Source organism: Panicum virgatum, chromosome 3N (assembly GCF_016808335.1).
Source record: "Panicum virgatum strain AP13 chromosome 3N, P.virgatum_v5, whole genome shotgun sequence".
Lineage (NCBI taxonomy): Eukaryota > Viridiplantae > Streptophyta > Magnoliopsida > Poales > Poaceae > Panicum > Panicum virgatum.
The window spans coordinates 12700577-12769755 of record NC_053147.1 but is presented as its reverse complement, the minus strand read 5'-3'; the positions used below and the strand labels follow the sequence as shown (position 1 = coordinate 12769755).

At 46.5% G+C, this 69179-nt stretch overlaps 6 protein-coding genes, 2 long non-coding RNA genes and 1 pseudogene across 9 annotated transcripts; 4 read left to right on the top strand and 5 right to left on the bottom strand.

Moving 5' to 3' along the window:
• Window positions 1-13322: 13322 nt before the first annotated feature.
• LOC120664367 (vacuolar protein sorting-associated protein 60.1-like) lies at window positions 13323-16159 on the top strand. Its single transcript, XM_039943550.1, has 7 exons — window positions 13323-13601; window positions 13693-13844; window positions 14324-14417; window positions 14514-14585; window positions 14724-14835; window positions 14980-15116; window positions 15945-16159. The coding sequence occupies exons 1-7, from the start codon at window positions 13533-13535 to the stop codon at window positions 15993-15995; spliced, it is 687 nt and encodes a 228-aa protein (XP_039799484.1). The 5' UTR covers window positions 13323-13532; the 3' UTR covers window positions 15996-16159.
• Window positions 16160-17106: 947 nt separating this feature from the next.
• LOC120664364 (photosynthetic NDH subunit of lumenal location 5, chloroplastic-like) lies at window positions 17107-19914 on the top strand. The gene is made up of 7 exons (XM_039943548.1): window positions 17107-17261; window positions 17347-17535; window positions 18039-18189; window positions 18290-18378; window positions 19061-19115; window positions 19204-19289; window positions 19409-19914. Exons 1-7 carry the CDS (start codon window positions 17226-17228, stop codon window positions 19559-19561), a joined length of 759 nt encoding a protein of 252 aa, XP_039799482.1. The 5' UTR covers window positions 17107-17225; the 3' UTR covers window positions 19562-19914.
• On the bottom strand, window positions 19646-21437 carry LOC120664365. The gene is made up of 2 exons (XR_005670848.1): window positions 20159-21437; window positions 19646-20064 (listed from the first exon to the last, which is right to left on the bottom strand). It is a non-coding gene; the product is annotated as an uncharacterized LOC120664365 (long non-coding RNA).
• A 6902-nt stretch (window positions 21438-28339) lies between these two features.
• LOC120664366 lies at window positions 28340-29387 on the bottom strand. The gene is made up of 2 exons (XR_005670850.1): window positions 29125-29387; window positions 28340-29033 (listed from the first exon to the last, which is right to left on the bottom strand). It is a non-coding gene; the product is annotated as an uncharacterized LOC120664366 (long non-coding RNA).
• A 7091-nt stretch (window positions 29388-36478) lies between these two features.
• LOC120664363 lies at window positions 36479-37116 on the top strand. The gene has a single exon (XM_039943547.1). The coding sequence runs from the start codon at window positions 36695-36697 to the stop codon at window positions 36917-36919; it is 225 nt and encodes a 74-aa protein (XP_039799481.1). The 5' UTR covers window positions 36479-36694; the 3' UTR covers window positions 36920-37116.
• A 2591-nt stretch (window positions 37117-39707) lies between these two features.
• Window positions 39708-41102, bottom strand: LOC120664362 (translation initiation factor IF-2-like). Its single transcript, XM_039943546.1, has 2 exons — window positions 40968-41102; window positions 39708-40651 (listed from the first exon to the last, which is right to left on the bottom strand). The coding sequence occupies exon 2, from the start codon at window positions 40635-40637 to the stop codon at window positions 40065-40067; it is 573 nt and encodes a 190-aa protein (XP_039799480.1). The 5' UTR covers window positions 40638-40651; window positions 40968-41102; the 3' UTR covers window positions 39708-40064.
• A 1944-nt stretch (window positions 41103-43046) lies between these two features.
• Window positions 43047-47193, bottom strand: LOC120664361 (ankyrin repeat domain-containing protein 29-like). The gene is made up of 13 exons (XM_039943545.1): window positions 47026-47193; window positions 46859-46921; window positions 46593-46766; window positions 46346-46477; window positions 46119-46258; window positions 45452-45538; window positions 44966-45091; window positions 44387-44539; window positions 44221-44274; window positions 43908-44009; window positions 43603-43773; window positions 43425-43504; window positions 43047-43316 (listed from the first exon to the last, which is right to left on the bottom strand). The coding sequence occupies exons 1-13, from the start codon at window positions 47051-47053 to the stop codon at window positions 43256-43258; spliced, it is 1371 nt and encodes a 456-aa protein (XP_039799479.1). The 5' UTR covers window positions 47054-47193; the 3' UTR covers window positions 43047-43255.
• A 350-nt stretch (window positions 47194-47543) lies between these two features.
• Window positions 47544-54157, top strand: LOC120664360 (casein kinase 1-like protein HD16). 2 transcript variants are annotated; one of them, XM_039943543.1, is made up of 16 exons: window positions 47544-47898; window positions 49173-49307; window positions 49390-49463; window positions 49582-49651; window positions 50406-50461; window positions 50545-50616; window positions 50701-50795; window positions 50920-50986; window positions 51092-51221; window positions 51315-51533; window positions 51705-51847; window positions 51911-52085; window positions 52664-52754; window positions 52898-53286; window positions 53485-53673; window positions 53753-54157. In XM_039943543.1, the coding sequence occupies exons 1-16, from the start codon at window positions 47809-47811 to the stop codon at window positions 53810-53812; spliced, it is 2055 nt and encodes a 684-aa protein (XP_039799477.1). In that variant the 5' UTR covers window positions 47544-47808; the 3' UTR covers window positions 53813-54157. The 2 variants fall into 2 exon arrangements, with proteins under 2 accessions (XP_039799477.1, XP_039799478.1); XM_039943544.1 differs by having other exon boundaries at window positions 47573-47898; window positions 53129-53286; window positions 53753-54132.
• Window positions 54158-58812: 4655 nt separating this feature from the next.
• On the bottom strand, window positions 58813-63516 carry LOC120667560 (annotated as a pseudogene).
• Window positions 63517-69179: the final 5663 nt, after the last annotated feature.

Below are 69179 nucleotides of genomic sequence, written 5' to 3'. Positions count from 1 at the left end.
AGAGGGGTTTAGGGGGATACATATGGACCTGGGGGCCTACTTGTAATTAATTCTGGGAGTGACAGGACTTGAATAGAATTTCTAAAAAATATTTGTGTTACTCCGGAAAGGGGCAGGGACCTATTTGAAATTATGTTTATATGGTGGGAAGGCTTATTTATTAAAAGAAATAAGAGAGGGGCTTATCGGAAAATATTTTTAGAAGAGGAAAGGACTTAGTTGTAATTTCTAAAAATAGTTGGGCCACTATAGAAGATGGCAGGGGTTTATTTATAATTGTTTCATAGGGTGGAGGGATCATTTTGCAAAAATAGAATCAGAGAGGGGCTTCTTTGGAAAATGGCCTAGTGAGGTGGGGGGTTCTTTAGCAAATAGGAAAGAAGGGAGGGGGCTCAGGGCAAAATTGCCCTCCTTCTTCCTCCTCCCGTCACGGGAAGCAGAGGAGAGGGGGGGACGGCGCCGGCGGCGACGAATTCCGGCGCCCCAGGGGCGGTGGCGGCCGGGAGGGAGGGGGAAAGAAAGGGGAGAGTGAGGGGGGATCGATTCCCCTCCTCACCTCGAGCGGGGGTCACGTGTGGCGGCCTGGCCACGGTGGTGCGCGGCGGCCGGCGTCGATGGTCGTGGCGGCGGCTCTGCGGAGCGAGGGAGGAGGGTGCACTGCGGCGGGTGAGCTCGTGGGGGCGGGGAGCTGCGCGGAGGGGCCCTTTTATAGGCGTGGCGAGGCAAGGGAGAGGGGGCGCGGTGGTGGCCGGCGGGAGGCAGCTCTGCGCCGAGCTTTAATGGCGGCTGCCCTAGCTCGGCGTCGTGGAGCGGCACGGAGGCGACGGTGAGGTGACGGGAGCGTGGACGCGCGTGCAAGTGGGGGGGGCGGCACCGAGGGGAGGAGCGCAGCGGATGGGACAGCGGCCAATGGCAGGGCGCCGCACGTGTCCGAGCTCGGCTCGGCGGCGCTGTGCGGGGGCCCTCGCTGCGGGAGCGCGCGCCAAGGCGGCAAGTGGGCACGACGCATGCAGAGGAGGGGCCGGGGTAGGCAGGGGCGGTGGCAAGTGGGTACGGCGGTGTTGGAGCTCGGGCTCGGCGGGCTCGGCGTGCTCCGAGCTCTTGCGGCCGGCAGCGCTATACTGCGCGGGGCGCCGAGGTGAGCAGGGGGGTGGCGGCGCAGGTGGTGGATGACGAGCAGGCAGCGCAAGTGGGGCTGGAGGGGGCCGGCGTGGGGGCGCTCGGCGTCGAGCGGAGCGCTCGGCGTCGAGCGGAGCGCTCGGCGTCTTGCGGCGCGTCCGCGGCACAGAAGAAGGAAGGAGGAGAAGGGAGAAGGAAGAAAGAAAAAAAGAAGGAGGAGAAAGAAAAGAGAAAAAGGAAAAAGAAAAAAAGTTAAAAAGAAAAGAAAAGAAAAGAAAAGAGAGAGGGAAAGAAAGAGAGAGCGGTCGGCGCGATTCGCGGCGGCGGTCGGCCACGCGCGCTGTGACGCTTGGCCGGTCGACGACGTGCACGCGGAACAAGAAAAAGAGAGACGGGACATGGATTGGTACTAATGTCGGGACAGCGGATTATCGGGACATGATTTCGGGAGATTGGGAGTTCGGGCGGAAAATAATTTTGAACAGATTTGAGCTCTACCACGAAAAAGATTTTGAAAATTATTTCTAACGAGTAATTTATTTTGGTGAATTTTTCGGGATGTCACATACGGGTACGGGTACGGCAATACGGTGATATGGTAATTTTCAAAAAATAAGGATACGCCGATACAAGAAGTATATATATTTTAAAAACATAATTTGCCAAATAATTCTTGAGAACAAAATAGATAATAAACATTACATTTCCAAAGGGCCGACATACGTAGTAAATGTTCAAGTTCAACCAGAAATAGCTGAATGATTAGTTCAACCTGGATGAGCCTACGTTGATGGGCACACGATGCTCTTTCAAATGAGGTGTTATTGGCCTAAAAATATCGGACGGAGTATCGGAAAGTATCGGATGGAGTATCGGAAATTAAATTTTTTATTTTTAAATTATAATTTCTCGATACTTCCCGATACGCGTATCGGGCCGTATCTGGACGTATCGTCGTATCTGGACGTATCGCCGTATCGGGACGTATCGGATACGGGTACGACACCCATTTTGAAGTATCGGTGATTCATAGGCGGCAGTCATCTCGTCTCTGCATCGTTCTCTCTTTTTTCTTGTCAATCCTCTGATTAGTATTGATTACTTCAACATAGCCCTCGTCGTTTAGATGCACGGTGTAAACTTTTTAAAAAAGAATATTTTCACATTTGAAGTATTAAACATAGTCTAATCACAAAACCAATTGCAAAATTTATCTGTAAACAACGAAATGAATTTATTAAGTCTAATTAATCCATCATTAACATATATTTAATGTAGCAATTTAGTTTCTAATCATGGTCTAATTAGACTCATTAGATTCGTCTCGTAATTTACAAGTAAATTATGTAATTAGTTTTTTATTTCATCTAGATTTAATACTCCATGTATGTAAGATTATCTTTCGATGTGATAGTTTTGAAATTTTGAATTTTACATATAAACAAAAGGTATATGTATATATAACAATCCATAGTAATTAGCAGTAGCACTGTAGGAGTGTGCTGTGAATAATTCGTAATCATACTGCTGGTTATAGGACTATAGCCTGTAGGAGCAACTATCGACTACTAGTATTTAGTACTCCATTCATGTCACTGGCAGCGGCAGGCCATCAACCTCTGCGAATGCGAAGACTTCCGAGAGCACGGAAACGACTGCAAAGGCAACTGCAGCCTGCAGAGGCATTGGCACCCACTGCTCCGCTCACGGATATACGGCAAGGAAAGCAGCACCGTGCTACTGTACCAGGAGTCCAGGAGAGAGAGAGATATATATATATATATGTATTATTGTACGTAGGAAATAAAGTAAGGGTCTGTCTCGACTGAAATTTAACTAACCATCAATCACATGTTCGGGCCGTTGGATTGTCATCCAATGGCTCTGCCTAGTGCCTATCATTTGTTCTGGTCCCTGGTGTTTATCGGGCCCGCAATTTACTGTATCACACCCGTTAAGAGTCTGAACACAGTCATAGCGGGCTCCTTTGTGGTTGGTGGACCCGTTGGTACTAGAAAACCTCGTAGCATTGCCGCGAGTGGCCAGTGGATGTATCCGTGATATGCTTGATTTTTTTTCACGTGCAGTTGTATAGCTATTTTTATAAATGAATTGTAGAAGCACTTTGAATTTCGAGCAACTTTTATATCAACACTTTTTTATTTGAAGACGTTTTGGTGTTCCAATTATAGGAAGAATAGCTTTGGTTAATTTGTATGCATTTGGATGAATTTATAGAATGTATTTAGAATTTGTTCTAATTAAATAATGCATAGAAGGGCAAAAATGGAATATTTAGAATGTTGTCATAGTATTTGTTCATATGAACATCATGGTGGTGGCGGGGCCTGTATTACGGTGTGGTATTATATTTGATGTAGACTTTATTTCGTGCATAGAGTAAAAATAATTGTATGTAGACAGATGTACTTTTTAAGGTACTTAGATAAGACGTAATATATATTATTTATTTATTTATTGGTTTACTATACAATTAGTTTCTACAGATTTATTCATAAAAGAAAAAGATTAATAGGTATAGAAAAACCTATTCATATGCTAAGCACTCATGTTCTACTAAATAGTGTTAAGTAAAATTCACTTAAGTAATTCGTAAATTTTGCCTACATTTGAACAAATGTTTATAAGATAAGGCACTTGATGATTACTATGTGAATTTGTGGACCTTATCAAGTGAATTGTTTTTTGCATACGCAAACAAATTTAAATGTCCAATTTTTTAAAGGTACATTTGAATTGATTGTGATATATATTTTAGTAATTTAAATTAGTGTGAGTAAAGTGAACTCAAATATATGGCGTATTGCAAAAATCTAATGAATTTAAATAATTGCAACAAAAATAGAAAGGGAGCAAAAACTGTTCGATTTGTCTTTCCACAAATACTCTGAACATTATTTCAATTCCTAACACAATACGCGCGCTGATTTTACATGGAAATTCCAAAGGATTTGTGATTAATTGGCTGTTGTAGTCACAAGTTAGAGTCAAAGGAGAAATGGCCCATGTGTTGACGGTCGTGACCTCTGAGCCTTTGACTGGCCGATACTGTTCTGTGGACCCGCTCGTGAACCATTCTGTGAACTCGCGTTGCTGAGTGTGGTTCACATGAGGCAAGCCTGAAGGGGGTTCACCTCACCTGCATCCGGGTGGCGTGCTCCCATTGGTCACGTTGACATGGCCGGCTTATCCTCTGCTCTGCCTCACGTTCACGGGCTTACGCCCCCTCTGTTCTGTCCGCGTGAGAGAGAGAGAGAAAAGAGAGAGGGAGAGAACGAGGCGGAGGGAGAGAGCAAAGCGGAGGGGGGATGTGCCGGCGGTGCAGGGCAAGGCGGAGGGAGCAGGGGGCAGCGCGATGGCGTCTGGCAGCGGCCTCAGCTCGGGCGAGGTGGAGCTAGCTCTGGCGATGGAGGGCCAGGCTGTGGCGGCTCGTGGCTCCGGCGGGTTGTAACACCCTAATTTAAATTTCCTATTTTATAATAAATTTAATTGGCTTTAACAAAGTTTCTAAGGTTTTATATGCTTAGCCTTGCATTTAATTTAATTTTCTTTCACAAGTAATTAAAATTTATTTAGGTTAAATATGTTTGTGCATTCATGCTGGTGCATGGTTTTATTTTGGTTTGAGTGCATAGGAGTTGAATTCAAATTTTATTTGAATTCAAATTAGATTTGAGTTGAGTTTGAAGAAGAAAAGGAAAAGAAACTAGAAACCAGAACCCAGCCCAAACCCCAGGCGATCCAGCCCAACAGAAACCCCGGCCCAGTTCCCCCTCTCCCCTCCCCACGGCCCGGTCCGACCTCCCTTCCCTTTTGGCCGGCCCAGCTCCCTCCACGCCTCGACCCAGCTCGCCGCACCCACTCAGCCCGCGCTCGCCCGCCCGCGCGCGTTGCTCTTCCCAACTGACACGCCGGCCCCGCTTGTCATCCCCCTCCTCCCCGCGTCCCTCGCTCGCCCGTCACGCCGAGATCTCAGGTGAGTTCCCCGTCCCGGACCCACACGCCGAGACCCTGGCTTTTCCCTTTAAACCTCCACACCGCGGCCCCTGCGACCCATCCCTACCTCCGCAAACCCTAGCCGCCGCCGCCCTCCGAGCTCAGAGCGGAGCAGAGCTCTGCGCCGCCGTAGACTCGCCGCACCACTACATCCCAGCCACCGCAAACCGCCGCAGCAGCTTCGCCCCGAGCCCACGACCGTCCCCGAGCCCGCTGCCCTCAACCTCCGCCACGACCGCGCCGGAATTGCCTCTGGAACCACCGCCGCAGGTAAACTGTTTTTCGAGCAATTGCTCGCCTCAGGCGATCCCCGGACCTCCCTGACCCTCGTTGCACCTCCGCAGCACCACCCCGAGTCGAGCCGCGGCATTCAGACGCCCGGAGCATCGCCGCGTCGACCTCGTCACCGTGCTCCGCCCGTATGCCGCCGCAGAACCTCAACGCCAACGACCCTGCGCCATGCCTCCGTCCAATCCAATGCACGGTGAGCACCGCCCAGACCTCCTACTCCTTTTGCGCTAGCTTTTGTAGCCCATAGCGCGCCCTAGGTGCTAGAGCACCGCACGCCGGTGCGCCGCTGCCGCATGTAGCGCCGCTCCGCCGTGGCGAGCGCGCTGCTGCGCATTAGGACCCCGCGCAAGCCACGTTCAGGCTTGCTCTTGCACCGCACGCACTCACTGACTCGATCCCGCCTAGAACCCAGACCGGAAACGCGGGAACACACGCGCGCCGGCGAGCTCTGCCGCGCAGAACCGCCGCTGCCATCGCTCATGCCGCCCAAAGCCCTGTCGTACCTCGTTTTTGGCCCAGGTGGATGACGCATGGCGCGCTGATCATCCCAGATCCAAACCCGAGTAGATTTGACCCCCAGAGCACCGGTTTCGGTGAAGTCCGGCGAGTTTCCGACGAGCGCCGCCGCGGAATTGGTCGCCGGCGTCAAGCGCCGCCGCCCCGCGCGCAGGATCAGATCTGATCCGTCCGATCCGAAATCAACGCGTAGGATTAGATCTAGATCAGACCGGGTCCACGCCGTTAGATCCAGATCCAATGGTCTAGATCCGCGCGTACCGCTTCGCCCTGGTCGTTTAGATAAAGAGCCCCTGGGTTTTCTCATAATCAACCCGCAGTCCGCGCCTGTTCAAAAATAATTCCAGTTTGGCCCAGTTTCTTGCAGCGAACCCCTAGAGTTTCCTGGTTTTTGAACCCGCAGTCCAGCTCGGTTGTTTTAGCGCTTTAGCCCTCAGATCTTTTCTGTTTTTACGTTTTAGTCTCTGTTTTTTGCAGAAAACCCCTGGAAACTCTGTTTTTCTTACAGCTTAGCCCCTAGATCTTGTTTTATGCCTAGTTTTCGCGTTCTAGCTCCGTTTTAGGTGTTCTTTATGTCAACGCGATCGTTGTAACGCATAGAATAGTTCTAGCTCAGTTTTGTTTTCTGTTTTTATGTATTGTTGTACTGTTTCTTAGTGTTTGCTCTTGTTTGTATGTATGTGTATGTGCTGGACTTGTTTTGGCGTTGCGATCGTGAGTAGACGTTGATCCTTCGGAGGAGTACCAGTACCCGAAGCAGCCACCGTCTTCAGAGCAGTTTGAACAGCAGGAGAACTTTGAGGAAGGCAAGTATAACATGAACACCACCTATCACCTTTAAATACAATTTCATACTGTATTTTAATACTGTATGCCTATAAGGATCATCCTAGCCACTTTATTACCTTATATATATCCCTTGGTTGCATTTTGGTTAGTTGTGCTAGGTGCTGCGCTCTCACACATGGTCCTTTTTAATTAAATTGTTAATGGTCTTATGCAACTTAATTCTGAGCGTTACCCTCTGTGCTCTATACTTGAGTGGTTTATGTCTCCTTAAAACATATTTTTCTAGAAACCTGGTTTAGGGGGCTCGCACTGTGTTTTGTGCTAGCTACTCTCCATAAGGACCGTACGTCATTAGAGCGACAACCTGGGACAACCGCGCAACCACAAAACTGGAATGGGACGGTCTTGGCTTACTAATTTGGTCTTTTTGGTTTGGAGTAACTTACCTGCGGGTCAAGGGTGGTAAGCTTCTATCGCCCTCGTATTGAGTGGCCTCGTCTGTGCTTTGTGTCTTGACGCCCACTAGACCTGCTCCATAGTCGCCGATCCAACCCTCGCGGTTACTCCTTACCAACGAGATTCTTTGTAACGGTCACGTAGTGAGTTTGCTAGTCATCTCACCTATGGAAGTATGATGAACAACTAGCGTAGCTCACGACTTGTGGGTAAAGATGTGCAACATCTGCAGAGTGTAAAACTGGTATACTAGCCGTGCTCACGGTCATGAGCGGCCCGGATCCTCCTTTTGATTAGTGGGTTACCTTGGTGGTTTCGGTGTGGTCATCAGAAGTTCTTAATTAATTTGATTAATTTCTATGCAACTGGGTTATGGTAATTTCATTAACTTGTAGTAATTAGCATTAATAAAATTTTGCCAAGATTAAAAGCTAATGCAGTTGAGTCAGCCAACCCTAGAGCCTCATAGTTTGTGTTACACTTGTTGAGTACAAGTTGTGTACTCACTCTTGCCTTTTCTACTCTTTTCCTCTTGTTCTCTTTGGGGACACCCTACTGCTGCTCAGTTCCCGGCGACGCGGAGTTCACCCGGAGCTACCAGGAGTACGAGGACTTCTAGGCGTTCGTCTCCCAGTCGACGTCCCTGTGGCGCCCAGCTTCCGAGAGTTCCGTACCTGTTTTACGCTTCCGCATACTTTGTACCAAACATTTTGTCATTTATGTAATAAATAACATTCGTACTCACTTTATTATATCTTTTTATGTGATATGTGTTGTGATATACTGTTCATTCTGTTGTATCTATGTGTGACTTGATCCTGGCATGTATATGATTGCTCGGTTTATGTCCTTTTGTAAACCGGGTGTTACACGGGTAGAGGCGAGCGTGGCGGTGCTCGGCCTCGAGCCGAGCTGACAAGGAGAGCAGCGGTGGCAGCGCTCGGCCTCGAGCTGAGCTGAAGAGGAGAGCAGCGGCGGTGAGCTCCTCGGCTTCGGCGCCCATTTCTTCCTCTTCCCCGTCATTGCCAAGCAGAGGAGGGCTGTGGCCGGAGCGATTCTAGCTGGAGGGGCAGCGGCCGCTGGCGCCTGGCAGCCATTGTGGGTCCGCACGGGGCCATGGCGGCGGCGGTAGCCTCGAGGGCGTCTGGACGCGGCCCTGGAGCTTCCTCACGACAGGATCCGCGCGGGGCGCGGCGTCTCCTCCCTGCCGGCCGGCGCCTCCCTCCCCGGCCGCGAGCGCAGCGCCGCCCCGACCCTCCTCCGGCCCGCCTCGCCCCCTTCCTCTGTGGCGGCATGGCCTCGAGCTCGGCCTGCGTGCGGCCTCGAGCTCGGCCTGCGTGGTGCGGCGGGGGGCCTCGAGCTCGGTCCACACGGCCTCGAGCTCAGCGGGTCCACGGGTGACGGCGACGAGCTCGCGGCGGTGGCGTACGGGCCTCGGCGTCTGGCCTCCCTTTCTCTCCCTCCTCTCCCTCTCCCTCTATCTCTCTCTCCTGCGGTTGTCTGATCCGGCTCCGGGGAGCCGTGACCAGGCGGCCGGAGCTCGGGCCGGCGGCGGGGCGCGAGGAGGATGGGCTCGGCCAGCCGCCGGCCGTTGTTCGCCGGATGGACGGTCACGATTTTTTTTGATGACATGGCCACGCTCTCCTGCCTTCTTTTGGTGCGGAAATCATAGGTAGAGATTTGTGATCCACTATTCCTGATCTTTGTTCTGTTGAAGGGTTTGTTACTGACTCATTGCACAGCACTAGGCACAGTTATATGTTTTGTTTGTATTTTTACCCTAACTCTAAAAAAGTTACATGTAAGTTTTTTAGAACATAATAAATGAAAAAAATATATATTTTTGGAACACAACAAATAATTTTAAACCACAATTAAAAAAGGCTACATGGACTTTTTTGGGACACAACAAATAAAAAAGTTACATGTAAGTTTTTTGGAACACAACAAACAACATAATTACATGTAAACTTTTTGGAACACAACAAATAAAAAACATTACCTGTAACAAAAATTTGGAACATGAAAAATAAAAATATTACTGTAAAATTTTGCTACGACAAAAACTTACAATTAAAATTTACTTACAAAAAACTTACAATTAAAATTTATTGCACCATTTACAAAACATTCAATTCAATGATGTACAAATTGGCATATCCTCCACCATTTACTCACAAGTACGGGAGGCTTCCAAGGTGGGCTTCCAAGGCTTCCATTTACAAATCAGATTATGAGTTTTTTTAAATGCATTTCAGGAAGTCGAAAAGTAATTAAGTAACCAAATCAAGGTATCCACTCAAGGCCTCAAGCCACATGTTTTTGGGCGGTGCAGTACAGGTAGCAATCCCACAATCTGACTATCTGTTATGTGCGTGCTATTCCGTTTTGGTTAATGTTGAATTTTTTGCCTTTCTCCGCTCGGTTTGGCTGCTGCTGCCATGGATGGATAAGGTTGAAGGAAGAAGCACATGCATGAGGCATGATTAGAGGCGCCATGATTGATTAATCGCTCTACTTGGTTTCTTAAGAGGGTGCTTGTTCGGTTCAAGGAAAAAAAAGGCAACTTGGATCACTAAAATAATCTGAAATAAGCCGCGCGTCAGTAGTTGTTCATGATGTCTTTTACTATATTATTTTTAGTCATACGCTAGATTATATAATTAGATGAGAAAACAACAGATCGAAATAGACAATTGCTTGATTTATCACATCCTCACAAATCTACTTACCTGTGTTGGTAGCGGGAGAACATTGGATTATACATTCTTTCTTCCCACCACGTGAATCTATATCCCACCACCACGGCACCACTCGTGTGTTAGGATCATAATTCGCTTTTTAAAGAATTAGTATCATATTTGGAGCTTTGTTACAAGGATTGTAAAGTACCAATAAGTACTTTAGTACTTTTGCCTTGAATTTTTTCTGGCCGTTGATCAATGGAAGATATTTACAAAATTAAAGTAAATTAGTATTCGGTCCCACTTTTTAGTACTTGCTCCCATATTTTTGTATCACCAGATACTTTAGTTTAGGTACTTCAAGGTACTTTTAATCACCGTACGATTTTATCAAATGAACGACTCTTATTTTTTTCAATCATTGTAAAAAGTTAAGAAAAGCACCTCGAAGAGTGCCTCATATACCATATATTTGTAAACACAAAGAAATGGAAAGGAAAATAAAAGAAAGAACTCTGGTAGTGAGTTGGGCCACTGATACAACACACTGCTCATTCAAAGGGAAAGAAACCAATAGGTCAGCCTGGGTATGTTAGGAAAGAAAAAGAATGATATTTGTACCTATCTTTGCATAGAGAATATTTTCAAAGGCATTTATAATGTAACAATAAAATTATAGAAAGAAATTAGTATTTCAGAAGTCGTCATTGTCTAGTTGTCTTCTTGTGTTTTCCTGGCCAAGGAAACCGTGTGGTGTACTGTACTGGTGTGGCGTTTTCTTGTTGTGTTCGAGGTCGAGGTGGAGACGACGGGATCCGGATTGGGTGACTTGCTTTAGGCAAGTCACCACGTAACTGGCGCCCCCATCTCCTCCCTCCATTCTCCATCTAACCGCTCACAACCATTCAAAGCAACTTGGCCGCGTGCTGCGCGCCGCTCGGCCGCCCGCCGCTCGCCGCGCACCTGCCAGCGCGCCGCTGGCCGCTGGCCGCTCGCCCGCCACCGTGCCGCTCGCCGCGCACCTGTTGGAGTAATGGGCTCGGCCCATTACTTCTAAAGCATTAAAAAAATTTAAAGCCCACTATTAATGCTAGGAATCAATGCTTAATTCCGTACCAGGAATTGAGGAGGATCTCAACCGACTTAAAAGGTGGACTTCGTGTACACCACTTGTGAAGCCGGTAAGAGGAGGATGGTGAACCACACGCGCGCGCGCTCGCTCGCCTCGCCGGGCCGGGCCGTGGCCGAGACGAGGCCGGCCGGCCGGGCGGTGCGGTGCGCGTGCGCGTGCGCGGCCGGACGTGACGTGACGACGTTGACAGCAATTAATTGTGCGATTAAACGTGCAATTAAATCTGTAATTAATGGCCATAACCGCATCACCTAAATGACTCTGATGGTGTCCAGGTTCAACGATCCTGAGCACCTGAGTCACTATATAAGAAGTGTCATTCCCCTCATCCATTCTGCACCAGAGCACTGAGGCAACTCGGCTCCTCTCTTCTCCCTCTTCTGCACCAGAGCACTGAGGCAACTCGGCTCCTCTCTTCTCCTTCTCCAGTTGCAACAACTGAGTTCCCCAACGCTAATTCTGTGCGCACCTAAATGACTCTGATGGTGTCCAGGTTCAACGATCCTGAGCACCTGAGTCACTATATAAGAAGTGACATTCCCCTCATCCATTCTGCACCAGAGCACTGAGGCAACTCGGCTCATCTCTTCTCCCTCTCCAGTTGCAACAACTGAGTTCCCCAACGCTAATTTCTGCGCGCACCTAAATGACTCTGATGGTGTCCAGGTTCAACGATCCTGAGCACCTGAGTCACTATATAAGAAGTGACATTCCCCTCATCCATTCTGCACCAGAGCACTGAGGCAACTCGGCTCATCTCTTCTCCCTCTCCAGTTGCAACAACTGAGTTCCCCAACGCTAATTTCTGCGCGCACAGAATTAGCGTGAGTAGGCCTCCGAAACCTTGCTCGCCTTGAGATCCTGCACGGGATAGGTGGGCAATCAGGTTTTTGGGTAACGCTTTAGCGTGACTGCTCAAAAATACAAAGGCTTTGCCCGATTGAACGACTATTTCCTGATGGACGAGCCGAACGACTACGTCGACTACATTCTGGTGGCCGAATGACTACGTCGACTACATCTTGGTGACCGTTCGCGGGACTGCACTGCGAACTTCTTCCTGCACTGATTTAGTTCGACTACTTCGACTGAGGCCAACCGAGTACATGTCTACTCCAGTTGGTAACAGCGCAGCCAATGCCTCCGGCAACGGCCCCGCTTCAGGGTACTCCCTGAAACTTTGGTTATTTATATTGTTTATGCTTATCTGTGTGATAAGTATAAACATGTTCACATGTTTTATTTTACTCCTTAAAGTCATAGAAATATTACTAGTTTATACATTTAATTTTGAAATTAAATTGTGCCCGAAATTGCCTAAATTTCTAACAGCACCTGCCTGCCTTCGCGCCGCTCGCTGCGCACTTGCCCGCGCGCCGCTCGCCGCGGGCCTATCGCTTCCCAGAACGAGGGTGATTGAACTCATCGTCGAAGTTTTCCATGGCCGCGTCGGCCGCGGACTTGAGGTTGGTAATGTTGCTGAGCGACGCGAACACCCGTTCCTTGGGGGCCAGGCTCCCCATCCGCGCCGACTGCGAGAAGCCGCCCTTCAGCTTGCCCGGCTCGCCAATCGAGTACCTCCGGCGGCTGCTGGGCATCCTCGGCTTGTCCGTCATCCACCGCTGCGACGCCGACTGCGGCGTCCCGTTCTGTAGGCGCTGATCGAAGCCGTGGTCCGGCGCGGGGGCGATCTTGGTGGTCGACGCGGGCGTGCTGCACGCCGTGGACGTCGCAGCGAGGAGGCTTTTGAGCTCCTTGAGGGCTTGAGGCTGCTTGGCCTCCATGGTGACGTCGGGGAGCGCGACGGAGAGGTCGTCCGCGGCCTTGCGGCTGCGATCCTTGTCCTGCATCGCTGTCCAGAGCTCGTTGCGCAGTACCCTAATCTACTCGTCCGCGCCGCTGAATATGAGGTCCTTAATGCTCCGCTGCTCCGGGGCGCCGCCGCCGCCGGGCCGGGGCGCCGCCTGCTGCAGCGTTGGCGATATCCAGCTTGACCTCCTCGAGCGCCGCGCGGCCCATGGGCGGGCACCCGAGCGGCGCGCGGTCAGGCGGCCGAGCGGCGAGCGGTGCGCGGGCAGGCGAGCGGAACGCGGCGAGCGAGCGGCCCGCGGCGAGCGGCGCACGGGCAGGTGCGCAGCGAGCGGGCCGCAGGCAGGCAAGTGCGCGGCGAGCGGCACGCGGGCGGGCGAGCGGCCAGCGGCGCGCGGGCAGTTGCGCGGCGAGCGGCGGGCGGCACGCGGCCAAGTTGCTTTGAATGGTTGTGAGCGGTTAGATGGAGAATGGAGGGAGGAGATGGGGGCACCCAATCCGGATCCGAGACGACGACGGACCAATTCACGAGAGGAAGTTTCCACACAACTAACTAGATAACCGCTTCAGAGGAAGGCGGAAATTTCCCCTCCCTCGATCGATTTCAGCGTCCCCTTCCTAGCATCGACCCCAATTCCGCGTCGCCCAGCAATCGCAATCCCGCGAACTCCCCCTTCTTTCGACTCGCCCCGCGCCCCCTTTGGATTTCGCCGGATTCGATGAAGAAGATCTTCGGCGCCAAGAAGAACAAGGAACCCCCGCCCACCATCCAGGACGCAACCGACCGAGTATGTGCCGGAATCCCTTCCTTGATCGCGTGCTGTCTTTCTCCATCCTTAGGCAGGGCTACCCTCTCTAATCTTGCTCCGCCCCAACCAGATCACCAAGCGCGGCGACACCGTCGATGAGAAGATCAAGAAGCTCGATGCCGAGCTCGCGCGCTACAAGGAGCAGATCAAGAAGACGCGCCCAGGCCCCGCGCAGGAGGCCGTCAAGGCACGGGCCATGAGGGTCCTCAAGCAGCGGAGGATGTGAGGAATCAATTCTCTCCCCCATCTTTCTCTTGCCCATGCCAATGGACTAGTTACTTTGCTATTTCGGCAAACCGAACCGGCAATTCCTTCACTCATGCCAATTTTATACCCTGACCTAGCCTCATGTGAGCCTGCCTAAAATGCTGTTTGCGTGCAATCTTCAGTTGAACTGCTTGCAATTATGCTGAAGCAACATATGAGTTATGACTTTCCAGTTTCCACCATATGTTAACTGCTCCATGGCATTCAATAAACATACCTGCAAAGGCTGCAATATCTTACTAGATCCATACATACATTGGGGGTCCTATTTACAAATATACCATCGTACAGACCAACCATCTGCTGAGTCGTTTAGTCTTCCATTGACAAAAATGACATTTTGTCTCCACAAATTTAGAGAATCTCTGTCATGTCCATTTCCCAATTATCTCATTTTTCCTACCTTCACTCTCCGTGTGCTGCTATTTTTACAGGTATGAAGGACAGCGTGACATGCTATACAACCAAACATATAACCTTGACCAAGTTGCTTTTTCAGCGGAGGGACTTAAAGATGCTCAACAAACTGTATAGCTCTGGCGCTATCTAAGAAAGAACTTGATTTTTATTGGTAGCTTCCATCTAGATTCCTAGACTAACATCCAAGTATTTTTCACTGAGCAGATGACTGCAATGAAGACTGCCAACAAAGAGCTGAAAGGAATGATGAAAACTGTCAAGCTCGAAGATATAGATGTAATTTGCATTCTTCCGTCTTACCAGATTCCTCGTGCTTACAATATTCACACCTTACTGCATGCTCACTTTGTTGGCTTGTTGCTTATATTCCCTGTTTGCTTTTGCATCTGACTATATACCTCCTGTAATCTGTAGAGCATGCAAGATGAGATGATGGATCTTATGGACGTGAGCAATGAGATACAAGAAACTCTTGGTAGAAGCTACAACGTCCCTGATGACATTGATGAGGAAGAACTCATGGGCGGTAAGGCCCATATTGGCAGTTTGATTTTTTTCCATAATTTGCATGGCTATGCATATTTACAAACTGCATGCCTTACCGGAAAATGGGAAGAATAAGTTAATTCTCTGTCTGCCATTCTCATCTTTTGTTTCTTGAAAAATGCAGAACTTGATGCTCTGGAAGCTGATATGGACTTTGAATCAGAGTCAGTCCCGTCATACCTTCAACCAGATCAAGAATCTGAACTCAACTTACCTGCTGCACCAACTGGCCATGCAGCAGCCCCACCACACCAGCAGCAGGTAGTGAAAACTGTGAGATTGATCTTAGATATTTGCATACTTGGATTTTGGTGTTGCTTTTCCATGCTCATCATAGTAATTATTTGGTTTTCTTTAGCTTGTCATGTGCACTAGCCACCAAGTAGCTAGAAACTGTATATTTAGTTGGCACACACTTGGAGCCTGTAGGACATTATTGAAGCCTAATTCAATCACCGGGCCAGAAAATTGAGCACATCAAACTTTATCCAATTTTACAGAGAACAAAAACATGACGACCATATTATAAAAGAGAAAGAAATTGGGACAATCTAGGGGGTAGCTAGGTCATATTGTTGGCAAGGAGAAAGTATGCACCTGAATTGCATTTTAAGATTACCTAGGAAGTGAACATGGGGAATAACTACCGGTAGACAGTTGCTGAACTAGCATCTGGAGCCTAGTTTGCGGCCCGTTTAGTTAGCAAAAAGTTTTGGGAAATTTTTTTGGCAACATTTGCAACACTAATTAGAAGTATTAAACATAGAATAATTATAAAACTAATTACACGGATGGACGGGAAATCGCGAGACGGATCTATTAAGCTTAATTAATCCATCATTAGAGGTTGTTTATTATAGCACAACATTGTCTAATCATTGCATAATTAGGTTCATTAGATTCGTCTCGCAATTTCACCCGGGGGTTATGGAATGAGTTTTGTCAGTTATCCACATTTAATACTCCTAATTAGTGGTCAAACATTCGAAGTTACTGTAGCGCATGAAAATTTTTGGGAACTTTGGTTGTGGCTCCATGGTGACCAGCACTAAACAGTTTGTTTGTTTTTCTTTTTTTGGTTTTGTGCAGGAGGATGAACTGGGATTGCCTACAGTGCCCCAAGCATCCATTCGTACGTAGGCACGGATCTTGGTCAGGATGGAATGATATTCACAGTTGAATGTAACCTTTTTTGTGTTATGTACCACTATGATTTGTGGATGGTGTAAATTTGATTGAATTGGATTGATCGGGACATAATAAGCAATATCATCCTCGTGTACTCGGTGATGGTCTGACGTTGATGTTTGATTGTCTTCATTTTTTTTATGTTGGGCCGAGCTTTGAAAGGTTCGCTGGGCACCTTCAAGAAAAGAGTTTTGCAAAGGTTCGATGGTCGTGGACACTTTTGATGTTGTAACGTGAGAAGAGAGGTAGTATTTTGTTTTTTTTTTGAAAGACATGTGGTATTTTGAAGTTACTCGTCTGTTGGACCTGCCCTTCAGATCGATCATGTGGTTCCTGGTGGACGCAGATGATTTTTGCAGAATGCTTGCCTAGGTCTCCGTGACAGACAGCAAGAGGCAACGATCAAAGCACCAGGCACCGGCAACTGACTGACCCTCTGCAAGCCCCTGTTTTCTTCAATTCATGTCCAGTTAACATTACAAACATCTCGCGTCCAATGTTGTTGATAGATTGAAATATATCAGGAATTTGTCATCCCATAAAAGGAGGACAAAGTAAACTAAAGCTCGTGCTCAGGAAAGTAAACTAAAGCTAGTGCTCAGGAAATTCAATTGGTTCAGAATATTATAACATCTACTCTTGTCAGAGACAGCCAGCTCAGATTTCACCTTAGGCCTCGTTTGGCATAGCGTTAGTTTCTCTTGAAACAGTTGGTGAAACGATTTTTTTTGGTGAAGCAGATTTTTTTGGTGAAGCAGTTTTTTTTGGTGAAGTGAAACTGTTTGAAAAACGTTTGTTAAAAGAGCTTCCTAGTGAAGCTGGATGAATCTACATTTTCATGGCTTCACTTTGTTCGTGAAAGCACATTCTTTGGTGAATAACATTATTATAAAATGAATTTACCCGTCAATGTTGCGCATGACACAAAGACTCGCGTGATTGCATAAGACACCGAAAAAAGAAGAAAAAGAAAGAAAGAAAAAATCTCCGAACTCAACGTCTCCGTGGAGAGGTGTGCGCATTCTTGTGTAATCTAAGGACCTGTTCGTAATTGTAACCATAATATCTGAGGGCTCATGTGTAAGACAATTTCGCCTTATCTCTTTGTTATCTAGTACCCCCGGCGGAGTCGGGAATCTCCTCCATTCTCCAGCGACCATCTCCTGCTCTCCACCCCTCTCAATGGCGGCTGCTGCTACCTCCCTCGCTACTACCCTCGTAAGCTCCCCTTCCTCCTCTTCTCTATCTGCGCGCCACCTCTCCCAGAGCTCTCAATCCCTGGACCATCTCGTGTTGTTTGCAGGCCATCGCGCGACCGGCGGCGGCGGCATCCGGGAAGCGGGCCCTCCTCGCCTCCAAGGCCTCCTCGCCGCTCCTATCCTTCAGCAGTGCCCGCCTCCCCTCACAGGCCGTTTCCTTCTCCGGGGGCCTAGCGCCTTCGCCCTCCCACAGCCGCGCGCGCTTCGTCACATCCGCCAGCGCCGAACCCAAGGTGCCATCTTTACCGCTGCTGATTACCGCCTCCTTTGTTTTAATCTATACCTGGAGTGGGAGATTTATCGTTTAAGGAAGCTAAAACTGCAATCCTGGCCATTTGGGCAGTTCTGGACATATATCTGCCTTAGATGTCAAATTTCCTGGTATCCATTTTATTAAATTCGATTAGTCTTTAATTTAATACTCATGTGAAATGGAATCCACCGACTTGAATTTCTGGGGACAGAAGTGCAAATATAGTTCAACATTGATGATTTATGTTTCTCATTCTCTCTGATAAATTGATTGAATCTTATAGTTGTGTATGCATGATTACCACTCTAGCCATTACTAATGTAAAGAAGCAGATGCGGTACTGTATTTAACTGGAACTGTGGGGTAGGCAGTTTTTCGGTTGCATCCAGTTCATGTATACCTATGCCATCTCAGTTTGTAAGGCGCAATAGGATGGATTGGAGATATTTCATGGTTTTGATTTGGTTCTTCCACCCTCTGCAGGAAGCAGATATTCAGTCAAAAATCACAAACAAGGTGTACTTTGACATAAGCATCGGGAATCCTGTGGGGAAGAATGTTGGGAGGATTGTCATCGGCTTGTATGGAGATGATGTTCCCCAAACAGCAGAGAACTTCCGTGCTCTTTGCACTGGTATGAGGGATTACTGGACTACCGTCTTGTCGTTCAATCTTCTCCATTTTGAGTATTGCTTTGCCCAGAAGAGAAACATAACAAGGTTTTCTTTTTGCAGGAGAGAAAGGGTTCGGATACAAGGGATCCAGTTTCCACCGTGTCATCAGGGATTTCATGATTCAGGGGGGAGATTTTGACAAGGGCAATGTATGTATTTACCTACTATCACTAAACCCTGGCATGCGCTTGGACATTTATACCATTGTGCACATTCAGTTCAGAGAAATTAAAGAATATTTTCATGCTGCTGTGCTTATATGTTCTATCAAAAGGTTGAATGGTTCATTTTACTTTTTTTTAATTGTACAAATGTACTTGTTTAATCTTGTTGCTTGTTACTGCTAATTATTTTCTCATTTTGGGGTTATTGTTCAGAATACTTCATGCCAGACATTTAGTCGTGAATAGGAGTTTTCCTACACTAGTTTCTAGATAATCTCTTAGCTTAATATTATAAGGTGACATTTGTAGTCCTGCTTAAATTTTGTCATAATATGTAATACATTATGTCCATGATCATATATGCATTTTCATACTGCTTTTTTACGATTAGCATCGTAATTCATGAAATTATAAGTGATTGTCATAAAGTTCTTGTTTTCCATACCGATGGACGCAGTTTCCAAGTGGAACTTTATATGGCCTAATTGGCAGTTACACAGTATAAGGTTGGGCAACCCAATTTCTTGTGTATAGCCTCACAAATTCGTTTTAGACACTGTATAAAAACTGCAATTTTGTGTTTGAACGGTTGAACCTAGAGGTAAACTGGATTGGAAGATGAAGCTTTCAGCTAGTGCATGCGATTGAATATAAGCTACATTTGCAGGGTACTGGCGGGAAAAGCATATATGGACGAACCTTCAAAGATGAGAACTTCAAATGTATGCCCTTCATCTGAAATAGCCTTGAAATGGCATGTGGTTTCTAGTCGCCTGCTAAAACTTATGGCATGATGTTTTCTTTTTTTAGTGGTTCACACTGGACCTGGAGCGGTTAGTATGGCTAATGCTGGACCAAACACCAATGGCAGCCAGTTTTTCATCTGCACTGTCAAGGTAATTCTCGTGCATACGAGAGAAGTGACCCTTTTTGCCGCTTCAGTTACTTTGTCGATTTGCTCATGTACCAGTGCCAAAGCTAACCAGAACTGGTATGACTGGTGCCTTGGATGCAGACACCTTGGTTGGACGGGAGGCACGTCGTGTTTGGCCAGGTTCTAGAAGGCATGGATGTCGTGAAGCTGATCGAATCGCAGGAGACTGACAGAGGTGACCGTCCGAAGAAGAAAGTAGTCATCAGCGATTGCGGGGAGCTTCCGGTGGTCTAAGTTTTACATGTCTTACCACAGACAAGAAGTTGATACCACTCACCCCACTTGAGTTGACATGAGAATATCATGATACTTATCGTGTTATCTCCCACTAGTTATAGAGATTATTTTGAGTTAAAGCCAAGGTCACAAATCTGAGGCATACTGTTGCTTTTCGGCTAAAATAAATGTGCTAGCTTTCCTTGCCCTGTCTGGGGGAAGGCTTTTGTTCACGATTGTTACCTTGTAGCCTTGTACGTTTCGCACTTCAATTGAAGGTTCATGGAGCGCCAATATTCTGTTGTAAAGGAACCTGGATGATGTGGATATCCAAATCCCATCTCCACGTAATGCAATGCAACGTTCAAAAATCATCTGTTGTAGAATCCAATAAATGAATAAAGCAAATGCTGGAGAATGGAAGCCATGGGTGGATCGATCACCGCCGGTGTCCGGCGGTCCGGCCATAAACTGCCCCCACATTTGCAAAGCAATCGTGATCTTCATCTGATCCATCGTCCCTGTTTCATCGATAATCCATATACATATACTCCATTAGTATACAGACACCAAACTAGAGCAAATAAAACAAGCATCCTGGTTCAACAAGGGTACCAGAGCAAGCAGCATGGCACGTACGGCGTCCTTGCTCTCGCCGCCGCCGCCTCATCCTCCGCGCAGCAGATCGGCTGGGAGTGGCCGCAGCAGGGCACGTACGGCGCCGCCGCCGCGCTGCACCCCTGCGACGAGTTCCTGCGGCAGCCGCAGTGCAGCCCGGTGGCGGCGCCCTACTACGGCCGTCGTGGCCAATAATATATGAGTGAATTCCTTTAACAAATAATATATGATTAAACTAATCTAGTGCTGAAAGTTTGTGGGGGTATTAAATTAAAGCAAGACCAATTTGGGATGGGATCAATGTCTTGTTCTCCTTTTTGTATTAAAAAAAACAAATAAAAATGCATTGCTCCTGCTGCATTACAACAACCACACTTAGCTTGCAATGGCCCACGGTGGATGTCCACCATGACTCTGTTCATCCGACGGACTACACATAACCAACAAGATCTCCCTTCCAGTCGGGCCATGCATCCACAACTTCACGGTCACAGCGAGAGAAAAAACTACTAGCTATATGAGCTACGAGTACTTTGCGCGCGTCTTGGCGCGCCCTCATTTTATTTTTAATGAGATAAACAAAGATTAAGAGTATTTATGCGTCATAACTGTTTTAAGTTGCAGCAGTATGAACTTTTTGTGGAGGTCCAAACATGCATACATATACATTGAATCTGCTGGGTCATTATTTATTATTATAATAGAATTCAAATACACAGGCACAATTATGTACAATAGTACTAAAGGTAGCATCTATGTAGATAATCATATTTTTCAGAACATTTTAGCACATGAGTCAGGACTGGTGAATTTACTCCTATAGATACACACATTTTTCAGAACATTTGATGGCACTGATGCAAAGGTGCCATGTGACGTTTGAGAACTGTAAAGAATCTGTCGTGGTGTGCAAACCCACAGCCGGGTGGCGTAGTACACCCGCCTAAACCCAGAGGGTGAGTACTCGGGGGTTAGCTAGGGTTAGTTCGATCTCGGTGGAAGAAAACGATGAACGCAACAGGTTTAGAGTGGTTCGGACCGCCGGAGTGTAATACCCTACGTCCACTGTGTGTTGTATTGCTTGCGCTCTCAAGAGGTTGAGAGTCTTGGCATGTCTGGTGCTGAGTCCAGAGTGAGTCCGAGCCTCTGTTTAGCGAGCGCCTCCCTTTTATATCTCAAGGGAGGCGCGTACATGGCCATTGGGTCCCCGACAGGTGGGCCCGATGATGTAGTATAAAATGACATACTGTACAGACATTATGACATTGCAGGCGACGGAGATCTTATTCCTGGATTTCCTTACTCTGCCCGTGGAATCCTCCGTCCAGCATATCCATGCCCTGTCTTGTCGAAACGGCGCCAGGGTGTAGCTTTGCCTGCAGCGTAGCTGAACGGGCTGTGTAGCTTGCGGCGTAGGCGGTATGATGAAAAGGTGACATGCTGTCGTATCCATTTAATGCGACAGACGTGCTCTGCGCGGATGCGGCCGCACTGCGTACCTCGGTAATATGCGGTATATAGTGAGGTCTGACAAAGGCTGCCCCGCGTGCCGCGGCGGCAGAGCACGCCTCAACCACCCGCATTGAATGCGGTGGGTGGGCGAGTCTCCCAGCGGAAGACCCGTGCCCGCGCCCGCGCCTGCGGGACACGTGGCGCCCCGGACCCCCCAGCGGTATGTTGGTTCTACGCGCGTGGGAGGTCCAGACGGACGTGGGTGGTCCCGGACCTCTATGGGGGTCCGCGCCCTCGGCCGTTGGAGTGGAGCTTCCCCTCCTCAGGGACACGTGGCGTCTCCGGACCCGTCCCAGAGCGGAGAGCGGGTCCGGGGCTGTTGGCCCGGTGAGGTAAGAGCCTGACCCGTGGGGCCTGGCTGCTCTGCCCATTATGGCGTAGTTACGGATGACTACGCGAGTCCTGCCTTGCTGCAGTAGGAGTGAGTATCCCTACTACAGGATATCGACAGTGGCCCCATGGCCCACCTCGGGAGAGGTGACGAATCCGCAGGTGGGGCCACTACTGTGATTTGGCTCTGCATAACTTGAAGCCTCTAGCGTTAGACTATGCATACTGCAGGAGTCTTGTCCGGCTTTGACCATCTATCGGGTTTTTCGCTGCCTCATCACATCGCAACGACTTACTGACTCGTGGTCCCCACATACAGTGGTACACCTAGTCACGCGAGCGATGCTCGGCATTGTTGCGGCCGGAATAAACGGGATATTTACCACCAGCGCAGTTCCCGAAAAGCCTGGTCATGCCAGCGCTTTATGCGCGCACGTCAGCTCAGTTTCCGCCTCGCTTCGCGCGCGGGCGACGGTTCAGATCCCGCCTTTTCACACCTTTGTTTGTTACCCGCCCTCCCTGACAGGCGGGCCTGAGCCCCCTTGTCATGGACTGGGCGGTTAACACCAGGCGTGAGCGTCGCTTGGGTTCCAGCAACAGTTCCGGGGCGCGCCGGTTGGGTTAGACTTCATAAAGGGACAAACCGCATACCGCGGTTACTTTTCCGCATTCGCCTTCTTCCTTCCAAACCTTTGCGCCCCTTTTCCTTCGAGCCTCCTCGCCCCTTTCTCTTCTGCACAGATTGTTCCTCGCCTCCATAGCAAGATGGCGTCCCGCGTTCGCCCCCGTCGTTTCCAGACCGAGGAGGAGCTGAACACGGTGCGCCACCTGCTTGGCTAGAGTCCACAGGAGACTTCCTGGGGGATTCGAGCAGGCTCGGTTCCCCTCGGCGATCTGCGCGCCGGAGAATTTGTGTTGTTCATTTCGCACATTTCCACCGGCCTGGGGTTGCCGATCTCTTCGTTCTTCCTGCTGCTGCTGGAAGATTTCGGCCTCCAGCTCCAGCATCTCACGCCCCACTCCATCCTCCTGACGTCAATCTTCGTCCACTTGTGCGAGATGTTCGTGGGGGTGCGGCCCTGCGTCATCCTCTTCCGCCACATCTTCGTCCTGGTGAAGTTCGGGAAGGGCAAAGACGAAGTGGGGGCGTACTACTTCCAGACGAGGAGCGACTTGCGGACGCCCAACATCCCCAGGCTCACTGGCGGGAAGTGGGAGGATTGGCGCAAGGAGTGGGTGATCGGCACCACCGAAGCCAACGAGCGCCTCGTCATGCCGACCGGGGGACCCGCCTCCGACCACCAGTCCTAGAGGGCCAAGCCGTCCCTGCCGTCGGAGTTCGACTCCGTGCTGAGCAAGATCAGGGCGCTGGCGGAGGGCGGCCTCACCTCGCTGCACGTGCTCGGGGACTTCCTGAAGCGCCGGATCGCCCCTCTGAAGCAGCGGCCGCGTCTTGCCTAGAGCTTCACCGTGCCCCAAGACTGCAGCAGGACCCACCGCGGGGAGGACAGCGATCTGACCCAGGAAGCCCTGAAGGTCTTGGTGCGGGCGGTGACGGGGGGATCTTCATCCCGGAGCACCTGATCCTTCCTCTGGGTGTCGTCCCTCTCTGCGAGGACTCACGCCTGAGGACTGCAGTGCTGGCCACCCTGCCGACCCTCGACAACGGTGGGCTGGCAGCGCGCCAGACTGGAGGCGACCTGGACTGTGGGATCCGGATCCCTGGTGCGTCCAGGGAACAGGCCGTGCCGAGCGCCGCGGGGTCTGGCCCTTCTGCCAAGGGCAAGCAGGCCGTGGCCGGTAGCTCCGCCGCGAGCGGTCCCAGCCAGGCTTGGAGCAGCTCCGATACGTCGTCGGAGGAAGCGAGCCGGCGCAGGTTGCACCGCGGCGACGGGACCCCAGTTATGGAGCCCGCCGCAAAGCGTCAGAGGACCGCTGAGGACGCGGGCCAGGGTAGCTCCCGGGCCTCCGGCTCTCACGGGACCCCTGGAGTAGTCGCGCCGCCACCACCACCGCCGGGAGGCGCCTCCCCCCGGCAGCAACAGCAGCAGCAGCCACGAGGTACGCCTCCACCACCGCCACGGCAGCCTCCACCACCGCCGGGAGGTGCCTCTCCCCGGCAGCAGCAGCAGACACAAGGTGCGGCTCCGCCACCACCAGGGCAGCAGCAGCAGCTCATGTAGAATGTTTCAAGAATGATTATTAGTACAAGCAAACTACCATATGGAATTTCTAGAAAAGCATATTAAATGAAGGACCAATAGTAAAGATCATGCAATCCTAGAGAGGCATTAAGCTACAATGATGCATGAAGGATATCTAATGAATTGAGATCATCCTTTTACCTTGCTCATTACCTCATATGTAGGGGAGGGGAATTTGGGTCACTAATCTTTAATCCATAACTTGGCTTTACTTCAACTTTGCATGATGCATCCCTACTCATGCATCCCAAACCTTGTCAAGGCTCCAAATTCCCCGAGCTTGTTTGGCGCCTAAGTCTTAGGGATCCAAACTTTTTGAGAGCCATCCATGGTATGAATAATATCCTTGGGCACCCAAATAGGCCGGTTCCATCCATATGTTCTCCACCCCATGACATGAGCTACCACCTTGCCATTTTTCTTCTTTTAAAGTATGTAGTGGTTGCTCTTTTGCTTGTTCTTGTGGGTGGGCTTGGTGTATATGTATAAAGTCTTCAAGTATGGAGATGTGTTTTTCTTGATCTCCTTAGCCTTCTTGTGTCCCTTCTTGCTCTTGTTCAAGTTCTTGGGCTTGCCATTTTCTTTGCCCTTTGCTTGGCCCTCTTTTTCCTTGCATTGGTAGGACTTGTGGCCTTCTTTATGACACTTGAAGCAAGTCACGGTTTCTCCCTTCTCAAGCTTCTTCACGCCCGCGGAGGTGTTATCTTGAGAAGGTTGGACTTGCTCTTGAGTGTACTTTCCTTTGAGCCGCCTCAAGTCCGTCATTAGCATTTCTACCTCTTGTTTGAGCTCATCATTTTTCTTGGCAATAAGATCATCACATGTTTTTATAATCACATCCTCATTGCAAGGGGTTAGATCACAAGAGGTAGACGCATCTACCTTGATGATAGGAATGGCACAAGGAATATTGCAAGGAAAAAATTTATCCGATGATGATTCACTTTTAGATTCAAGACTCTCATATTTCATTTTAAGCTCTTCATGCTCATTGTCTAACAAATTATATTTGTTTAGCAAGTTCTCATATCTTGAGACAAATGAAGCATGAAGTTTTTCTTTAGCCTTGAAAGTTTTGATTTCTTCATTTTGTTTAGTGAGATATTCTTGTTGATTATGGAGGAGTGTCACCATCTCACTAATTTCATCGGTTTCAACATCGGATTCATCATTGGAGGAGGAGTCATCACTTACATCGTTGTTACCTAGTGCCATAAGACACATGGGAGGTGGTGATAATCTCCGAGGGCGATGGGTGGTGGAGCTCTTGGAATTTTTCTTGGTACTTGAGCTTTCACCACTTTTCTTGGGCTTGTAGATGGCGGAGAGAGCTTGGGATCTTGACTTGTTCTTTTTCTTTGCCATCTTTTCCATCCCAACCGCACTCCCTCTAATGAGAGTTTTGTACCCAAGCTCATAGAGCTCATGTACGTGCTCAGCAATCTTGCGGTGATGGTATAGCACGGTATTTGGATATTCTTCATCGCTTGAACTTGATTCATCATCACTATCTTCCTCATCCTCTTCTTCTTCTTCACTTGAGTTTGATGAGTCTTGTCGCCTTGGTTGGTGCTTACATGAGTGCTTGGCGGCGAGACTCTTTTTGCTTGAAGAAGAGGTGAGCTCTTGCTCTTTCTTCTTTGTCATCCCCATACTATATTCATGGGCAATGATTTGATTGGGTGTAAGCTTGACTAAGTATTCTTTTTGCAAGAGTGTGTTGATGATCTCGTAATCGGGCTTGCGAAGGCTTCGGAGAATCTTGCGGTTGATTTCTTCATCTTTAACTTGATTGAGACCTAAGGCATTGATTTCATTGACAAGAGTGTTTAATCGTGAGTACATGGCATGAGCATTTTCATTGAGAAGTTGCTTAAAGCTACTAAGCTCCTCGCCGAGAATATGATATTTTTGATTGGCAACATCCTTTGTGCCCTCATGATTCTCGACAATTTGCTTCCATAGCTTATGAGCATTTTCATTTGCAAAAATACGATTAAACACACTATCACATAACGAGGAAAATCGAATTGATTTAGCAATGACATCATATTGTCTCTCGGTCTTATTCTCATTTTTCATGCCTAATTCGGTGACATGCCAAACATCAAGTCCACGGGCTTGGAGATGTGCTTGCATAAGCACTTTCCATCGTGGAAAACCCGTGCCATCGAAAAACGGAGCCCTATCGGTACTCATCCCTTCCTCGGACATGATACTCACTCGACGGTGAAGTCGACGGGTCTCCTATGAGCTTTCTCACAAATTTACCAATAGAATTGGCTAATCCTCGTAAGAGGTGTGAGACCAAGCTCTGATACCAATTGTAAGGATCACCGGGGTGTCCGACCCTAGAGGGGGAGGGGGTGAATAGGGTCGCTAATCGCTTTCTATCCTAGGGCTCAATCTATTTGCATGAGATAAACCTAACACTTCCTACACATGCTAGTTATGACTAAGGTTTATCTATGCTACTCTCTACTTACCCCTAAAAGACTTGCAACCTATAGTCAAACCTAATCAAACTAATTAGGAAAGTAAAGGCATGCAAGATAGAGTAAATGCGGAAACGTAATACGATAAGTAAAGATGTAAGGGAGAGAATATACAAACTCCCGTGAAGACACCAAGACACACGATTTAACGTGGTTCGGTTAGGACACCAAGTCCCTCCCTACGTCCACGGCCACTTGTCCAACACGAACAAGTGTGATGCCGAGTCTCTCCGCTAGATCACCGTCTTGCGTTCGCCACCAAGGCTCCCGGCAAGCAAAGGCTAAGTGACCCCAAGTCACCAAGACAAGACCACCGCCACCGTCTCTCTCGAAGCGTCACCCACGGCACCGTCTTCACTATCGGAGCTTCTCACCAAGAGGGGTCTCCTTCCCCGCACAAAGTGTCGTTGCCTCTCCACACCAAGTCGGAGGGTCGCACGACGAGTACACAAGATACTTGCCGCAGCAAGGCTTCTCTCAAGGGAGCTCTCGCAAGAACTAATCCCTATTACAAGCACTAAGCACTCTCACAAGTGTGCTTAAGTCTATATGATGTACAATAATGCTCTATGGTGGTTGGAGATGTTCTTCAAGTGTAGTAAGCTTTCAGCAACTCCATCACTCTCCAGCAACCTCAAATGATCCGGCCTTGGGTGTATATATAACCCCCACACCCCAAAAGAGTCATTGGGAAAGGCTGACAAATTTCTTAATGCCGGTTAAACCGACGATCTAGTTTTGTCAACACCGGTTCAACCGGTGAGTGTACTTTCCCTTCTTCTAGCCGTTACAGTTTTCCAACGGCTACTTGATCAATCGACCGACGTTCTTGAAATCACCGTCGGTTTAACCGGTGAGTGCAAGCTCAGAAACCCCCGAAAAATGGAGTCTCTGGACAACTGCACCGATGCTCAATTTTGAGTATCGTCGGTTTAACCGGTCCTAAACCCTAGCCTCAGCCTCTGGGTCCATTGCACCGACGCCTTCATTTTTCCCGTCATCGGTTCGACCGGTGCACTCTGCTGACTTGGTCTCCACTGAGCCCATTGCACCGGTGAGTACAATTTTCCTATCGTCGGTTTAACCGGTGATAGTAAATTGTCTCTGTTTTGATCTTTTCGACTTGGATTTCTTCACGGTCTCTTCGATTCTTATCCTTTGGACCGAAGAGGTTTCAGGGTGCTGCCCTGAGACCCGCGAGGGGCGGCTCCCCCTCGACCCCCGTCCGCTAATCTGTTAGCGGAACCACTGTAGGGGCGGCCCTTCGGGCCTAGCTACGCCTATCTTCTCTTTGTCATCACTTGAACCTAAAAGCCTGAGAATGATCATCTTAATAATCATATTAGTCCAAGTGTTGTGCTTGTCATCAATCGCCAAAACATTATATTGAAATATGGCATGAGAGGCCATTTTCGCTACAACTGTGATTTAGCATTCTAACAAAATCTATTAACTTTTTTTAATGCGAGACCAATTAGTCAAATATGTGCTTTTTCACTGAATTTGTTTTTGTGAGACCAACAAAGGAGCATAGTATCGAAGGTACTTTTAACTTGTTTAAATTATTGCTTCAAAAATAAAATTCATATTCGAGCAAGAAACATCAACTTAGAGAAGGCAAATAGCCTAGATGTGTCCCTCCCCCCATCAAATAGGACTCCTTGTTAGCTTAATTTCGCATGATTAATTGGTCAGTGTTGGAGAGGCAAACCATCAAACACATAGCGTGCATATCCTCTATGGCCGAAGCAACGGTTGCACAAGCAAGCTATCAACACATTGTGTAAATCCTCCATGGACGAAGCTCTAGCCAGCATGGGATGGAATTCATAGACGCATTGAGGCAAAGAAATCAGAAAGTGAAGATGCACGGCCGTACCTGATTGGTCAGTTGGCCGCCTTGGCCAGCAAAGTAATGAACAAAAAGCACCATCTGGAAATGTTGCCCGAGCGGGAGGACTCGCTGTTGTCAGATGAGTTCGTCTTGGCGAGCTGCTGCGGCGGCGATGTCTCTTCTTCCCATTGCCAGAGTCTCATGCAGCTAGCGTGAGGCCAACTTGACGTGGAGGTTCGGCCGCTGCCGCTTCTTGCTCCCGAGTCCCACCAGACACGGCGGCCGTGATGCTGAGAAGACGAACGGCGACGCTAGAGGCACACGGTGAGGAGAGGTCAGCGTCTGCGGCTCTTGAGGCGAAGCCTTGAAAAAGAAGCCGCTCATGGGGAAGGACCCACCCGTGGGCGTGTTTGACTGCTCTGCCCATCGCCGACGACCCGCCGTTGGCGCTAGGGCCAAGGAGATCCTCGGGATGGAGGAGGTGGTCGCCGGGAGCGCTGTGCGGCGGAGAAGTCGAGCGAGTGAGGGCTAAATAGGCCGCGGAGGGAAAGGTGAAGGTATGGCCGCGATGAATTGAAGGAGGCTGACCGGATACGACGAATTTCGACGGCGACCGGCGTCCGGGAAGGAAGCAGTGACGGCGGCAATGAAGATGCTGGGGAAACAAAAGAGACTAGGGTTTGGGGAGGATCGCGTGCAGGCGGCAGCGGCAGAGTGCCGGGCCTCGCAAACGGCGGCGGAGCGCAGGTCCGCAGGCGGCCGCGGGCGGCGGCACAGTGCCATCCACCGGAGCTCGAGGGCCATCGGAGAGGTCAGGTGCAGTGTGGAGGCTGCCGGATGTTTCGCGAATGATTTTTTTTTAACAGCAACAGAGTGGATATAGATCGAACGGTCAAAATCTTTTTTAATGTCGTGGCGCAATGAGTGCTGACGAGGCGTGCGGCTTTAACATATAGAAATATGGCTATAGGTCCCTCTTCGCGAATGATTACACAATTTAGAGAGTGTCTGGGAGAGTTTTGTTTCATCAAATCTGGCTCCACTCTAAGAAAAAATACCCAAACACCACAACTAGCTCCACTCCACTCCACTTTTTTTTTGAAAGCTCCTCAAGAGGTGTTCCACCAGCTTAGACCTGCTAATGGGTCGGATAATATTTGGAGTTTTTGAGTTGGGTTACTATGTGGAATGAGAGTTAATGGGTTTACAGAATAAATGGGTTGGAATGGAATGAATTTAGTAGCAAATCGGGTTGGGTTGGGTTGGAACGGGTTCATTTTTTTCGGGTTCTCACCCACTCCCTCAGTCTCACCCAACCACAGTCTGCCCCCAGATCGCGCCGCCGCTCCTTCGCCCCCCCCCCCCCCCCCCCCCGCGATCCGGCTGCCGTTCCTCCGCCCGTAGCCCCTGTGCTCCACCACCAAATCCGGCAGCTGCTCCTCCGCCCTGCACTCCTCCTGCCACTGCTCCAAGCATCCCCGCCGCCGCCTCCTGCCACTGCTCCATCCATCTATCCCCGCCGCGCCCATGGACGACGTCGCCGCCTCAGGGACCCATCGCCTCGGATTCGCACGGCATTACGCAGGGGCAGCCGGATCTGGGAGCGCCGCGCTGACTGCTGACCGGATCTGCGCATCCTTTCTTCTTCTTTTTTGTTTGTGTGTCTGCGTCTGTTCGATTCAGCGTCCTGCGGTGCCTCCCGTGTCCAACTCTAGGATTTTGTTTGCTTTTTTCTACTTCCAATTCTAGGTTCTTCTCTCATGTTTCACTTGGATGTTTATCTTAGTTCCTTTTCCTTTTCCACCAGGTCATCAGTTGCGTCGCTTTCGAACGGATGCAGTCGATTCAATCTCTTGTTGCCGTCATAGCTGAAGCGTAGATTGTTCAACGGCTTACGACTGGGACTCCTGAGCTTTTGAGTGCTGACATTATACCATCCGACGAGTGCTGTCTACATGCTCATTTACTTCAACAGTATCCATGGCAACCCACGGGAGCAGTCCCATGTCAACCGAAGAGATGGTGGGTTGGGTTGGATTGGGGATAACTTGATTTGGAATGGAGTGGGGTGGAATAAGAAAAAAATATATTTGCTTTGGATTGGGGTGGAAATGGGTTGGATTTTTGCCCATTAGCAGATCTACACCAGCTCCACCAAAATATGGAATTACTGGAAATTAACCACCATGCCACTGATTAGTGGAAAATAACGTTCAATGGCTTCTTCTTAATTCTCCCCGTGCAGCAGGAACCAAGCGCCGCGCAGCCATGGAGGTACCCCGTCGCCCTGGATCCATGGAGCTTCGCCGCCGTGGAGGTCTTGCGCAGGAGTGGAGTGCTCCCCGTGCCGCAGCCGTGGAGCCGCCATGCCGCCGCCGTGGAGGCCCCACCTCGCGCGCCGTGGAGGTCCGCCGCCCCCGCCCCCGCCGGGGCTCGCGCCGGCCGCGGCCGCAGGCTCGCAGACTTTGCCTCCTGGCCTCGCAACCGCCGCCGGGGCTCGCGGCCGCCACTCGCCCCTGCCTCCGCTCGCCGGGGCACGCCACCGCCTCCGCCCGCCGACGCTCGTGGTCCCGTCCCCTTCCAGGCGGAGCTCGCCGGACCCGTCCCCCTCCAGGCGGAGCTCGTCGTTCTCGCGCCGCGGCCGGTGCCGCCCAGGGCGCCGTCGGCACGCCTCCTCTCTCGGCTGCGCTGCGCCCCTTGCGGCCCGCGTGCTCCCTCTAGGAGGAGCAGAAGGGAGCGACGCCCACCCAGGAAAGAGGAAGAGGAAAGGTTGAGGGGTGGTAGAAGAATTACTTTTTTTTTTGGAACAGATAGAAGAATTACCTAACAAATGGGGTCCGCGTGGAAGTGAGGAGAGTTTAGATAGGCCGAAATGATCTGCTGGGCTGGTAGGGTGAAAGGAGTTGGGCTGGCCTTTTAGAGTTGTGGAATGAAGGAGCTACATAATACCTAAATAGAATGGACTACAAGTAGTGAAGTTGAGTTGGTGGAGTATAGTGACTATTTTGAAAGTGGAGTGCTCCCAAACAAAGTTCTTATTTGTCTCTAAAGCGAGCGAGCGAGCGAGCGAGGCAGCCATAGACGCCTGTCGTCGTCTATCTTGAGCCATAGAAGCACAGCAGCAGGTTGGGGAAGGCGGAATCGAAGAAGGCGATCGAAGATGCAGGACTGGGCGCCCGTGTTGATCTCGTTCGTGCTCTTCATCCTGCTGTCGCCGGGGCTGATCTTCCAGATGCCCGCCAAGTCGCGTCTCATCGTCCTGGGCAACTTCCAGACCAGCGTCGCCTCCATCATCGTCCACACTATCCTCTTCTTCGCCCTGGACGCCATCTTCCTCGTCGCCATCGGCGTCCAGATCCAGCTCGGCAAATAGGCAGGCAAGCAAGCAAAGCTACCTCTGATGATCCATGGTCGACCAACAACCAGATGATCGATCGATCGATCGAGGTGCACGCATGGCCTCGCCTCTAGCGTCGTTCCTCCGATTACTGGTTCGGTGTAGTACGTGTAGATACGGAACGCGTGCATATATATAGATTTATGTGTCGTTCCTCTTATTTGTGTACGTACGTGCGTGCAGTACAGATTTTCTTTTCCTTTTGGTAATGGCAAATGATGTTCTTTAATAATCTGCTAGTCGTTCTTGGTCATTTCTTAGCTTTAGTTACTAGCTAAATATGCACTGTGTATGATGGACGCGAATGTTTGTTTCAGCTAATTTTTTCTGCCCAACCGATCGACTTTAATCATTACTTGCATGCATGATAATATGATATGCATCGCCCACGCCAACCAACATATGTCTTCCTGATCATTCGAACAAAACCAGCCTGTGCTTATTTCTTTGTGGCTATCGAAGGAAGGCACGTCGCCGCCATACATACATGATAAAGAAAACCGATCGACACTGACAGGATGAATTACATGCCTTTATTTTAACTGATCTCTTCGTAACTGAAAAACATGCTGCATTTTAAGACAAGTGATGTGATGATCAGTGAAAACTCCATGATGCGCTCAATCTATATATGCACTGCAGTGCATCATTAATTAGCTAGTTCACACGCCCTACTCTCTTTTTTTTTTGAGGGGGAGCGCTAGCTCTTGTTGACCCTTGAGATCGATTTGAGAAACGATCACTCTCTCAACACTGTTCAGCGTGACGCAGGCTGCAGAGCATGTGACAACGGCCCAAGAACAGAGTCGGTAAAGGTTGCATTATTAGCAGCATCCCGGCCTGTATCGATATAGCGACAGGCGCGACAACGGTGTGAGCTCACAGCGTCGCCGATCGATTGTGGCCAGGGGTGGTATAGGGTGTAAGATTTTGAACTAGAAAATCTAAGGGTCGGGTTTTAAAAGGATCGGGCTCTAATTTTATATAATTTTGAACTAAATAATTTAAGGGTCTTGTTGGGCTGTGAAGAGGCCACTAGGGCCATGGCCCATTATCACCCCTAATTGTGGCCTGATCACTTTGCATTTTGGATTTTTGAAATGGAATCTTCAATATTTAAAGTATTAAATATAGACTAATCACAAAACTAATTACAGATCTCGTCTGTAAACTACGAGACAAATCTAATAAGCCTAATTAATCCATCATTAGAGCATGTTCACTGTATTATTACTGTAGCAATTTAGTATTTAATCACGTCCTAAGTAGGCTCATTAGATTCGTCTCGCGATTTAGTATTAAAAATTCATAAATGCCCGTACAAGTGCTACAGACGAGTGCAATTTTATGTGACGAATCTAATGACAGTAATTAATTTATGATTGTCTACAATAATGTTGTAGTAACCATCCTCTAATCTTGCGGTCAAGGGTCTCATTAGATTCGTCTCGCGAAGTAGCGCAGGGATTATGGAGTTAATTTTGCAAACTGTCTTCATTTAATATCCCTTATTATTGATCAAAGTTTGCTACATTAGCTTACGCTATAAAACCAAACATAGCCAAAAAGTTGGTGATCTATTTGATGGGACCTGTCGTCTTGCACAGAGAGGAAACAGTCGCCAGTCGTAAGGAAGAAGAAGAACTGACAAAAGGCAGGTAGGAATAGATCCCAAATTTTACACTAAAAAACATCACATCGAATATTTGGATATATACACGAAGTACTAAATAAAATTTATTTGTAAAATTTTTTATACGAATGGATTGTAAATCACGAGATGAATCTAATGAGCCTACTTAATTCATGATTTGCGACAATAATGCTACGGTAACCATCCGCTAATTATAAATTAATCATGAATTAATTAGACTCATTAGATTCATCTCGTGATTTACAGCTCATCCGTGCAAAAAATTTATAAATAGATTTTATTTAGTACTCCGAAATAATAAAATTCTTTTTCGAAAATTTACGCCAAAACCATCTAAACACACCTTGAACAGCCCGGGTCAGAGCTGCGATTCATTGATGGTCTGTGATCTTCTTCTGCATGCAGAGCGCCCAATGCTGAATGGCCCTCTGAGTTGGCTGTTCCTTGCCTCGGACCTGCAAGTCAGCCGTGTTTAGTTACAAAAATCAAAATTCTAAAAAAAATTTCCGGCACCTGTATGGAGACTTAAATCTAGACGAAATAAAAAACACATTACGACTGCTGTCTGTAAATCGCGAGATGAATCTAATGAACCTAATTAGGCCGTAATCAGAAGCTAAATTGCTACAGTAAACAACCTCTAATGACGGATTAATTAGACTCATTAGATTCGTCTCGCAATTTACAGACGAGTTCTGTAATTTATTTTGTGATTAGTTTATGTTTAGTACTTCAAATGTTGAAAGATGCTTTTTCAAAAATTTTACGGAGCGCAACTAAACGGGGCAGCCACAAGTCTCAATGTGAATCTCCTCATCATGATGGATGGGCCGGAACTGCATACACAAAGCCCGTGTTTGGTAAAACTTTACACAAAAAGACGAATACATGCATGAAATACTAAACGAAGTTTATTTGTGAAACTTTTTTATGGATGGGTGTAACTTTTCGAGACGAATCTAATGAGCAAGTTCCACCATGATTGGCCACAGTGATGCTACAGTAACCACTCCCAAATCATCCTCTAATCATGCGGTCAAAGACCTTATTAGCTACAGCAATGCTACAGTACTATAATTGTAAAGATTATTTTATAATTAGACTTCATCTAATACCTCTAATTAGTGGTCAAACGAGCGAAAAGTTTTTATGAAAACTTTTACACCCGCTAACCAAACACGGCCAATCTGAGCAGCAACTACCTGGCTCTAGCTGCAATGCACTTGTTAATTTGCGCTCTGCAGCACTGCATGTAAACACAAAGCAAAGTGTTCCCGAGTCCTGGAGCTATAGATGGCCAAATAGGCCAAGCACGATGGGCCGGCACGGGCCCGGTCCGAAAAAGCACGACACTAGCACGGCCCGAGCACGGTTTCATAGTGCCAGTGCCGGCACGGGCACGATCCCGGGTTGTGCCTGGGCCGCAAGTCCGGCCCGTAGTGCCGGCACGGGCACGGCACGATAAATGGACTGACACTATGGTGGTCCGGTTATTCTTGATCGTTGGATTGATTTGCAGTAGTTCTAACCGTTGGATTGACTTGTCCTAGGTATAAAAGCAAATCCCTTCTTCTATCTCTCCTCCGATGGCCCCAGCGCTCGTGGCAGCCCACGACGGCGCTCACTCGATCCAGCGAGAGGCAAACATCAGGAGTTTCTCCATTCACCGAGACAAGCATCAGGAGGCCAGGAGCCCTCTCTCCACTCGCCCCCAGCTGGTCGAGGTCTCGAGGGCCCCTCCGTAGCGCGCCCCAGATTGAGTGGAGAGAGACCTCGGCCGCGGCGGCGCTCCCGCGACCTCCCCCGTAGCGGCGGCCTCCGGTGACCTCGCCTGCGGCTGTGCTCCTCCGACCTCGCCTGCGGCTGCGCTCCCCCGGCCTCGCCATGACGACCTCGCACGCGACGGCGCTCGCCCGGTCTGGCCCGCGGCGGCCCGCCGTACCCATCGGCACGGCACGGCATGGCGAAGCCCCCGTAGTGCCGTGACTGGGCCGCGACCTTGGCATCGCGGCACTACGTGGCACGGCACAACAGTGTCGCCGTGCCCGTGCCGTGCTGTGCGGCCCGTTTGGCCTACTATACCTAGAGCGCGCGCAAGGAGGAAGCACACCAGTGATATAGATAAATCTCAACCGTTCGATATTTACATACGAGAGTCCTCGTATGGTAGTATATGAATATATGATCATATTGTACTATAAAAGACCTCTAGAACAGTCAATTGCCTGCTTCTCCGTTAGCAACTGGTAACTTAATTCCCTTATCTTGCTGCTGTGTTTACTATAATGTTTTGTCTTTTTATCTGAGTAGAAATTCAAACAAGACGCTCCCACATGGCCACATATTCCTGGAATCATATGATCGCCCGCCTTTTGTCTACCATCTGCACTAGCTCCCTTTACTCAACTATTTTGCCTTGATGGAAAGCAAAAGGACATCAGACGCACGCACGGTGTAGGAACCTGCAAAATCACGGTCAGCTTGTTGACGACGCGACCAATGGAAATCTCTAGATGTGTTAATTAGTGACTCTCAAATGCACATTCAACCCTTTTTAATTCAAAATATTGTACTATTTCACTAAAATCAGATCTCATTTTGAAAAAAATAGTAAAAAATTTTGAACTAATGATAGTTGGAGGTGCATCTAAAGGTCACCAATTTGCACCCCTGGAGATCTCCAATGCAAGTGGGGATTGTTACTATTGTTCATGTATACAAGTGCATGCCTTCTGAAGATACAGAGCAGTGTAGTATATATATGAGTGTTAAAAACTTAAAATTAGAATGAAGAAACAGGTACTGATCGAGAGGAGGCGCGAGGGGCCATGGAAAGCGAAACACCACCGGCCGCAGCAAGGCGGATCGGTTGGTATCATGCCACCCAAAGGACAAGCCAGAGCTAGCGTTGTCGAGAGAGCGAGCACCAGAGGAAAGCAAGCTAAGCCACGCCCACATGATCATCAGCTCACCTCGCCTTCTTCCCCTCCACCCCCACATTCCCACAAGTCAAGAACAAGAAGCATACTACAGCTCTAACTACTCTGACAGCTAGCTAGCCAATCAGCTGCCTGCAGGTGATAAGATCAAACAGAAAAAAGGAGAGGATGTCGGACTGGGGCCCCGTGGTGATCGCGGTGGTGCTGTTCGTGCTCCTCTCGCCGGGGCTGCTCTTCCAGCTCCCCGGCCACTGCAGCTTCGTCGAGTTCGGCAACCTGCACACCAGCGCCGCCTCCATCGTCGTCCACTCCATCATCTTCTTCGCGCTCATCACCGTCTTCGTCATCGTCGTCGGGGTGCACATCACCACCGGCGACCAGCCTGCCTACTAGCTACCTGCTCGTCGATTGGCTCCTCCGATCCTTATTTCCTGGAGATAGTCACTAATATTGCTCCTCCAATGTAGCCACGCAATCTTACGATTCTGCTTTTGTTTCTCAATTATTGTTCCTCCTTTCTTTCTTTGCATGCATGGCTCTGTACTGTCCTTCAGAAATATATATATATACATAAACTGCTTCTTTTCTTATTGCTTGATTTACATGCTTGCGTACATGTAAAGTACAAGAATGTCATGTATGCTTCATAGCTTGTGCCATCCCCGAATATGTAGGAGCGCTGCCAGATCATATAAGGAGTAGAATGCGGGTTCTTACGTAGGTTTTGATTACATAAATGACTGGAAAACTCAAACTCTTACATAGGTGCACATGTAAAAAGTCCTTGTTTTTTTTTTCATTCCTCTTTCTTGTTTTTTTTTTGCCCCCCTTACAAATCAAAGGGACAACTCTTTCCTTCTTGAGGTACTTACTACTTGCCTTGTCCAAGATTCTATAATTTATCTTGTAAATCAACTAGGATTTATAGGAGCATATGTAGCTGTACGTAGTGAACAACAGACATTGTGTACATTTTTTGAAACGAATACATATTGTGTACATGTGATCCATCCTTGGAGTCTTGAGCCCCTTGCAAATAAAGTGGTTTTGGTCGCAAATTATTTTTCTATTTTAGTTGACTAATAAATATTTTATAAGCCTCCCTTACATTTTTGTTTTTTTTAAATAAAATCGGCACATAAACGGATGCTGAGTGCACGTGGCAGAGACGAAGACGATCGTCCACTCCGATGACGAATCCTCAAGATGACGAGATGATTCTTCACCACTAAACGATTGCTAGGTGATATGACTGAAAGCTAAATGGTAGCTTGTCCTGGCTCGCGTTGGCCCTGCTGCTGGCGCTCCTCGCGGCCGCAATGGAGCACTCGCTGGCTGCCGCGGAGGAGGCGGCTTCGTCCGCACCGGCATCTGACGCGCCGGCGGCAGCGGCGGAACAGGAGGCGGTGGACGACGAGGGCGCCCCAGCACCGGCGCCGGCGATCGAGGAGAAGGAGAGCAAGTCGCTAGGCGCCAAGGCCAAGGCGGGGCTGCACCACATGATGGAGGGGGTCGCGGCGGGCAAGGTCAAGCTGGAGTGCAAGGTCCTGAAGAGCTGCCCCGCCTCCGACGCGCCGCCGGCGAGCTGAACGGTGGCCGGACCCAGACATGTATAGATGGATGGTGGACCGATGAGATGCATCGTCCAAAACCGCCGCAAAAAAACCAGCGATCTGTTTATCCTGTCTACAAGCTAGCTACCTCCATCGTCAACTAACCCATCGATGCATCCTCTTCCGCTGGGACTAGGAGAGGGAGGGGATAATCACAGTCACAAAAGTTCCCAGGAACCGTTGTTTTAAGAGTGTTTTAAGAGTGATTTTAACACTAAAAATGTACCCATATTCCCGGTAAGGGAACGTCAGGAACCACGTTCCCAGAACAAGCCCGGTGACTGGGGATAATTATGTATATTTCTTTGACCCATTATATTGAAGAGGGGCATATTTCTAAGTTCGCTAGTTTCATTTAAGTTCGACCAAATACTAACCAGCACGCTGCAGCAGATGACTTTGGATACAACAATCCAACAGTTGGATGAATACTAGCAAAAGTAAAGAACAACGCTGTCCATGCTCTGTTCTGTTGGAGGACCGATTCATTTAGACCATGGAATATATAACTGCAGCTAGCAGTTAAACCATGCATGCCACAGAGTAGCAAGCAGGGGCAAAAAATCATGCATAGGGGTGGTAAAGGACCTTAATTTTTTTGACTAAATAATTCAAGGGTCGGGCTCTAATCTTATATAATTTTGACCTAAAAATATTAAGGGGCCAAGTAGGATTGTGAAGAGAGCATTAGGCCACAACCCATTACCACTAATCATGCACGGCCGAGTTGTAATACAGCACAAAAATAAAAGAAAACAGATGGAAAAAAAGATATATACCATGCACTCTATCCTACAATGATGATTTATACGAATTCCAGGAATTCAATTAAATTAACTAAGGACCTCTCCTCACATGTGTGAATGAAACTCAATGTTATAAGAGCAAGACAAGTCATCAGCCTCAAGGCAAGTTACACCTAGGTAGCTAGCATCAATGCATCATTCCATAAGCAAGCCAGAGTGGTAACAGCATATATTATATTCTTTTGCCAGAAGTAAAATCAAATCAAGTTTTAGTTACCACCTTGGTGCACACCCAACAAATTAAATGGACAGATGTTTTTAGGTTGTTAGGCCCCAATCAAACTCTAGCCATCCAGCAGTTTTTTAGAAGAAAAAAAAAACACGCCCCTATAACAAGAGAAGAGAACATTACCAAACTTTGCAACCACTGAAAGAATTATCTGAAACAAGAAGTAATAAGAAGCTATCTAGATCAAACTATCTATCTAGGTATATTTCACCTGGCGATGGAATTGCGGAGGAGCATCTGTGCCTTGCCATTGGCGCTAGAACTACTGGCAGCAGCCATGAGTAGGGTTTCTTTAATGGGTTCAGGATGCAATTTGACCAAAAAGGTTATCAGCAGATGCAGCCATGAGTAGGGTTCCTTTAATGGGTTCAGGACACAATTTGACCAAAAAGGTTATCAGCAGATCGTATAGACCCACTTAGGTACAATGCTACATCCCAACAGCTGAGTGATTGAGTGAATATCAAAAAGCAGAGCTGCAGCTAAACTGTGTCAGTCTCACAGAACATGGAAAAGAGGTACACAGAGGCACAAGCAAAAGTGTATGACTGACAATAGCCTGATCATGATACCATATACAATGCAACAATCAGCAGTTCAGCCAGTGGATACTGATCTCACTCATGACACCTCCCATCTCATTCAGACAAAAAACTTCGGAGCAGCAATTGATATTCCGATTATGCCAAATATATATTTGTAATATGGAAGCTCTAAACTCAAGGCTATCCAGCCTTACCTAGCCCAGTGCAGCGCAATTAGAAATCTACAATGATGTTTTTGTGGTTCCCATGAAAAATCCAGGTTATTGGATCACCTCAAAAATGGAAACGACAAGGGAGAACAGCATATCAGGTCACCCTGACCCACAAAGCTTCATGGGCTACTTACTAATCGACCTTGGTGGTGGCACCCTTCATGGCCATGAGAGCGCATGCCTCAAATGTCCTGACTGCTTCAGCGCACTTGAGTGGGTCCTTTGCATTGCTCTTGTAACACTCAAGGCAGCGTGCTCTCTCCTGAGTGCAGGGCATGGGGTTCTGGTACGGCAGCTTGAACTCCTTGTCGTGCAGCTCCTTTGCTCTCTTGCTGAGCTCCTGGCGTGCCCCAGCCTCCTGCTTGTCCAGCTTCTCCAGAACCGCCTCGCTTTCTTTAAGAATGGAACGGATGGCTTCCACCTCCGGCATTGCAGCTGGGGGTGCTGGGGGAGCAGGGGTCACTGGCAAAAACATTGGGGGAGGCTGCACAGGCCACCCAGGAGCAGGAACAGGTGCAGGGGCAGGGCTGCTGGTCTTGGGCTCGCTTGGGAATTCCTTCGGTTTGATGTCCTGGGGTTCTTCATGCTGTTGCACGGTGGCCTTCTTCTTAGGCCTGGGCCTCCTGGATTTCCGTTTGACCTTCTCATCGTCGCGAGCAAGCTGGTCGATGAGCTTGGTGCTGATCTGGATTGTGTAGTCACCCATCGCTGAGACGTGTCCTGCACCAAATTGCATATCATTGGCATCACCTTGCAAGAATGTTGATAATTCCTAGCAAGATGTAAGTAAAAGGATCGTCTACAAAGAGGTACATACACCCAATAATTTTGCCCAAAAAATCGAAGTTAGTAGGTGAAATCCATGGTCAGATCCGGACACAAATTGCACACATTAGAGGGTTTGGGTGTTCGATTTCGCACAGCAGGAAAGGAAGGGACGGGAAAGGGATCCATGGCCAGATCCGAATACAAAAGGGGGTTTGGGTATTCGATTTCGCACAGAAGGAAAGGAGGGGAAGGGAAAGGGCGGACATACCTTTTCGGCCGGCGAAGCGTCCAACGAAGAACTCGCAAGGGCGGCGCCACTCCCCTGTCGTCGCCGCGACGCCGCTTGGAAAGAAGGCGGCCGAGCGAGCGAGCGAGAGAGATATCGAGGGGGGAGAAGAGAGGGGGGGGGGGGGGGGGGGACTTCCGCATTGGGTGCTGACGTGCTCTGTTGGGCTCCCCCGGTGTTGGGCTGAGACCGCCGAGCGAGCCCATGCGGTGGTAGAACAGAATCAAAAATATATTCACGATTTGAGAAAGAAAAATATATTTCAAGATCACACAAATCAAAAATCATCTAAACCACTTTATTTTTTTTTGAGAATCACACAGTACAACGAAGACGCCCACAACACGCACGCACACTCACACCCTATGAATACGCGTACGCAAACCCTACCCCTATGAGCACCTCTGAAGGACTGAGCATCGGCAGATCTGAAGATTCCCGAAGTCACCACTGGCGCCTCGTCGTCGACAGGAACGTCGCTTACCACTTAATGTGTAACACCGGTAAATTATAAAAAAATCCCAAGAAAAAATGCGAACACCAAGATTTGAATCCTGGTGGGTAGCATCCCATTGGACCGTCCTACCATTGGACTGCAAGCCAATTCGCATCTAAACCACTTGCGTCCTAGCCAATCTCTTTGCAGAAGGTCCAGTTTAGCCCAATGCGTAAGAAAGACCAATCTACCTTTGTTCTTCTTTTATTCCATCTTCCTTTAGGACACATTTCTTTTTAATACTTTCAATAGTTCATTATTTCATAAATATGTACCTTTCAAAAATTTAAGTGCTAAATTCCACACTTTACGAAGGACATTCCAACTTTTTAAATATTTAACATATAATTTTGTCCTTCGTACGACGTTTGTCCGGACATGTGATGGCAACACCACTGACTTTCCTATTAACATAGACCTACACCAGGGGTCAGCATTGAGCCCTTATTTATTTGCTTTAGTGATGGATGAGGTCACAAGGGATATACAATGTGAGATCCTTTGGTGTATGCTCTTTGCTGATGATGTGGTGCTAGTTGGCGAGAGTAGGGCATGTGTTAATAGGAAGTTAGAGCTGTGGAGACGCACGTTAGAGTCGAAAGGGTTCAATCTTATTAGGACCAAGACTAAGTACATGATGTGCGATTTCAGCGCGACTAGACATGAGGGGGGAGACGTTAGTCTAGATGGGCAAGTGGTGGTTCAGAATGATACTTTTCGGTATTTAGGATCAGTGCTATAAAAGGATGGCGACATTGATGAAGATGTTAGGCATAAAATTTCAGCTGGCTGGTTGAAATAGCGGCAAGCTTCTGGCATCTTTTGTGACAAGAGGGTGCCACAAAAGCTAAAATGCAAATTTTATAGGACAACAATTCGTCCGGCGATGTTATACGGTGCTGAATATTGGCCTACAAAAAGGCGACATGTCCAGCAAATGAGTGTAGCAGAGATGCGGATGTTGCGGTGGTTTTGTGGGCGCACAAGGAGGGATAGAGTCCGAAACAAAGTTATTCGGGATAGGGTCGGGGTGACACCAATTGAGGAGAAACTTACCCAGCATCGGCTGGGATGGTTTGGACATGTCAAACGAAGGCCTCCTGAGGCGCCGATGCGTAATGAGGTTCTTGAGCGGGTCGATAATGTAAAGAGGGGTAGAGGTAGACCTAAACTGACGTGGAATGAATCGGTTAATAGAGACTTTAAGGATTGAAATGTCTCTAAAGAGATAGCTTTGGATAAGAGCATTTGGAGACTAGTTATCAATGTGCATGAATCTTGAAATTATTTCTTTCGGATTTCATCTCTAACCTACCCCAATTTGCTTGGAGAAAAATGCTATGCTGTTGTTGTTGTAGCCTTCAACGCTACAGTATTTCTCTCTCACATCGCTCTAGCTCCAGCCTCCAGCCACCAGCCAGGTAATAGTGTTTTTCTCTCACACCACTCCAGCCTCCAGCTCCAGCCTGCCGAACTCAGTGTTGTATCGTCTCGTTGTAATGTGTCATGATTTTTTTTCACCCATCATCTCAAGCTACCAAGAAAAGCATCTCGACACCCGTACAGACATAAACACCGCAAAAACCATCCCACCTCAAAAAAACTTTGCATACATTCGAACTTCCTGGTCGTCCAACACTCCAACTTGAGTTTCTCATTACCATCCCATCAAATTTCAGCTAAACATTCCTGCCAATCCAACTAGACTGGTTCCTCATCAACATATCTCTAATCAAGGCAAACAGTTACAGCTTCAATTCACAAGATACTCGTCTCATTGCGCTGGATTCGGCTTGTCCACCCCATGGAACTTCCTCCCAGCTTCGATGGCCTCCCTGTTTATTGTTTGCTTCATCAACATAAGGAATATCAACGTGTACAAGAACAAAGCATAGCTCAGCATGGCCATGGCCATAACGAAACAAAGCCGGGGATGTTTCTACCTGAATGCGCTGACCAGCTCTTTGTTCTCCGGCTCAAGTTGCACGCCCGCATAGAAGGCGTTTGCGGCTTCCTCAAACCTCTGCCAGGGTCACCACACACAACAAAACAAATCAACCACCGCCTAAAGACAGCCCAGTTGTCGGTGAATTCCCAATCACATCTCTCAATGTCACATACCTGTAACAGGCGATGGGCTGCACCTTCCCTGTAGCAAGCTTTCGCCCAATCTGGCCTCAATGCTCGGCATGCTTTCGCATCCTCCAGAGCACGCTCAGCTTGCCCTGCCCGTAGCCAGCAGAGGCTTCTGTTTGAGAGCACTGTTGCGTCATTTGGGTCCAGCTCTGTAGCCTGATGTGATTCCGTGCCAACGTTATGACAATGAAGAATAACAGTCGAATCTCAGGTACAGTAAGAAGCCCAATTCCTTCATTTTTGTTGTGCTCCTTCTATGTGAAAAATAAGAATAATCCAATCTTAGTTACCTGCGTGTACGCATCAACTGCTACAAGGTAATCCTTCCTTCTGAAGGCATCATCACCTCTCGATTTAGCTTCCAAGGATCTCTTTTTTGCTTCGGATGACACCTGCACAGCATTTTAACTACTGTCAGATTTCAAATTTTAACTAATCTCAACTGTCACATCAAGTCTATCTTTATCTAAGAATTAAATAAGATAAAGCAAGCCCTGGGTATCCTTCCTAATAAATGTATATGGCTTGACTGTCTAAGACAATGCAAGCCTTGATTGTCAGTTTGTCACCAAAAGTATGTATGAGCATGAGTGCATGACATACCTCAACAGGCTGTGGTCTGCCTGATTTCAGAGATGTTCCTTCCTTCAATTGGGACTGTAAAATTTGTTCAACGATTAGCAAACACAGGGAACTTTTGTATGTTTTGCAAGAGGTTTATGGAACCTATGAGGATGCAAAATAGCTAAAATGATTATTCAAGCAGCACCTTTTCTTCAGTCTCTTTAGCCAGCATGTATTCTATAATTCCATCTACGCTCCAGTTTGAAACACCTGGAATTGGGGATGTTAATGGTAAAAGAAGTTCCACAACTTCACGGTTATTTCCCCAAGCTGCGACCTGTATTGGCTTTAGTCCATCCTAAGGAAATCACATGGCAATCAAATGTTCACTTCACTTGTCTGTATGACAGAACAACAATGAACCATGTACTATTTAACGAAATGTAAATGCGATTTGAGCTGCATTAACACCCAACAAAGATTCAACTTTCAGCACACAAGGTGATGGGAAGTGCTTACAGAAGCAACAGAAAGGCAGTTGCTCAATCCAAAGCTACCACTAATACACTCTGTAGTTTGTAATATGATGATGGTATATAAATTATATAACAGCAGCACCATCAAGTTAAATTTGGTGTCTGATGGCATGTTCTGGATACAAAGACCTAAAGATTGGTTGCATCTGATGGATCTTAGAAACAGGTCAACATATATCATGAACCTGGATATTGAAATTTCAATATAACACTACAACTTATTTTATTTAAGATGGAATGCAACTTACATCATCGCAGGTATTTAGGTCCCCTCCAGCTTTAAGTAAGCATTTGATTAATTCTATATTTCCACTATCTGCAGCAATATGCAATGGGGTTGCTCCACCAGCCCTGATATTTGGGTTTGCACCTGCCTACATTGCAAATTATTCAGTTAGTTTCTGAGGTAGAAAGCATAGTTGATACAAAGTTATTACTAACAGTAACTAAGTAAATAGAACCATACTGTGTAGTGTGTATCAGTCAACTAATAGAAACAGGTTAGCCAACAAAGTGAAGAATACAAACATTTTGGCTCGTTTTGTCGAAACTCTCTTATGCTAGCAAACGGGCATTATAGTTTGCATTACATAGTATAAGCAAGATTGAAAAACAGGGCCACAAGAAATGTGCTTAACTTTATTTATGTGTGTTCCTACTAATCCTAATAATATAGGATACACAGTAGGCGAAGAAAGAACAGGTATTTCAGTCATCATTTAGAGACTGCGTACCTCAAGTAGAACCTCCAAGCATGGGAGGGAACCTGCGGCAACAGCAGATAATAATGCTGTGGCACCATCAGCATTTTCAATATTTGGCTGCACAAAAAGATAAAGGATTAGCCCAATAATTAACATTGCAGGAAGGCTAACTAACTTCAAATCATACACAGCAAATCAGAAAATATTTCTTGGGCTTTCAGATTGGCACATTTGGAAACAGTGAAACATATGCATCTTTTATATAGTGCCAAGAATCACGTTCAGATGAAAGATATCCCAACTGTCTGGTAAAGTAAAAGGTTTGAAAGAATTTTTTACCTCATTTACCGACTTGGTTACGAGTTAAGTTAATAGATCATATTTGGTGTTTATATTATAGTCCCGTTGAGATCTATCAGCGTCATATACCTATTTAATTTTGTCTCTGTTCTTGTAGACTCTGAGCTTTGTTTCATATTTATAAAATAAAAGGGGAACCTATCGCTAAATGTTTTTGTCGTTAATTGGTTCAAATCAAGGAGAAAGGGTTGTGGTCATTAAAAAAATGATTGTGGATATATATAGTAAGGTGAAATGATAGCATCGGAAGAACTGCATGCTTAGGCGACCTTATGCTTGTTACTAAATTTGCTATGAAGTTGATGGGGTGACAAAGAAGAACCAAATAAATCAGTACCTTAGCATTATGTTGAAGCAGAAGTTTGACTGCCCCTTCCTGTCCATGACCAGCAGCCCATACAAGGGGAGTACCGGCATCACTTTCTGATTCGATATCAACTCCCTTGGAGAGTAGAAGCTTCATGAGCTCCGTGTTTCCTGCTCAATCAGAAGATGCATGATTTGGTGATTGATTGGTATTGCGAAAAGAAAAAAAAATGTTGCATGGAGGAGGGCGCATCTTACCTATTCCTGCAGCATGATGTAGCGCTGTGGCTCCTAGGTTGGAGGCTACCGAAGGATCGGCTCCATGGTCAAGTAGATACTTGACAGTGTGCAGATGGCCTTGGCGCGCAGCATGGATGAGTGGAGTTTCGCCTAGCCAGGAGGAAGCGGGTGCAGATGAGATGGCATACATACAGAATTACAGTTTACAGACACAGCGTCATGTTTGCATTGGGGTACAGAAGATGAACAGCGAAGGGTGCATTACCATCATCGTCTTTGGGGTCGACGGGGAGGCCGAGCTGGTCGATGAGGAACTGGCAGACGTCGGTGCGGCCCGCGCGCGCGGCGAAGTGGAGCGCGGTGCGCTTGTTGGCGTCCCGCACGGCGGCGGCGACGGCGGCGGCCCCCGTGCCCTCCTCGTCGAGCGCCGCGACGAGGCCTGCAAGTAGCTAGGCTCCCTCTGGTGAGAAGATGAGCGAGACGGGCAGACGGCAGTAACGGGTAGTGACTGGTGAAGCCGGAGGCACGTACTCTTGAGGGAATCGAGGTCGCCGGCGCGCGCAGCCTCTAGGAAAGCTTGCACCTTGCTCCGAGCTGCGGAACCGGTAGAAGCCAATCAGACGCGACCACACTGAGCGAGGGAAGAGAAGCAGAGGTTGAGGGAGAAGAGAGAGAGTCGAGGTTGGATCCAGCGGAACCTGAGAGGGCGTCGGCGGCGTCGGCCATGGCGAGAGCAACCGGGCAGCGGCGGCGGCGGCGGCGGCGTCTGGGAGGGAAACAGGAGACACTAGACAATGTACGGACCCTGACGGCTGACGGTGCCCCACCACGACGGCGAAGCGAGAAAGACTAGGGGCTGTTCGGCTGATCTTGTCACGGCTTGTCTCGGCTTATCTCGGTTTATTTTTTTTTTACATAATATTATTTATTCTATCAGTCGAGCACTATTCATCCCACCAGCCGAACAGCCTCTAGAAGCTGAACGAAAAAGTCCAGGGGTCTCTGGAAAGGACTGCAAGGCCCATTAGAGCCCATTCTGTGCAGTCAAATTAGGCCCATTTTGTCAGTTGGACTGATGCCCGTGAAGTTTCTCCGATGATACCAAAGGCGTAACCTGTAGAATGCGTATTCCGGGAACAGAGGCAGAACGATAGCTCTACGCTGTCGACGAGGGGAGGAAGGAATCGTCCGCGCTACGAGTCGAGACTCGAGAGAGATCTCCGTCCAGAATCTTCCAGCCCCCCTGCTCTCCTCGCCTCTGCTTTTGCTTTCCATTTTGTTCTCTCTCATCTCCTCCCCGTCGCCGACCAGTCCACCGCCGCCGCCACCTCAACCTCGCGCAGCCGACCTCTTACCGTACAGTGTCCCGGTCTCTCACGAGGGAGCACCCGCCGAAGCGAAAGCAGCGGTCGCCTGAAGGAGCGGCCACCCCCGCCGCTGGAGGAGGGATCGCGACAGGGAGAGGTGCCGTCCGCGAGGGGATGGACGACGGCGACAGCGTCGTCCGGAGCGTCGACAGGGCCGGCGCCGCCCCTGGCGACGACGGCAGCGCCACGCCGCTCCCCGAGACGGTCAGGATCTCTCTCCTCTCTCTCGCTAGCTCCCGCGCGTTCACAATTGGGCGGCGTTCGGGGATTGGGACCCCGCGATTAGACGCTGGCGGTAGTTGCTTGCGGGCGGATTGGGCATTGAGCGCGTGAGCTCGAGCGGTGCGCGCGCATGCTGGCATGAATAGGCGGCATTTGAATGGTTGATGAAACGGTCCGGTTTAATTCCCATGCTAAGGGCACCGGTACGGATGAGTTTGGGTTCTTCTTATGTTAGGCCCCGCATTGGCGTGGCATTGCTGCTCTAGTCTGTGATGTTAAATGAGCATGCCATTTTGGGAAACATGACACTCTTCTCGCGCTTGACATTTGTGGAGTAGGTGCTGTTTTTTTGTTTTTCTGTATCTGGCAAAGCGGATCAGCAAAAGAAAATTCCGCCTTTGTATTCTTTAAGTAGTAGCCATGGAAATTATAATGCTGTAGGTGATCTATGGAGGGAGCCAATTGATGCGAGGAAGTATGGCATTGCCGTTTGTAATTTTGTAAGGTACTAAGGCTCCATCAGAATACGATGCACCAACTATATGCTGTTTATAGGGCCACGAATCTGCAGTTTTGATGTGGAAATCGAAAAATTATCTAGGCTGTTATGTGGAGGTTGGTATCCCTGCATGGCAGTTTTTTTCTTTCCGAAGCACCAGATAACTGTGTTTTTTAATAAGAATAATAGCACATCTTACGGTGTTTTCAGAAAGAGGCAGGAACACATGAATGCCTGCATGCTGCAAAGATGTTTTTTGCATGTTATGCACTATAGCATCCCAGGAAGGATAAATTTCATCTATTGAAAATGCAGAACATGTGTTAGCTTGTAATATAGTAGAACCTAGTGAAATAGATGCATAACAACTTTGAAGTTGCTCTATCCACATCTGTTCTCAATTCTCTTGATGGAAATTATTGAAATTAATAAATAGGATGAGTGCTGTGTAAGGGCTGTAAGAACAGGACTTCTGTTGTAACATTTGTTTCCCCTGACTAGGAATGAAAGTTGCTTGATCTAGCTGTTGAAGATGGCGTATTATTATCAATCATTACACTATTGACAAGTCAGGTCATTTTTGTTTCTACATATAAAAGGACCTATACCCGTAGTAGACATTGACTGGTCTTTGTTCACTTCTCATGTGTACTGGACCTATACCTATACCTTGCAATAATAATCAGATTTCAAGATAGGATGTTGTGTTGTACTATTGGTGGTATGACTTATATAGTTCTCTGATGTGCTGGAGCAGGTTCAAATTGGCAATTCGCCTACCTACAGACTTGATAGAAAGCTTGGAAAGGGAGGATTTGGGCAAGTATATGTTGGCCGCCGTATTTCCGCTCCGAGTGTTAGTGACAGGACACCTGGTGCAAATGCTTTGGAGGTCTGTGCGCCTTTTCTGGAACTTTATTTGTAACTTGATGCTATTGTAGTTGCATCAGTATTCATGCTTTGGTTCACACTAGGTTGCAATAAAATTTGAACATCGAACCAGCAAAGGTTGCAACTATGGTGCCCCCTATGAGTGGCAAGTGTACAAGTAAGTGACCATTTTGTCCTATTTCTCTTGCACCATTTTCTACATTTTTCTCTTTGGCATGATTGCGATTGAATTTGTATGTTAACTCATGTGTTTTTATAAAACATACATCCTGCAGCACTCTTAGTGGAATTCATGGCGTACCAAGAGTACACTACAAGGGGAAGCAGGGAGAGTATTATATCATGGTAATAAGCATGAAATCTTTCCTTCTTCATATTTCGTATCATCGTATATAGTGCATGCACAAGTACATCTGCTAAACTATGATATTGTCCCCATTTTTCGTGGCACATGTATGATGTATAACCTATTTTGTTTCAAATTTTCCTTCTATTAATGTTTAATCCAATTAATCCTTTTCTAGCTCCCTCCTCAGTTTTCTAAATACACACTATCACTACAATTGGCACTAGCATTAATGGCATTATTAGGTATAGGTAATGTATAATTACTAGTATTGAATCATTAGAAACATAATGAGCTGGCATCTTGATCAGTTAAAAACTTTAACATCCATTTTTTCTCCACGGGAGACCTTGTGATTGATGAGGTGACTTTTCTATGTCCAGGGAAAAAGCCTTGCCCGGCTCAAAAACAGAATAACTGTGTTTTTAGTTGGTAACTGCCCATTTATGATTGCTTAAAGAACTCATAAATATTTTTCTAATTATATCCATATTCTAATTTAGCTGGTGACTGTACTTGACACCACCTAGCATGCTGCATACTATCTAACTCCATTCATCGGTTCTCAAGTAAATAATATGGACTGACTACTGAATAAAATGATACTTTCTGAGCTGTCAATATCCATAACACCCACTCCCACCTCCACCCCGTCCCATAAACCTCCTGGTGTGCCCATGTATTGACTATTGAATAAAATGGTTTGGGCACTTCATTACCTAGAAAAGCCTATTCACTGCTACCTCTATGCAGATTATGGACATGTTGGGACCAAGCCTCTGGGATGTTTGGAATAATAACTCCCACTCGTAAGCATCTAATGCTGTCCCATTTTCTTAATGTTTTCCAGCTTTCTCACTTATTAATTGATTCTGATTTGTTTCGTTGGCAGCATGTCTGTTGAAATGGTTGCTTGCATTGCCATAGAAGCAATTTCCATATTGGAGAAGATGCATTCAAAAGGGTATCTAATATACTCTCGCCAAAGAGACTAATGTATGTTGCATACTGTGCATAAAATTATAGCTAAAATCTCTTTTTATGGTAGGTATGTCCATGGAGATGTGAAACCTGAAAACTTTTTGCTTGGACCTCCAGGCACCCTGGAAGAGAAGAAACTGTTTCTTGTTGACCTTGGTTTAGGTGATTTCATTTGATATTCTACTTCAGAGAAAAATTTAGTGTCATATCGGGCCATTGGGCCTTCAAATATATGTGTTATTTTATTTTATTTGACTTGATATTGATTTAATTATTTTCAACACAGCTACTAGATGGAGAGACACTGGTACAGGAGAGCATGTCGAATATGATCAGAGGCCTGACGTCTTTAGGTTTGTAAGAGAAGTACTTTCCTAGGTTCTAACTTGTAATGGATTTATTCATTCTTATTTCTACGCTGACAATTTATTTGCATTCTTCAATTTTTGACTCAACAGGGGAACTGTGCGCTATGCTAGCGTGCATGCCCATTTGGGAAGAACTGGAAGCAGAAGGGATGACCTTGAATCCCTTGCATACACACTTATTTTTCTTCTGCGCGGTCGCCTTCCTTGGCAAGGATATCAGGTGAAGTTTGTCTAGAGTTTTTCTTCACTGACTTCAGTGTTTTTCATTTTCTTTTCTTTCCCCTTACTAGAGTTTTCTACAAATTGATTTTAGGGGGAGAATAAAGGTTTCCTTGTTTGTAAGAAAAAGATGACAATTTCCCCAGAATCTTTGTGTTGCTTTTGCCCGCAACCTTTCCGACAATTTATTGAGTATGTTGTGAACTTAAAGTTTGATGAAGAACCAAATTATGCAAAGTGCATTTCTCTTTTTGATGGCATTGTTGGTCCAAATCCAGACATAAGGCCAATCAACACAGATGGTGCTCAGAAGGTACAATCCTTTCCAACCTTTTGCTTCTTATTAACTGAAGATTGCTCCCAGCTATCACAATCTTACTAAGGGCATGCATGCCTCTGCTTATTCTAGAGTTGTACTTTTTTACATGTGATTGTATGTGTATGGATTATGGATACTAATAAACTAATTTGTGACTTCTACCAGCTTATATATCACGTAGGCCAGAAGAGAGGCCGTCTTATGATGGAGGAAGATGATGATGAGCAACCTAAGAAGAAGATTAGGATGGGGATGCCTGCGACCCAATGGATTAGTGTTTACAATGCCAGGCGGCCTATGAAACAGAGGTATGATTGTGTATGCTTCAGTTGGAAATAAAACGCTCCATTCTAACGATGGTTCATTTGCAGGTATCACTATAATGTTGCAGACAGTAGGTTAGCACAGCATATTTCAAAAGGGAACGAGGATGGCTTGTTCATAAGCTCTGTTGCCTCTTGTTCAAATCTGTGGGCTTTGATAATGGATGCTGGCACTGGATTTTCTTCTCAAATATATGAACTTTCTCCATATTTTCTTCACAAGGTAAGCTAGGCCCGTTCTTTTTGTATTCGAGCATTCTCATATGTTATGGGCTCTGGGCCTGTGACTGCGCATGCACAGTCAAGGAGAAAGGGCTGAACGGCATGTGCAATAGAAGCTGATCGCATCCATGCGTCTGGCTTCCTTCTTATTCTCTTCTCAGTTGCCATTTAGTTGTCGCGTGATCTCATCTGTTAGTTTGTTAGATAGGATCCTTGGGGATAAAGAAGTATATATTAGATTGGGTTGTAAATGATGAATGTTAACTCTGTTTTTGGAGATTGGGAGCACTTGTTTGAGAACAAGCAATGAATAATCGAAGTAAAGTTCCCAATAATCGCTCTTGTGTTCCATCAGCCAAGCGCCTCCCCTTCCTTAGTTCCCTTCTTCCACTAGCGCTTTCTACCACAAAGCCATCGCTGTCTGGCTCCCCTCAGATGTTTACCCCCTAAATCAAAGTTCATATCATCATTACTATTTTACTCTGTGTTGTAAGATTAGTAGCATATATTGATATTATGCTGGCATGTACTTTGCTTTCTTGAAATTTATTTTGATTTTCTTGTTTGTGTTGCTTTCAGGAATGGATAATGGAGCAGTGGGAGAAAAACTACTATATCACTGCACTAGCAGGTGCGAACAATGGGAGTTCACTGGTGGTCATGTCCAGAGGTAATACAGTTAGTGCCTGGGCTAAAAAAAAAACTCCCTTGCATGCTTAGTACCAGGAATATGATAGTATGTCCTGGTACTGTTTCTCTCACACCTTGGAGCTTCCCCCATTACTCAATATAAATTTCAGCTTAATTTTACAGGAATAATCTCAAGTATTAACATTGTGCAACACTCGTGCAGTATGGCACTGACAGATTTTCCATACAACATCCTCCTTTTCTTTCCAGAAGTTCTGTATAGTGAGATAAAGCGGACTAGTTTGATCTTTTTTGTCAAGCTGCAATTTCAACCTTTTCGTTGGAGGCTCTTACAGTTCAAGTTATTGTCCTCGAATATACTATGTAGATTGGTTTTGACTTTGAACTCTCCAGGAACACAATATGCCCAGCAATCCTACAAAGTAAGCGATTCCTTTCCCTTCAAGTGGATCAACAAAAAATGGAGGGAGGGTTTCTATGTTACTGCTATGGCCACTGCAGGAAGCAGGTGGGCAGTGGTCATGTCTCGTAATGCTGGCTTTACAGCTCAGGTATGTTAACATGATCGCATCTTGTATATCTTAAGGTTGCCTTCCGTTCCATTTGTCTACTATCCTAAAAAAATTGAATCACATTGGCATGCTTTGCCATTGCTGAATCTTGATATGAGCATTACGAATTCAACAGAGCATATGCTAAAAAGCTACATGGTTTATTTTGATGCTTATTTTTGACATTTTCTGTTGTAGGTTGTGGAGCTTGATTTCTTGTATCCAAGTGAGGGTATCCATCGGCGTTGGGATAATGGATTTCGCATCACCTCGACAGCTGCGACATGGGATCAGGCAGCATTTATCCTGAGCATCCCCAAAAGAAAGCCTGCTGATGAAACGCAGGAAACCCTAAGAACATCTGCTTTTCCCAGCCAACATGTGAAGGTGACTTTGATACTATTGCCCCTTTCCTCTAACCTAAGATCGACCATCTATTTGCACATACTAATTAATATGTTTGCAGGATAAATGGGCGAAAAATCTGTACTTAGCTTCCATTTGCTATGGAAGAACGGTGTCATGAGGTCCGGCCTGTTTGACTGGTGGTCCTTGTAGTGTTTATTTATATGGACCACTGAATAGATTTGGAATTTTGAAGGGCGGCCATAGTTCTAATTAGCTGGTCTATAATCAGCTAATCCGATAGATGCAGAAGCCTGCCTCTGTTCCTTCAATAGTTGCCCTTGCTGCCTGGCATGGTTGTAAGAAATGTATGTTGCAGAGTTTGGGTGTTGCAATTTGTTGTCCATAGATTGTGTTGTAAGCTGTAAATTTGATTACTTATCATGCATATAGTTTCAAGTTAATATTTAACCCTGGAGGTAGGTACCTAAATTGTATAAACTCAAGCTGTCTCCGCTTCTTGTTCTGTTGCCGTTGAGGCTTTTCGTGCTTTCTTGTTCTGTTGCCGTTGAGGCTTTTCGTGCTTGGTAATTTTTGGACCCTTGAAATGGTACCTCGATTCTGTAGATCTCTATTATTTATCTCACGATATGTGTCTTGTGCTGTGTTTGCTTGAGAGCTTTGGCACATCCTTGCATTGGATAATTTGGGCATCTGTACTGAATCTATGACTTGATTAATTTCATATCAGATAACTCTTGTTTCTGCAATTGTTCCTTTTTCAGCAGTTTATCATGCATCATGTGTATGCAGGGAGTACGAGTACTATTCTGTTACTCTTTACTCGTTTGTACTCTGTAATTGAGCTCCCTTTCAGCATTTGTTACTTTGCGGCGGTTTAGGTTCATGTTTATGCATTGAAGTACTGTTCTATTACCCGTTACTCGTTTTTACTATGTAATCGAGATCCTTTGCCTGTGCAATTCTGTTTGTGGAGGCCCGAATGAGAAGATCCAGTTCTGCTAGCAAGCTGATCTGTATTTTTCCTGCATGGCCATTATTTGTGCTCCTTGATCTTACACGTTGTCTATTGCTTGAAGTGTTGTGATCCCTTAAAAGAATTAACGAAGTTTCGTTCCATGTCCAATTCCGTGAATGAAAACAAGGATGAACTAGCTTCTGGCTGCACTATGACGGGTCGGCGACGAGCGGGCGGGGTGAGTACGTCCCGCTCCCCGGTGCAGCTGGAGGAAGCGGACGAGGGTGGAGGCGATCGAATACGGCGCCGACGCGCAGCACGCGGATTTCAGTAGGTGGTGCTCCCGCGGTTCGAGCTTAGATCCACGATTTAATCTCTGGTCACTAGCGCCACCGTATTTGAGGGTAATATCACGTACTTTTGTCGGACCAGCGGACGAAAACTATTTTCGTCCGATGGAAGGACGAAATTTGCTCAGGAGTGGACGAAATCTTCCTATTAGGCCGACCACAGCGGAGGGAGCAAGAGCAAATTTGCTCCCTCCTCGTTTCCCACGCCCTCTCTGTCTACGGTGCCAAATAGTACATCTACAGTGCCAAATAGTGCATCTACAGTGCCAAAACAGTATATTTGCTCCTTCATTTGCTCCGTTCGCTGTGGACGGTCTTAGGCACCCGTGAGCTTCTTCCTCCTCCATCGTCCCTCTCACTCATCTTCCATCTCTCTCTACCTCGCTTGGGGCGGCGGCGGCTTGGCAGCGAGGCGGCTGCTGGGGCGCGGACGGGCGGGGCGGCGCGGTAGGCGCTGCGGCGGGAGGAGCGCGGCGCCTACCGCGCCGCCCCGCCCCGCGCGGGCCCCGCGCCCATCCGCTGCGGCGGGAGGAGCGCGGCGCTAGCAGGAGGTGATAATTTTTTTAATTAAAATTTTGTGACATTTAGTGTAATTTAAATTTATTTTATACATGGACTGTATGTTTAACAGTTAAGTATTGTTTATATAGATATTTAGTTTAAATTTAGGTTTTCAAATTATCTAGTTTATGGTTTATTTTTTTGGTTATGCTTAAGGTTAATTCTTAAATTTAATTTCGGGAAAAAAATTAGAGATGAGTTTAGATTTAGATTAGGATTTGCCTTAGTTTGCAGCTGAGTTTATAGTTTACGAACTGTAGTTGGTAGTTTACGGCACATTTAGTGTTGGTATATTATATTAATGTGTTGGCAGCTGAGTTTATAGTATTCGAATTGTAGTTTGTGGTTTACAGTACATTTAGTTTAATATGGCAATAATGAAACATACTTTTGCAATGTATAACTTGTGGTATATATTGGTGGTAGGTTGTACCTATGTGTAGCCCAAATCAGATTCGGATATTTTATGGTCTCGGAGAGATCACTAATGGGCCATCAGGTGTTGATTTGAGTCCGTTTTCTCATATCACAGTTGAACATCCAAATACTGATCGTGCCAATATAAGGGATCTTAAAGATTGGTTTGTGGCAATGTTTCAACTGGATGGAAATTTATATTCGGTCAAGGTTCAATGCCTATATGTTAGAGAAATTACTCCTGTTATATATGCACGGAGAGATGCTGATCGAACTTATAAGTGGAGGAAATGGGTAGAGTGGTGTAGGCGGTGTAATGTTCCGTTAACTATTCTAGTCCAGCCATGTCCAAAAGAGATTATTGGTGAGGCAAACTCTCTTGGTCCTAAATTCTATTCAGAATCAGTGTTTGAGTTTCCAGTTGAGAGTAGAAGTGATTTCACTACTAAAAATCCTCTTAGAAGATACGATAACTACAAAGAAGATTGACCAAAATGCATGCATGGTGAGAACTGCTTAGTGCAGATGTTGACCGAAGGGCTGATGGAGGCCGTCGTTTCTTCAAATGCCCACGAGCATGGGTAGATATTAATAATGTTTGTTTATTACATATGCTTCTCTTCTTTGCTACTACTAACAACGGATATATGTTTCAGTCTTCCGAGGCTCCGGATAACTGCGGGTTTGTTAGGTGGGTGGATCCTCCTCCTATTCATCCACATCAGGAGTACATCAAATACCTGCAGAATCGTATATTCGATCTAGAGAGGGCATGCCGTGCTAAGGAAGCCAGGCCCAAAGCTGTAAGAAAGTTGAAGTATCCTCGATGCACTCAATAAAGCACCACCATGTAATCCCGGCAATTTATATTTCCTAAGACATGTTAGGTTTAGTTACAACAAGAGGTTACCGTGTTGCACATGCCACGACAGTTCGTTGTTTAGGTACCTAGTTTAGAGCAAAGGTCTCACGCATGATTTACCATAGTAGGCCGCTGCTCTGTGATCGTTATCTTAACATGATTTATAAAATTGTAATGCAAACCGGAAATTTATGGTTCGTGGAAATTTATGGTTCGTCCGTAGTATTTTCAGTACATTAACCAGTCATAATACGCCTACATGGTAGTAGCCTTTCCAGGAAGCTGTGACAACTCCGTGCTTAATTGTTTATACCTTCGTGACCATAGTCTTTTCAGAGAATAGCTTTTTCATATCAACGTGACTACTCCATCACATAACAACAAATATGAAGGCGCATATGAACGCAGTACAGGGAAGGTTGAACCGTAAAAAAAAAATCAGAAAAGTATTGAAGTTTCTATTAAAAAATATGGACTTTGTAAAAAGTAAAAAAAAAAGAGTACACTGCAATAAGCAAAAAAAAAGTGAAAACTAGATTTCGTATAGTAGGTAGACAAAATCAGTTTTCGTCATGCAGAGCCATGTAGAGGTAACAAAATTTGCCTTTTCAATTGCATATGTTTCGTCTGACGGCTCGACGAAAATAGATATTTTGTCGTGACGAAAGGACTATATTTTTATAATTTCAGATGAATAGGATAAAAAATCATATTAAAAAAAATTCTCCAACCCTTCAGCACCCACCTGATCCGCCCCTCCTAGAGAGTGACTATCAGAAGCTGTTTTTACCTTAAAATTCAAAACAAGTAAAAAAAGGTTGGCATCTGAAAGAGATTTCATACCACATCGAGAGAGTCGGAGGATGGATGATGCACGGTGGAAGATCTAAGAGCAATAGGATCACAATTCACACGAGCCTTCCTCCTATATTTACCTATTTGAGAGGTTTTCTTCCATACGCTGAATGGCGGCCGGAGCAGCCTGTCCATGGAGTGGGAGGTCGCGGTGGAGAATCGAAGCTGAGGGGGAAGGCGCAGAAGGCCGAGAACGTGATGCATCTCGTGTGCTGGGGACCCAACTAGGTTGTGTTCTTTTTTTTTTTAGATTAAGGATAAAAACATCCGGCCTCTACACCCATATGGTGGATGCTTACGGCCAAACACAAGTTTACCATGGTACTTAGACCATCTTACATTAAGAACATTAGAATCGAAACAGATATAAAAGACTAAAGACACTAGTCTTGAATTCTATTGCTGAATTTCCATCCGAACTTGTTGAAGAGCTCCATGACTGTGATCTCCAACTTGCGGCAATTGATCTTCAGATTACTTCTCTTCCTCTTTAGATAGCAGTGACCAACTTCTTCTCCAGTAAGTTCCTCTGAAAATAACCTGCATGGAGTTAGGAGTGGTTCTGTTGAAAACCACTTCATTTCTATTTAACCAAATGGCCCAACACAAAGCCGATGCACCCACAAGAATTTGTTTTCTGATTTTTGAGGAATAACCATTCAGCCAAGAGCCCAACAGATCAGCAATACTAGTAGGTGATTGGATACGGAAAGAGATAAAAACAGTATTCCAAATGAACCTTGCCATATGGCACTCAAAAAATAAATGTTGCATAGTTTCATTAGCACTACAAAAGCAACACTTGGTACTACCTTGCCATCTTCTCTTAGCTAGGTTCTTGCTGTCCTGTTTGTCGTCGTCAGTCATCACGAATTTGAGCAGAGTCAGAGAGACGTGTCTGTATAAGAAACTGAAACTATCACGAATGGTGAGATCAAAGAGCTAGCACACTCCTCCTGCTAGGCCTGCACTCCCATCCTGTGCTCGCAGTCACTGTTCGTTATCCGTTGAATTCTGGTGCCACGCTTCAGTAGTGTTCTCTGCCTGGTCCAAACGGATCGGTCAGCTTTTAGCAGCAAGACAAGCAGAACAAAGACTCCATAGCCGGCCATCAGGCATGGAGCCGCAAGAGTTACAGTAAAAACATGTACTTTGCAGACTGAACTTGCATTGGCACCAGATCCTGGTCCCTTTGCTATGCCTACTTTGTCCTCCATTTACACATGTATTTCTCACCTATGTATATATTTATTTCAGTTGCGTAACGTACAACGATTTGAGTACAACTCATCAGGTATAAAACCATGCATCTCAAGTCTGTACTCATCAAATGGTTGCATGTACATTATGAGTTTCTTAAATTTTTCTTCTTATTTTGAAGAAGGAAACTATTCTCTATTCAAACACTTGGACAGACGGTCGACGAGCGGAGCGTTGCTGCTAGGCAACAACCTGTGTTCACGTTCTGGGCGTTACTGCGATTGGCATCCCTCGCCGGAGCCGCACCGTGGGGAAGTTGACGACGGCGTACTCCTCCGCCGCCCACCTGCAGCATCAGCCGCCGCCGCATGGAGCGTGTCAACGTCCAGCAAAACGCATTGGTATGTACACAGCGCTTTCTTTGGTTCACACTTGACACACGTGCGTAGAGGTCGTTGGCCGTACCTGAAGTTGGTGACGAGATGGTGCAGGAAGATGGAGGCCTCTAGCCTGGCCAGGTCCAGCCCCGGGCAGAGCCTCTGCCCGCCGCCGAAGGGGGTGAAGCCGCCGCCGCCGCCGGTCATCACGTCGGCCCTCTCCTTCCACCTCCATGGGTTGAAGGCGTGCCGCGTGCGGGTCGTCGTGGACGGCGGCGTCGAGGTGGACGGCGCGGAAGTAGACGAGGACGCGCCAGCCCTTGGGGATGAGGTGGCCCCTCACCTCCACGTCCCGCACCGCCTTCCGCATGATCCCGTTGATGATGTTCCCCATCCGCAGCGTCTCCGTGATCACCTGCAACATCGTATCACACACAGTATTGTGATGATATGCTGTGCGCTGATCTCTCTTTTGCCGCAAGCTATTTCATTCAGTTTTCGATCTGACTATCATTAGCTGCCTATCAACCCGTGCTCCCGCACGGGCTAATTAAAATTAATATAAAAATAAGATCAATAATTATAATTATGTATCTCACGTTCTAATACATACTCTAAAATATATATTTATTATTATTTAGTTACAATAGATTTTATTTTGCATCCCACCTCCACATGTATTCGATATATATATTTAGTTGAACTGTTTGTTTGTGAATTGGTAGTTTTATCTCTTCCATCATACATAAATACATGGTGACACATCGTGTGTAGTATTTTTATATAAACAATAATATTAGTAATGATAGAAATTGTAATTTGGATTTTTATATTGATACTTTAATATTTTATTATAATTATATAATTTAAATTCAAATTTAGGAGTAATTTGACTTCTAATAATGATATATTTGGATAATTTATATACAAATTTAGGGGGCTATTTGTATTATAATGGCATAGGTGGGTTATTTACACGAAGATTAGGGGTTTACTTTAGATTTTTTTAATAGCTTAGGTGGGTACTTTAGTCTATCTTCATAATGACAGATGTGGATAATTTATAAGAAAATATAACAGATTTGATGACTATTATAATTAGAGTTGTTAGATTGACGGCTAGATGTTTTTGATTTTGTGAGAATTTATAGAATTTCTCTATTTTTTAGAGTATCGACCTAGAATTCTAGGTGGCTTCATGTGAAGAATTCAAATGAGCCTCCAATTAGTAATAGTACGATAAGATAATAATTTTTGTCAATCTTAAGATTTGTAAGACTAATCTTTCAAGGTTCTTCAAGGAGGGTGTGCATGCGCATTTATAGGGAGTTGGGCAGGATTCTTATGGCCCAATTACGGAATTCCTAATAATTACTTGAGTGATTATTATCATCCTGCTCGATCAATCGATTCCTGTACGTGCGCTTCTTTTTGTTTCTAGCGTCCTTTTATATTGTTTAGCCCGGTCCATCATCGAATATAGCACCTGGCCGGGCACTTCTTCGTTTCTTTTGTTATTTCAAGAGGGTGTGACTTACATTGCATGCATGATCGCATGGTATTGTGTTGTGGATAGCAACAGACCAGGGTTAATAGCAACGGTATTGTATAGGTCTATATATGCGATGTTATAGAACCGAAAATTCATTTATAATGGCATATGTGGGTAATTTAGATACATATTTAGGGGGTTATTTTAGTCTATCTTCATAATGGCAGAGGTGAGTAATTTATAAGGAAAGATAACAGATCCGATTGCTATTATAATTAGAGTTGTTAGATTGACGGCTAGATGTTTATGATTTTTGTGAGAATTTATAGTATTTCTCTATTTTTTTAGAGTGTCCACCTAGGATCTTAGGTGGTTTCATGTGGAGACTTCAAAGGAACCTCCAATTAGTAATAGTAAGATGTTACGCGCTGGGTGAAGGTGAGCGACATGTAGTCTGTCCATTCTAGGGTTTCTCCAGCGCCCGATTTCCGCCTCTTGATCTCCATGTTTTCCTCCTGCATGACATGTCACCAAAAGCTTCATTCATCAACTACTATGCTTATTATTTTTTTTGAAAATAAACTACTATTATGCATATGTGTATCTCCAGTAGTATGAGAGATCAGATATGATGTGAGTTTGCATTGTGGCAACAAAACTGAAGCGTACGCCGCACCTCCAGCTGCTGTAGAGCCGGTGGGCACTCGCTGAGGTACTTGACGGCCAGCGTGATGAGCACCGGCACCGAGTCCTCCGCAGGGATCATGAAGTCGGTCATGTTGTCGGATATCAGCTAGTCGGTGAGCTCGTCGCTGCCATTGCCCAGCAGCACGTCGATCATGTCGCGCGGATGATGAGTCCCGTGCGGATCCTCATCGCACTCGGCGATCCTTCTCTTCCTCTTCTCCCGGATGATCTTTTGTATCAAGGTTGTCATCCTCTTCTTAGCCTACGTGCATACGTAGTTGATGCAGCTTTTCAGTTCATCAAAGATTTTTTTTTTAAAAAAAGGGCAAATAATATAGAATTGATATTTCCAGCTAGCTGTTACCTTGAGGGATCTGTAGAGCTGAGTCCCGGGAAGCTTAACCGGAAGTGATATCAGACCGGCAATGAATTCTTTGAACTGTTGCCTGAGGTACTGCATTTCGTGTCCTTCGTCTAGCCCTATCAGCACCCTCACCAGGATTTCAAACACAATCTGCAGAACATAGAAATAATTAAAAAAATGTCAACAGAATATGTAAACACTAGTGGCTTAATTATTTTGCGGAGGGAGTGTGTATAGGAGTGCAAATTGGTGACCCTTAAGTGCACCTCTAACACTTTTTAGTTCAAAATTTTATACTAATTTTTTAAAATGAGATCAGATTTTGGAGAAGTAGTATAAAATTTTAAACTAAGAAGGGTTGGAGGTGCACTGAGGATCACTAATTGACACCATCTAAATGTGTTACATAGGTTTACCATTAAAGACTGACTCTTAAAGAGTAGATAGCCTTCATCAGAATATATTAGGAAAAAATCATTTTTAGAATTGTGATCTTACAAGAAAATATGCAGATTGGACAGACACTCATATGCTTGGAGATGGAGAGTTTATGATACTTTAACCCACTACTAGTAGTGATGAAGTAATCTATTCTGGACCCTTCATCACTTCACACCGACTGTCCAGCCTCTATCTATCCCTATCCGTATCCCTATCCCCGCCTCTATCCCTCGATCCAAACATGTCGTTTGGCACCCAGTTGTGCAGGTAATCTTTTTGCGATGGCAAGCAATGCTGTCCATGACTCGCCATTGGCATATGGACAAATGCTAACTCCCAAGCCGCGAAGCATCACCTCGCATGTCGCGCGCGTATCCACACGCACGGGCACGCCCGGCGCCCATCGGCCATCGATTCCACCCCGGCCGGGACCTCCCTCCCCTAGGAGGGTAGCGACATGGGAGCGCGCACGCGTGCACGAGCCCATCGGCACACGTGTACGTAGTATGGACACCAGCTAGCTAGCACGCGAATCGATCGATCGGTAATGGTGGTATAGTTGTAGTCAGCGAGACAGAGAGAGGCCGGAGAGAGGGGCGGCGGCGGCGGCGGCGGCTAGCTCGCACCGCCACGCGGCCATGGCGCGGGCGACGCGGCGGTGCATGTCGGCGGTGACCCGCGCCTTGAGGTGCGGCGACTTGAAGAAGGCGCCCGCGAGGCCGGGCACGCGGCGCTGGAGCCCGCCGCCGAGCACCAGGATGGAGGACCGCCCCATGAGCTCCATGAGCGACCGCGGGTACCACGGCACGAACGCCGACGCGTCGGCCTGCAGCACCGCGCGGCTCACCTCCGGGTCCGAGCTCACCTCCGGGTCCGAGCTCACCCACAGGACCCGGCGCCGCTCGACGAAGGACTCCGGCCGGGCGGAGTACGCCGCGAGGATGAACGCCGGCGTCTCACCGAGGAGCGGCCACCCGAGCGAGCCCGCGGGGAGACGCGCTGATCCGGACGCGCCGCTCGCCGCCCCACGTCGCTCGATCCCTGACGACGACGGCCACAGGCCAGGGATGAAGAGCCGCCGCACGATGATGACGGCGGCGACGAGCAGCGCCGCCGCCGTGATGGGAAATAGATTATCCTAACGCTAGAAAAACAACAAGATGCCTTTAGTCAGTAAGGATGATCGAAATAAATTACCCCTAGAGCATTCGAACAAATAGCTTAAAGACGAGAATATACGATCCCTACTTATCATTGCCCAATAGTAGAAAAAGGTTTCATCTAAGGATAATACCCTCATCTCAAAAATTGGGCAAAACGTGGATCAGAAGAGTTCATCCTCAAGAATAAGAAACATTCACAATACTCCTGGATTTAAAACTTTTGAGCAAGAATTGTTTGAACCAAAAAGATAGGTTTTGTTCAAATGCATGCATGGGTTTTCGTAATCCCTTAATCACATGAAGGCCAAACTATCGAAGGCGAGTTGTGCATGACTAGATTTGCTTTTATTAAAATGACTACCCTCAAAACTGGAAGTGGCATAGAGTGGAACACCAGAGATAATACACAACTTTTGTCAATTTTCCTAAACCGCAATTTCAAACTTACATAAGTCAAATTTTAAATTTCTTAACGGTTGTACAAACTAGGTTTTTAGAAAACTAAGCTCAAGAACATTAATCATAAATCAAATCTCACTCCTAAACTTGCCGAGCATACTAGACTATGAACCGGTTTTTCCTAGTGTTGAGAATTTGGCGAAAAGTGGTCTAGATGACCAAAATCACGTCACAAGCTGCCAGCAAAGAATGTAGGCACATGAGAAATGTGCTAACAGTGTGGAGAAAGGATTATACAAAAGTGCCAGTACAACCACAAACACAAAAATCTAATGAAATGACATGATGCATGGATGATCTATACGTCCTCACCAAAAGAAAACTTTTGCCAAATCAACTATGGCAATATACGTAGATCATTCGATGGCATACATACGCACTCTCCGTATATATATACTAGCCGTTTACTACTAATTTTTTGACGTAAACGTGATTAGCGTACCTGCAGAAAAAACACAATATATATATATATATATTCACGACTAATAAATGGTCAGAAGTTAGTTGATACTATACACATAGCCACTTGAAATAACCTACACTGTATAGGACTTACGAACTAATCTCTCCTAATCCCTTAAGCGCAAGAAAATATATTTTTCCGAAACTCATTTTAAGTTTTGAAAATACCAAAATAATAATACTGGTACCCCCTTAGTGCATTTCAGCTCTGATACCAGCTGTGACAGACCCGCCGAGTTAAAACGCTTAATTAAGCGTAACCGCCTTCATTTGAACACATCAGGCACATTAGCTTAATTAAGTGTAACTTGATAGCCTGTTTCCAACCCACAGGCCGATCGAAACACACCAGAAGTCCCGCACGAAGGCGAGCGCAGAGGTTACTAACATGATAAAATCTTACAAAATAGTAAATAATATTAAGGCTTTTACAAAGCAGCTTTAAATTTAAAATTTACAAAAGAAAAGATAGCATCAGAAGAGAATCTAATTTACAGAGCATCTTTACTAGAGAATAAATAAAACAAACTAAATAAGCCGAGGACTACCGAGACGTGAAGATAAGGCGCCACATCGAGCCCACCGATGTGAAACTTAGGTAGCTCCTATACCTGAAATAGGGTAAACAACAAGCCCTAAGCAACTAATACTCAACAAGACTTATCCGAGCAGTGGGTATAACTTAGCCCACATACCTAGACATGCACGACTTTTTGGCTGGTGGTTGATTTTGCAGAAAAGCGCTAAAAGTGAGTCCTTATCTTCCAAATTTTAGCTCCCATTTATAACAATAAATTTACTAATCATCTATGATTTGCAACTCTACCACACTCAAGGTGAGCAAGCATTAATTTAATATCACAGTCCTCATTGTATCTTATCTCCTTTTTATTCTATTTTTCATTTCTACGATGTGACCAAGAGATTAAGGCTCTCATGACCGTGAGACACGGCGAATCGATTCGATTTAACCTTGCAAGGTGGACCTAACCAACATGGCACGAAAAAACCCTGTCGGACCCCACGCACCAACCTTTCCCCTCCCCGCCTCGAACTACAGAACCGCCCCACCTACTTATAGTCAGTCGAGCTCAACGTGAAACCACCAAAAGTAAATACATGCATCCCAATTCTCCACGACTACTCGACTCGCCCTAAGGGGTGGTGATGAAGTTCTGTACTTTCGAAGCGAGACAGTACTCGGCTTACCGGTTTCGACTACCTCCTACTCCTGGCATGCGATTAGTACAGTTCAATCCCCGATCAGCACAGCCGACAACGGACCGGTCCTTAATCAACACAGATGGGGCTACACCTTCCCCCATCCGGTCTCCCATCCTATACCTTCCATCTTAAATATAATAATTCATATACTGTAATATAAAGACATCCTATATCTCGCGAGTGACAGAATTATCACTCGACTTCTATCGAGCCCTATTAAGCATAGCACTGCTAACGACCTATTCATACTAGTATAAGGCCCAGGAAAACCTAGGGATCATGCAACTAAGGTTTCAAACAATTCCTAAACCTAATACACAATTATTAGACATATATAGGTGATATAATTTAAAATAGTAGGATGTGCAACGGGGCTTGCCTGAGGGTAACACTAAGTCTTACCTTTTAACATGAGTTAACTAGATTTGCCATAAGTAAAATAATTCGCTAAAGTAGATCATAAGTACATTCTGGTACTGCGCATATCCGGATAATCCGGATATATGTTCAGATAATCCGGATCATGAACGAGCGCGGAAACTCGTGGAACGCGCAAGAACGAGGAGAGCATGAGCATCAGCACCTCACCTAGGTTCGATTTGAGCCGCTGGACGAAGAAAATGGTGGCCGGAGCTAAGAGTTCGACGGCCATGGATGGCCGGCGGCCGGAGGATCCTCTATTTCCGGCTGTCCGAGGGCCGGAGCTCAGGCCCGACGGAATGGGGAGGGAGTTAGGGAGGTGGGGAAGCTGTGGTTGGCGGCGATTTGAAGTTGGTGGGGCGGAGGCCGAGGATTGGGCCGCAGAACGCGAGCTGCTCGAGCTCGTTCGAGCTCTTCTCGGAGAAGAAGAAGGAGGCCGGGAGCTGAGCGTGAGAGAGAGAGAGAGGAGAAAATATCTAGCGGTCGACTCGGGATAGGGACGAGTACGTTCGACGCCGGAGATGGCCGACGCGTGGCGTCGCACGCCGGCGACGATGCTCGACGCGCGGCAACCGGCGCAACCGGTCAGACCGGCCGGCGACACCAGTCGGACCGGTAGAACATGGGGTGTTACAAGGTGTGTGTCTGAGCTATCCAACAGCACGTAAACGTGACAATGCACTCCGAGTGACAATGCACTCCGAAATATAGATATGCACGTGCTAAATAAAGAAGTTGAATGCCGACGGTTGAGATTGAGACAGTTTTTCATTCAAATTGTAGGTTATTTTGGCAAATCAAGATACATAATTTTAGCCATGGTCAAATAGATGTTTTAGTCCCTCAACTTTGATCTGAGGGTCAAATTCATCGCTCAACTTTTAGATAAGTCAATATAGTCCCTCAACTTTCGTTTTGGGATCAAACTTATCCTTGTGCTATATTATACTTCATAATAACATGAGATTTATGCAAAAAAAAATTCTCTTTACCCTTGTCTCCTTCCCCTTCTAAATTTCTTAGCAATTTATTATTACTAAAAACATTTAGCCAATGCAAACAAATCAGTGTAGTGGCATGAGCATCAATGTATTTAGGAGCTGAACATCACAAGTGTTAAATTATTGTATTGCGGGTGCATGAAGAGTGGAAATTAAGGAGGGGGAGAAGAAGCTAAGGATAAAAAAGACCTTTTGCATTTATCTCATATTATTATGGAGTATAACATGATCGAGTATAAGGATGGATTTGACCTAAAATGAAAGTTGAGTAATTATATTGGCCTATTTGAAAGTTGAAGGATGAATTTGATCCTTACAATATAGTTGAAGGACCAAAATGGCTATTTTGATTTTTGACATATATCTAGACATAGTGTTTATCTAGGTGGATGGCAAAAATTATATATTTAGATTTATCAAAACAACCAACAATTTGGAACAGAAAGAATATTGGACAGGTGTTCAACTACTGCTCTGTGTTGCGCGTGTGTGGCGTATATTATCCGGTGATATATTCCTTGAAGAAAAAGGGTACCGTGATATGTAATTCGGTCTACGAGAATAAAAGCAGGAATGGTGTATCTTCATCATTTCTATGTTATTATAATTAGCTTTCGTATACGTTGATGACACTAGATTGGCATTACTAAATTCATGATAGAAAAATAAATTTATAATATACCAATATATCTATTTAACATAATATTATATATATATTGCGAGCAGGGTTAACCAAACTGGTGGGAACCGGTCCGGTTTGATCGGTTACCGGTCAAACCGGTCCGGCCCAAATTCAAAATTCAAATTTGAATTCAAAAAAATGAAAAATTCCCAAAAAATTTCTAAAAATACTTCAAGGTGTGACGAATCTAATAGTGCCAAATTTTTTCAAAAATTCATCCATTTAGTATAGTTTGCGGGCATATGAAGTTAAATTAAAAAAGAAAAAGAAAAAATAGGCCAGCCCATTAAAGCCCACCGCATATGGCGACCGGTAAACCGGTCAAACCGAGAAACCATTTTTAAACCGTCGGATTTTTTGGTTAAAACACCGGTAACCGGTCAGACCGGACCGGTAAACCAGTCAAACCGGTCGGTATACCGGTCAGAACCAGTTACACATGTGCTTTTGAATTTGGATTTGAATTCAACCGATTTCCACCGGTTTCCGGTCAAACCGGTCTGGTAAACCGCTACCGGAGGGCGGCAGTTTGACCGGACCGGTCGGTTTTGTAAATCCTGATTGCGAGTCAAAATGTCATGTTGGAGACCTTGTGTATCATGATGTCCTAATTCACTAATATATGTGCTAGAAGTTAGAACATGTGTGATAGCTCACCGTAACTGATAAAAAGCATCATACAAGTAAAATATGGCTCCCGTATGTGCAAATAAAAGATGCCATCTTATGAAGCTCAAACAAGTAGATAATACACCTTCGCTAGCTCTTGTATATACACACCTTTAACCAAACGGTGAATAGTGATATATCCAAACCTATGTGCATATCAAAGTGCTTGATCATATTCATATCCAAGCAATATGATGTAAGTGGAGACCCAGACCAAAAGCCCATATGCCCACAAAAGTTGTAATCACGATCCAATCACTTGTTTAAGCCGGTATGATTACGCCACACACAGGCCGGTTAAGGCTGAGTGTAGGATCAAGAACACCGACTAGTGGGTGGGTGAATAGGCGGTTTAAAATCTAAAACCAACAACACTAGAGATATTTAATTAGTAACAAAGGAAAGCTCTATGTCATGCTACTACTATCTCTAAATGGGTTTGCAACCTATGGTGACAAGATACAAATCAAGCTCTAGTAAAGTAAATTGCTCAAAGTAAAAATAAGAATTAAAGTGAGCAAGAGAGGTAACCAAGCTTGACACACGAATTTATCCCGTGGTGTCGATGACTTGCCGGTCACCCCTAATCCACGTTGAAGTGGATTCCAAGAATCAACCGCTCCTCTATCAAGAACCTCTTGATCTTGAGCCGGCTTGAATCAAGGAACCGCTCCACACCTCGATTCCACTAGAGTTGCTCTTCACCACTCCGGTGAGGTGAGCACAAGACTTCTCACAACCGAAATCGGGGCTCCTCAACAATCTCCTTGGAGGAGCTCCACGAAATCCTCTTCTCCAAGCCATCTAGGGGCGGCAATTCCTAAGAGTAACAAGTCGATGACGCTTGCTTGAAGTTTCCCTAGTGCCATAAAGCTCAAACTCT

What these genes read in the sequence shown, in the direction of transcription:
- LOC120664360 (XM_039943543.1), top strand. Translation starts at nt 47,809, where the DNA reads ATGGACGACGGCGACAGCGTCGTCCGGAGCGTCGACAGGGCCGGCGCC. An exon ending in TATGAGTGGCAAGTGTACAA is followed by an intron (nt 49,464 to 49,581) that starts GTAAGTGACCAT and finishes TACATCCTGCAG; the next exon opens with CACTCTTAGTGGAATTCATG. An exon ending in TTCCTTGGCAAGGATATCAG is followed by an intron (nt 51,222 to 51,314) that starts GTGAAGTTTGTC and finishes AATTGATTTTAG; the next exon opens with GGGGAGAATAAAGGTTTCCT.
- LOC120664367 (XM_039943550.1), top strand. Translation starts at nt 13,533, where the DNA reads ATGAAGAAGATCTTCGGCGCCAAGAAGAACAAGGAACCCCCGCCCACC. An exon ending in TCCAGGACGCAACCGACCGA is followed by an intron (nt 13,602 to 13,692) that starts GTATGTGCCGGA and finishes CGCCCCAACCAG; the next exon opens with ATCACCAAGCGCGGCGACAC. An exon ending in CCCCACCACACCAGCAGCAG is followed by an intron (nt 15,117 to 15,944) that starts GTAGTGAAAACT and finishes GGTTTTGTGCAG; the next exon opens with GAGGATGAACTGGGATTGCC.
- LOC120664363 (XM_039943547.1), top strand. Translation starts at nt 36,695, where the DNA reads ATGTCGGACTGGGGCCCCGTGGTGATCGCGGTGGTGCTGTTCGTGCTC.
- LOC120664361 (XM_039943545.1), bottom strand. Translation starts at nt 47,053, where the DNA reads ATGGCCGACGCCGCCGACGCCCTCTCAG. An exon ending in CGACCCCAAAGACGATGATG is followed by an intron (nt 46,478 to 46,592) that starts GTAATGCACCCT and finishes CCTCCTGGCTAG; the next exon opens with GCGAAACTCCACTCATCCAT. An exon ending in ACCTAAATACCTGCGATGAT is followed by an intron (nt 44,540 to 44,965) that starts GTAAGTTGCATT and finishes TGATTTCCTTAG; the next exon opens with GATGGACTAAAGCCAATACA.
- LOC120664362 (XM_039943546.1), bottom strand. Translation starts at nt 40,637, where the DNA reads ATGGGTGACTACACAATCCAGATCAGCACCAAGCTCATCGACCAGCTT.
- LOC120664364 (XM_039943548.1), top strand. Translation starts at nt 17,226, where the DNA reads ATGGCGGCTGCTGCTACCTCCCTCGCTACTACCCTC. An exon ending in CTTCCGTGCTCTTTGCACTG is followed by an intron (nt 18,190 to 18,289) that starts GTATGAGGGATT and finishes TTCTTTTTGCAG; the next exon opens with GAGAGAAAGGGTTCGGATAC. An exon ending in TTTTCATCTGCACTGTCAAG is followed by an intron (nt 19,290 to 19,408) that starts GTAATTCTCGTG and finishes CCTTGGATGCAG; the next exon opens with ACACCTTGGTTGGACGGGAG.